At 32.8% G+C, this 72,089-nt stretch overlaps 3 protein-coding genes across 6 annotated transcripts; 1 reads left to right on the forward strand and 2 right to left on the reverse strand.

Moving 5' to 3' along the window:
- Positions 1-839: 839 nt before the first annotated feature.
- LOC127257490 (agamous-like MADS-box protein AGL104) lies at positions 840-4,288 on the forward strand. 2 transcript variants are annotated; one of them, XM_051283942.1, is made up of 10 exons: positions 840-1,185; positions 1,363-1,416; positions 1,568-1,583; positions 1,692-1,756; positions 1,908-1,938; positions 2,032-2,093; positions 2,231-2,330; positions 2,436-2,483; positions 2,660-2,802; positions 3,857-4,288. In XM_051283942.1, the coding sequence occupies exons 1-10, from the start codon at positions 1,001-1,003 to the stop codon at positions 4,095-4,097; spliced, it is 945 nt and encodes a 314-aa protein (XP_051139899.1). In that variant the 5' UTR covers positions 840-1,000; the 3' UTR covers positions 4,098-4,288. The 2 variants fall into 2 exon arrangements, with proteins under 2 accessions (XP_051139899.1, XP_051139898.1); XM_051283941.1 differs by having other exon boundaries at positions 841-1,185; positions 1,905-1,938.
- A 14,535-nt stretch (positions 4,289-18,823) lies between these two features.
- On the reverse strand, positions 18,824-31,068 carry LOC127257150 (WD40 repeat-containing protein HOS15-like). Of its 3 annotated transcripts, XM_051283494.1 has the most exons (16): positions 30,887-31,029; positions 30,603-30,685; positions 30,291-30,369; positions 25,028-25,173; positions 24,541-24,928; positions 24,274-24,368; positions 24,126-24,172; positions 23,209-23,353; positions 22,980-23,043; positions 22,320-22,478; positions 22,070-22,191; positions 21,046-21,120; positions 20,552-20,605; positions 20,394-20,467; positions 19,908-19,982; positions 18,824-19,295 (listed from the first exon to the last, which is right to left on the reverse strand). In XM_051283494.1, exons 5-16 carry the CDS (start codon positions 24,920-24,922, stop codon positions 19,076-19,078), a joined length of 1,512 nt encoding a protein of 503 aa, XP_051139451.1. In that variant the 5' UTR covers positions 24,923-24,928; positions 25,028-25,173; positions 30,291-30,369; positions 30,603-30,685; positions 30,887-31,029; the 3' UTR covers positions 18,824-19,075. The 3 variants fall into 3 exon arrangements, with proteins under 3 accessions (XP_051139451.1, XP_051139450.1, XP_051139449.1); XM_051283493.1 differs by lacking the exon at positions 30,291-30,369; XM_051283492.1 differs by lacking the exons at positions 30,291-30,369; positions 30,603-30,685 and having other exon boundaries at positions 30,887-31,068.
- A 10,023-nt stretch (positions 31,069-41,091) lies between these two features.
- On the reverse strand, positions 41,092-47,165 carry LOC127257016 (uncharacterized). Its single transcript, XM_051283275.1, has 15 exons — positions 46,477-47,165; positions 45,664-45,719; positions 45,193-45,251; positions 45,026-45,103; positions 44,731-44,814; positions 43,610-43,717; positions 43,312-43,374; positions 43,147-43,227; positions 42,918-42,983; positions 42,592-42,747; positions 42,359-42,436; positions 42,168-42,206; positions 42,006-42,088; positions 41,742-41,814; positions 41,092-41,628 (listed from the first exon to the last, which is right to left on the reverse strand). Exons 1-15 carry the CDS (start codon positions 47,097-47,099, stop codon positions 41,461-41,463), a joined length of 1,815 nt encoding a protein of 604 aa, XP_051139232.1. The 5' UTR covers positions 47,100-47,165; the 3' UTR covers positions 41,092-41,460.
- Between the last annotated feature and the right edge of the window lie 24,924 nt (positions 47,166-72,089).

Below are 72,089 nucleotides of genomic sequence, written 5' to 3' on the forward strand. Positions count from 1 at the left end.
TGTATATGGGTCAACAAGAGTCAACCCGAACCCGACACAATAATAAACGGGTCAACACGAACCCGACACGATAATAAAATACGGATCGGGTTAAGGTTGAGTAATTTAAACCGTTTAAAGTATTCAACCCGACACGAATCGACCAATTATCGGTTCTACTAATACTATATATATATATTGCTTATTTTAGTTTTATTTGTTTTATAATTTTTATGTGCTATTAGCACGAAAGAAGCTATATTTGTTTCAAAAAAACACAAAAAATTAAGATGACAATTTGACCTATATATAAATAAGTAAATAAGCAAAAGGTCATTCATGTCCAGAATTCGACGACAAAACAAGCAGCAGCTGGTACACATGCAGCCCTTATTAATTAACTAGTTCCCAATAAGAGTCCTGCACCGATTACCACAAGCCTAGGTTTCCCAAAACTCTTTTATTTTATTTTTTTAATTATTATTATTATTATTATTATTATTATTATTATTATTATTATTATTATTATCATTTGGTGATGATGATGATAAATTAATTAAATTAGAGGGAATGAATGGAATTAAAGAGGGAGGAGCCACAGCAAGCAGGAGAGCATTAAGAATGGCTGTGCTACGTGTCGGAAATCTGGTTATCGTCTCTCCTCCGATCCATATCGGCTACCTTTCTTGTAACCAACTGCTATCAAAATTCTTGTTTTGCACATCACCGCCATTACTTTCTTTTTTCTCTTTCTCTCTCTCTCGTCACTCAGCCTGACACTGCCAAAACAAAACCCCCCATTTTTCTCTTCAATTCCTCCCCCCTTATCCCCAACCTACTTTTCTACTTACTTCCTCTATTAAAGCCTGTAACTCCTCGTCTCCACAATCCCTCTCCCCTCTCCTTCTCCACATACATATACAATTAATTATTATATATGTATATGTATGTATATGTAAGTCTTGATTCATAAGATTTTGTATATCTGCTAGGGTTTTCTCAAATTTGGCTGCGATCGATCATGGGGAGGGTGAAGCTGCAGATCAAGAAGATTGAGAACACAACGAACAGGCAGGTGACATTCTCGAAGAGGAGAAATGGTCTGATCAAGAAAGCTTATGAGCTTTCTGTGCTCTGCGATGTTGATGTTGCACTCATCATGTTTTCCCCTTCTGGACGAGTCAGTATTTTCTCTGGAAATCGAAGGTCTGAATTTTACTTATTTATTTATTCTTGTTTTTGTATATACATCCATCACACTGTTTGTTTGTGTGTATGTATGTATGTATTCTCTTACAACTGTGGCTGTTTTCCATGGATTCTTTCTTTTTGTTTGTTTTTTTGCTTAATCTGTCTGTTTGTTTGCTGTTGATTCTTTTCAAGCATCGAAGACATCATGGTGAGATTCGTGAATCTTCCCGAGCACGAAAGAGGGAGGTAATCTAATGAATTTTTTCTTTTTCCTTTTTTTTTTCTAATAAATCATGTAATTAATTTTTAGGGTATTATTTGGCATTGATTAGACTATGCTTATATGGATCATTTTATGTTTGTTTTTTTCAACCATCTGCTGCTGCTGCTACAAAAGGTTACAGAATCAAGAGGTAACATTTTCTCCAAAATATATATATATATATATATATTTAACTAAAAGAATAATATATCTTTCACATAGGGCTACACAAGAAATTTTAATTACTTATTATTTGCAGCATTTACAAAGGGCCCTTGGAAAGTTGAAATCTGATGCTGACAGAAGTTATCCAGTACCCAACAGGTATATATATATATATAATTATATATATGTGTGTAAAACTTCAACAATTTTTTTTTTTTTTTTTTTTTAATCTTTTGGGAAGATCAAAATTGTCTAATATCCTTTTCTTGTTAACTTGATATATATATATATATATATATATATGCAGCAGCCCAGCTAATATGAATGATTCTCAACTGGAGGTTTGGCTCTGCAAGTCTATCTTTGTCACAATTATTGGTAGTATAATTAATTTAATTTAAGATTTGGGATGAACCAAGTTTATGAACTCGCAGGAAATTCAGAAACAATTGATGAAATGCAAGTGCCAACTCGAAGACATGGAGAAAAAACTGAGGTGTGTAATTTAGGATTGGAAATTTTATTCTGAAGAAATATATATATAAATGTTAATCATTGGAAATTATTCATTGATTATGTTGTCTAAATAAAAAGATGTATATACACATATATATGTGTGTGTATTTCGTGTAGGATATATGAAGGCGATCCTTCGGAAGTCAACGTGTTGTGTGAGGCCGAGTATAGAGAACAAGTTCTCGAAGAGAACTTGCGACAAATTAGAATGCGCAAGGCAAGTTTTCTAGAATCGAAGTGTCTTTATTTGTGTGCGCCATATTTGTTTCGAGTAATATACTAATAGAGACTTTTTTTTTTTTCTTGCATTTTTAATCGACAGCATATTCTACAAGATCAGTATAACAATCCCTGCCCACAAACCTCACAGGTTCTTTAGATTCAAACAAAGAACTATTTATTTTTAAATTGGTTATACTTTGGTATCGATGAGTTCAATAACTTACTTTCAAGATTCGCGATCACAAATGATCAACTTTTTTTTTTTAAAACATGATTGCAAGTTTTCCATTCACAAACTTTTTCTTTTTTTGGTATACATTTTAGATGATGAACTTGCCTATAGAGACCGGCGACATAAATGTTATGGGCGTGAGAAATCAAGATAATGTGTTAGATTGGCTTCCGCCGAGGGATCCACAAGTTCAAATCCTCAACTTCTTGGATTCGAACGGGCTTCTTCCGCCGAGGTACGATTTAATTTTTTTTACTATTGCAAATAGAATTTGCATCAAGCCATACTACAAGGAAACATGACTATATCAACATAAAAACAAATAATGCTATCATAAATTAAATAGATTAAGATAATCATGTCTATGTTAGAATAATTCATAAAATAACTTAGGTAAATTTTGTCTCATAATTCACCTTATATTAGCCAAAACTATTCATAAAATCTCTACATTTGTGCACATAATAGAGCTTTTATACATATTTTTCACACGAAGATGACTTATGTAACCAAATTTATTTTGTATACATTACACATTTACATTAAATATATATATACATACATATATGAGATTTACGCTACGGTTTTGTTCACTCAATTTTTTTTAGGTAACACCATTTTTTATAAATATTATAAAAAATGCAATATATATATATATTAATATAATATATACTTCTTCCGTCATTTAAATTCATTTTTATTTTTATTTTTTAGTTATCTAAATTTATTCTTTGTTTCTCTTCTTAGTAAAAGAAATATTCCCTCCGTCATGCAAATGTGTGTTCATTTAACCGGACATGAGTTTTAATAGAAGTGAGTAATAATTGTTAATTTTTCCTTTTATAGTAAAAAATAGTACAAAAGTGGAATGATTTTTTACTTAAAAAGGAAATGAGAATATTTTTCGATGATAACCCAAAAAGGAAAGTAAGCATAGATTTGAATGACGGAGAGAGTATCATTTTTTCTATTTTTTCTTTATCATAATTTTTTTTTCCTATTTTTACCTATTTATTTAAATTTCCGTCACCAGTCAAATGAGTAAATTTTTTATGACAAAGGGAGTAATACAGATGTATATATATATACTATTAAGAGTGTTTGGTTAGTCGTTTGGATTTTGAATAGTAAAAAAATTAAATTTGAAGTATAATGTAATATAAATAGGTGTTATGAAATTTTGAATGTAAATTGATTTTTATTATAATAATAAATAGGTGTTTAATTTGATGCTTTCAAAAAAAATAATAATAAATAGTAAAATCCGAGCAAAATTTTGTTTGTTGTAGGGATCAATCTCAGCACATGGATGAAGTGATGCGACCGTCATCCCTAACGCTCGTGCATGCCCCGAGCTTGCACATTCAAAGTCACTTGAGCCGGAGCGCATGCGACAATAATGCAGGAGAGGATGCGCGAAGGCACGATCAATTCGGACAAGCAATCGATGTCAATCTTTCTCCATGGACTGATCTCTACCCAACCGGTTTGGCGACGAGCTCGACTCACTTTTGTTCTCTCATGAAATGAAATGAGAGATATTTTCAAGAACTCTAGCTAGTTTTACTTGGGAGAATTGGTTTAATCTCCCAATATAAACATCAGAACAAATTATATACATTTTTGAATTTGTGTAAGTTTGCTTATAGATGTCAGAAAAATAAATGTTTATTATTAGTACACCATCGAAGCTTATTATATTTGAAACATTGTTGTTTGTTTGTTTGGAGGATAGGTAAAGATTTTAACTATTCATCTAATTTTTTTCGCTAAAAATATCAAATTAAATACTTATTTTTTATTTTTATATTATACTTAAAAAAAAATCAATTTTACATTCAAAAGATCATATCAATATCTATTCATATTACATCGTACAACTATTTTAATTCAAATTTTTTACTATTCAAATTCCAAATCAAAATCCAAACACCTAAACAAATCCAAATTATTGCAAACACCATAGGTAAAATTGTACGTTCATTATCTATTAAGATATTTCAAACCTTCGTACCAAAACAATAATAATAAATAATAAATAATAATAATAAAATAAATTAATACATTCGTAAGTGTTCTATTAAGAAATGATTGCATAGTTAACAAGAAAATTAAATTAAATTTCAAAAATTCTATTTATTAAATTAAAATCAATAATTGATTAATTTAATTAATATTTCATAAGTATACAACCATATTATATATATTTATCCCTCTATCGGGGCTAATTATATCATTGTTTGAAAAACTTATTAAATAATTAATAAATAAATAAATAAATAAATAATGTGATAAATAGAAGAATAAGTGGCAAATTGATTATTATGTAATGTACTCAAATAATATTGAACATTATTTGTATAAAATATAGATATATATATATAGATACACGTACAAAAAATATTCCGTGAGCAGTATAAAGATTTGTTTTATTGTACTTTAAAATCGATTTAAAATAAAATATTAAATATTTATTATAAACAGATGTCATATTTTGTAAGAAATTTAAAGAGTATTTTTATTAAAAGTTGTATGAAAAAAATTATAAAAAGCAGCAAAAACACAAAAAACAAAACTAAAATTTAGTTGCATGCATAGAATAGTGACAATATCACTGTATCTTTCTTTTGATAAGTTGGGTAAAATTTTGCTTTGAGTTTGGTATTAAAATAATGTTTGATATGATGTTTTGTGAGAGAAAAAAATGTATTTTTTTCGAAAAATGCAGAATTCAAATAGTAAAATTTGATAAATTTGGGGTAAAGAAACATACCCGTGCAATGATTTGAATTGTTTCTTGACCGAGAATTGTGAATGTAATTTAGGATTTGTTTGATTTATGTTTGAAATTGAATTTTTTATTTGAATTTGAATTTACATATGTTGTTTTGTGAGATTATTTAATTTATTCATTCAATAGTATTTTTTATTAAATGAAAAAAAAATAAAGAATAATATATTATATGGATATATTTTAACAAATTAGGATGTGTTTATTTGGATGATTAAAGTGAATGGCATTATCTAATTAATTTAATAATATATTTACTATGTATTAGTATTATAATCGAAGATAAAGTAAGATAAAGCCTGTATGGCTGTATAATATATACTGTATATTATAATAAAGAACTATTAAAATTTTTTCTTATAAATAGTACATTCGTCCACCTTTAATAAAAATTCCATTTATTTTTTACGTCATTATAGTTAACATTAAAAATATTTTTTACGTCGTTATAGTTAACATTAAAAATATTTTTATAATTGTATAATTTGTTTTTTCGTATAAATTTCACTATATTAGTATTATAATTTTTTGCTATTTTCTTTTAATTTGTACTATATTTTTATATAATAATTAATATTTAAAAATCAACACGACCACAAAGAAAATATATGATCTTTAGATGCGGAAGGAAGTAGTGTTGAATAATACTACTACTAAAATATTATTAATATTTGTTGGAGACTCTCGTTTGCGGATATATAAATTAATGATTGTATTTCTCTAACAGTTCGAACTTTTATTTGAGACAGTTATTTTGAATCCGACACCGACAATGTTAAAAAAATAATTTATATTTTATTAATTTAATTTACTGTTAATTTTATCGAACATTTTAAACAAAAACTAATATAATAAATTAAAATAAATATTAATTTATTATATAATTACATAATCTATTAAAATAATATATCATTCAATTCCAATCTTATCCGCACCCACAGTGTATTGAAAAAAGAAAACCATTGCATAAAATCATGATGAATCAAAGCAAAATATCAGGAGTATAAATAATACTAATAATAACAAATACTGCCTCTTTCGACATTCAAGACCACCGTTATATTGTCTTAGTTGGTTAATACTTTTGTGGGATCTTAATTAGCACACCCAACTCGTTAAGGCCGATGTATTGTGAAGTTTAAATTTCACGTTCAGCCTATTATGGATCGGGTGCTAAAGTTTGGTCTATATTTTTATGTCGACATGATTCATTCTCTTTGTAGTTTGTATTTTGTAGTTAGTATTTTCAAATGAACAGTGCAAATACCTTATTTGGCCACCCAAAATGTAGATTATCTGTTTAACCGGGTAATCAAATTCTTGTACTCTTGTGTTTATTTTTTTGATTTCCTAATTTTCGCAACAATTGGTATCAAAGTTCTAGGTTTTATTTGAATGAGAATCAAGATGAGCGATCGTCCTACTGTCAAGGTATTTCAATGGAATGAACTTTGATTTCTAGACATATGCAGATGAAAGATTATCTGTATTGTAAGATCTGGAGGTAGTGCTGCAGGAGAAACTTGAAAATATGGATGAAAATCAATAGGAAGACGATGAGTGTGATTCGACTAACCTTTTCAAAGAACGTCTCGTTTCACACAGTTCAAGCGGAATCAAACTGGAGATTTTGATAATCATGTCGGATGTGTACGAACAATTTTGTGTTGCAAACAAGATCTACCTTATGAGAAAATTGTTTAACTTGAGGGTGGTTGAAGGGACTCATATTGTTATGCATCTACGAATTCAAATTGATCATTATGCAATTGTGGTCGTTGAATCTTGAATTTTTCAGAGATCAAATTTGTAATCCTGCTATCGTTTATGTCGGATAGTTGGTATTCGAAAGTACAGTCTTGAATATTGCTTCTTTCAGGAAGAAAAAGGTGAAGTTTGATATAGTTAGGAATCTAATCTCGAGTGAGGAGATTCAGAGAAATTCGAGTAAGAATACTGAATCTAAATCTGCCTTCAATGCTGAAAATAAGGGTGGATCCGAGGTGAAGAGAAATGGACAAGATCAAGAATTGTCAAAATTAAAGCGGAAAATAAAGAGCAAGAAAAATGCAACATGGGTGGTATGTTAAAACTGCAAGAGAAAATGGGGTGCCAAAAAATGATTAGGGTTCCTCAAATATATTGGAAGAGATATCCGATGTGTTGATTCTGAGCATCAGAAATCTAATGGAGTCATAAATCTTGGACTCAGGAGCTTCGTTCCACTCATGGAGTAATTCGTGAACCATGAAGTCCTATATTGCGGGGAACTTTGGTGTCATCTATCTTGCAAATGACGAGTTACTGAAAATTGTAAAAAAGAGAATTGTCCAAATCAAAAAACCAACTAGAGACAAGTGGACACTTAATGATGTAAGGTATGTCCCAAGTCTGAAATAGAATTTGATTTTCACGGGATAATTGGATGAGACATATTACTCAACATTCTTTCAAACTAGGATGTGAAAGGTAACCAAATGATCCATTGTAGTGGCTCAATGGATGAAAGATGGCACTTTCTACATGACAAACAATATGTAAGACAAAATCGGTTCCTTGTTTGTGAATAATAACATGAATTTATAGCATTCTCGTCTTGGAAACATGAGCGAGAATGGGATGAAGGAGGTTGTTTCAAAGGGGAGATTTTCAAGTATCAAGTCCTTCGATATTGGAGTATGCGATGATTGTATCTTCAAAAAGTAGAAAAATACATCATTCTCAAATAGTGGGAGAGACCTAAAAAAAAGTCGGAGTTAGTCCATACGGACTTGTGAAGACCAAATCTTGTATCATCTCACATCATGTTCATTGACAACCCTACAAGGAAGGTATTGGTATATTTTTTTTAAGCGTAAATCTGATACTTTTGATATTTTAAGAAAGTGAAAAAAAATTGTGGAGAAAAAAATAGAGCTACAAGTTAAGTGTCTGAGGTCGGATAATGGTGGCGAGTAAAAGTTGAACGAGTTCAATAAGTACTGTACAGAGAATGGCATGTGAATGAAAAAGACACTACCTGGAACACCACAGCAGACTGGTGTAGGTAAAAGGATGAATCAGACGTTGAATGAGAGGGCTAGATGCATGCATCTAAAGTGTGATTTTTCAAAGAAATCTTTGAGATTCCAAAAAATAAATCGACGTCGTTGAATAATGAGATTCCAAAGAAAGCGTCAAGTAAACCAGTAAACCTTTTTTTCTTGTTTTTGGTTGCACTGCATATATCAAGGTTGACGATGAGACAAAACTAGATGTGAAATATGTGACAGGCACATTTATTAGTTGTGATGGTGATGAGTTTGGATATCGACTTTGGGACGAAACTAATCACAAGATCATTTGTGCTTGAAATGTCATCTTTGATGAGAAAATCTTGTATAAGAACAAGTCTAGTGACGAGGACAGAAAGAATCCGAAGATGATTGAGTTGGATACTTCCAACACGAGCCTAAACAGCCAAAGTCAAGATGATTGGAGTGTGGTTGATGTTAAGGTCGAGCCGCGTACCCTCGTTACCGAGAATGTTCAAATCCCAACAGAAGTTGATCTGAACACACTGATAGCACTGAGGAGATCCGTGAGACAGCATCGTGCGTCAGAGATGTACTCCTCTACCCTTTAATATTTATTTTTGACTGACAGTGGAAAACCAAAATGTTATATAGTTGTCAAGGCTAGTAAGGAAGTTGAGAAATGAAAACTTACTATGAATAATGAGATGGATTCTCTAATGATCAACCTGACATAGGAGTTGAGTGAACTTCCAAAAGGCACGAAAGCATTGCATAATAAGTAGGTCTATAAGATTAAAGAAGAATTAGATGAGAGTAAGTGAGACAAGGCCAAATTTGTAGTAAAGATATGGCATTGACTACATTTATGTATTCACTTCTGTTGTGAAGCTGGCAACAATCCGATTGGTCTTGGGCATGGTAGCATTCGAGAACTTGGTGCTGGAACAGTTAGATGTCAAGACATTTTTTCTTAAGGAGACCTAGATAAGGAGATCTACATGATGCAACCAGAATGATATGCAATTGAGGGACAAGGGAGGCTGGTATGCAGGTTAAGAAAGAGCTTATATGGCCTTAAGCAAGCACCGAGACAATGATCTCAAAAGTTTGACGGATTCATGCATGAGATCGGCTTAAAAAAGGCAATGTTGATCACTGCTACTTTAAGAGGACCTTGTGTTTAAGAGATTGCAAAGTTGAATAGCAATTGGCGGAAAGATTCTCGATAAAGGATCTTGGATATGCGAAATAGATTTTGGACATATGAATAACTCGAGATTGAGATAGTAGGAGGTTGAGTCTCTCGTAGGAAAAATATGTGAAAAAGTCTTGAGAAGGTTCAATATGCAGGATGCAAAGCTCATTAACACACCTTTGGGGAGTCACCTCAGTCTAACAAGGCTCACCAAAGAATAAGTCGGAACGTGTTGAGATGAAAATGTTAAGTATGCATCTGCCATAGAAAGCTTGATGTACATAATGATTGGTACGGGACCTGATATAACACATGTAGTGGAAGTAGTAAGCTTTTATGAGCAATCATGGAAGATAACATTGGGAATAAGTTAAGTGGATACTGAGGTGTTTACAAAGAATTGCATATAAGGCAATGATCTTGGAGAGAATGGAGTCTTGCTTGAATGGATTAGTGGATCCCGACTTGGCAAGAAATGACTACGATAAGATGAAGAGCACATCTCAATATGTGTTCACTTATGGTGAAACAACAACATCATGGACTCCGAAGCTGCAAATTATGGTTGCTTTGTCGATGACAAAAGTTGAGTACATTGTAGTAACAAAGACTGGCAAAGAGATGGTTTGGTTGTAAAGTTTCATGCTTGAGTTGGGAAAACAAAATTGAAAAGTAGTAGCTTTTATAGCGACTGTCGGAGCGCAATCCAGTTGACAAAGAATCATGAATTCCATGCAAGAACGAAACAAATAGAGTTGAAGTCTCACTACATTCGTGGGCTATTGAAGAGGGATATTCTAAAATTGAAAAAAAAAATTAAGAATACAAAATCTAGCATATATGTTGACCTCGATGAGTGAAAAAATGAGGTTTGGCGGCCTTGCAGTGACTAGTTGAAGTTGAAATGCAAAACATATCATACTTGGACTTTAAGTGGGAGATTGATATATTGTGACCAGATACTAGGATTTGGTTTGCACTTCTATATATACTTGATTTATTCTCTTTGTAACTTGTACCATATAATTACTAGTGCAAATATTTGACTTGGCCTTCCCTATATGTAGATCATTATGAACTAATTGAGTAACCAAATTTTTGTTCTCCCGTGTACTTTTCTTGATTTTATAATTTCCGCAATAGAGGCTAGAGTCCAAACGATGGCCAACATGCCAAGGTAGCTACAAAGGGTATGAACACAAACACAATCGAAAGCATAAACCGAATAGAGAATATGGCTCTTCCACCTAGATGCATGCTCTCGCATGCCCCCAGACATTCTCCCGCAGCAAGGGCAGCGCAATAAAAAATTTTGGTAACGGATTACAATAAAGGGTTTAGGTGACGGCATCATGACGGGTTACATGGATAGCACCCGAGCCTGAAGACAACACACATCATCAAGCTTGTTGGATGTCTGTCAGAGCTTAAAGATTAAAAAATAGTACTTCATCCGTCCACAAAAACTATATTTATTTGATTGAGCACGATGATTAAAAAAGTTAATAATATTTAAATATAAAAATAAAATAATTAAAAATAAAGTGAGGATATTATATCATTCAAAATATAGAAACCTAATGTTAAATATCACTGCTACTTTTTTTCTTTTAGATCACTTTCATTTATCACATTAGTTGAAATATTCTTCTCTATTTTATACTCAATAAAATAAAATAAAATACTTATTTTAATTTTTTACTAATTTTTATTTCCACATTTATATATATACATATTTGAAAAGATTTTATTTTTTATGTTGTAATTAAATAATAAATTATTATTATTTGTCAATATTCATATTTATTGATAATTAATGATGTATCAAAATTAACTACTGTATTTTATATATAATTTTATATTATTTATATTGTATTAAAATTTATAATGATAATTCAATAAATTAAATTATTTTTAAATGTAGATTTGATTAATAATATTTGTATTTATATTTTAAATTTTAAAGTAATAAAATATAATTAATATTAGTATAATTTTGTAAAATGTAAAATTGTATACATTATAAAAATACTATAGAATTAAGATATAACAAATTTAATATGAATTGCAAATAATTTATATACATATATCACATGTGACAATATGTCCTATTTAGACACGTTGCAAAAGCAAAATATCTCATCAATGAATTTTGCAGAGCTGCTGAATAAATTGTTTAAACATAAAATTTAGTCTACAGCCAAAATAGTTACACAAGTTTTGGTGGACAAAGTGAGTAATATTTAATATATATAAATAATTAATTTAAATAAAAACACAAAAATATCTTTTACTTATTATATATATATTTTTAAGAAATTTATTGAATAATATTATTATAAATATATTATTAATGGAATATTATTTATTAAAAAAATAATAAAAATAATCAAGTATATTTATAATGGACCATCAAATACAGTAAAATAAATAGTACTACGTACGGCTCTAAGGGTCATATTTATCTTTTGCGTCATTTTATTTAACATTAAAAATATTTTTATATTTGTATAAAATTTTTTGTACAAATGACCTTCTATTAATATTATAAGACACTGATTGTATTATAAGACACTAACTGAAGTATTTTTGTAATTTTTTCTTAATTTGTACTATGTTTTTTATATAATAATTAATATTCAAATATCAACAACACGCAAAAAGTAAATGCACTACAAGAAAAAATCATTTTTGTAATAGAATATTTTTGTCTCTAAATCTACTTTTTCCGTTACTAATGATATTAGAGACAGAATTAGAAATTGAATTACATTAGCTACGTGAACTTTAGGGACGGAATTGCGTTACAACTATATTATTTTTTTTGTAGTGATGGGCCCTTAGAGTCAGACGGAGGTAGTCTTTCTCTTGGATTATTCTCGATTTATTTTCTATTTTGTTGTGGTTTGAAATTGATTTAAAATTAAATGTTATTTTCAAATTTTTAGTTGATTTAAATGAGATATATATTTGACTTGTTTTTATTTTTATTAAAAATTATATAGCGTGAATAAATAAATAATACTTCATTTATTAATAAACTTTTCATTTTACTATTTTAGTTTATACCAATCAAAATTTCTCATTTATTTTTTTTTAAAAATAAAAGTACTAAATACTAAAATTTGTTAGAAATTTTAGGGGAAAATAACGAGATTATATTATTGATCATCAAAATAAAGAGTCTATATATAGGCAATACAAAACAGATTCGATAAACTCAAATATAAGTAATCTAATCTATAGATAATATCAAATTTAAATATAAATCTACTACATCTAAAACTGAATATTTAAAATATCTCAACATCCCCCCTCAAACTCAAGATAGGGCAATAGAGACCAACTTGAGTTTGTCCAAGAGTAATCGGAAGCAGCCTGGAAGAAGAGATTTTGTAAAGATATCTGTTGTTTGATCTTCAGAGGATACTGGAACGAGATGAACTACTTCATTGACAACATGTTGTCGAATGAAGTGATAGTCAAACTCAATATGCTTGGTGCGCTTGTGGAAGGTATCATTATGGGTCATCTTCATAGCACTCTGACTATCACAGTGAAGAACCGTAGAAGATAGCTGAGGGGCACCAAGATCAGTGAGTAGCTGTCGAAGCCATAAAAGTTCTGAAGTAGAGTCAACAATTGCACGATACTCTGACTCGGCACTCGAGCGAGAAACTAAAGTTTGCTTCTTGCTGCGCCAAGAAATGAGAGAATCACCCAGGAAGAAACAGAAACCAATGGTCGAGCGACGATCGGTGGGATCACCAGCCCAATCAAGATCAGAGTAACCACTGAGAGTCAAGGACGAGTTAGAGGAGAAGTGTAAGCCATGCAGAAGAGTACCTTTCACATAAAAAAAAATATGTAAGACAGCAGAGTGGTGAGAGGTCCTTGGAGCTGTCATGAACTGACTCACAATATGGACTTCATGAGCGATATCTGGTCGAGTGATAGTCAAATAGATCAAGCTCTCAACAAGCTGAAGGTAAAGGGTAGGATCATCAAGAAGAGAGTCATCATGAGGAGTAAGTCGAACGTCGTAGGCAAGTGGTGTAGATGCTACCTGACAGTCTGTGAGACCAGCTCGAGCAAGAAGATCGGAGGCATACTTAGCCTGGGACAGAAAGAAACCATCGAGAGAATCATAGACTTCAAGCCCCAAAAAGTAACGAATGGGACCCAAGCTCTTCATCTCAAACTGCTGGCTAAGATATGTCTGTAGATCAGAAATACCAAATGCATCATCTCCCGTGATGATCATATCATCAACATAAAGCAAGAGTATAACTATCCCAAATGAAGAACGACGAAGAAATAAACCAGAGTCGTAAGCACATGTGGTAAAACTAAACTCCAATAGTGCAGTGCTTAATGTGGCATACCAAGCCCAAGGGGCTGCTTCAACCCATATAAAGCATGACGTAAGCGACAAACTTTTCCAAAAGACGAGAAACCTGGATGAGGAGTCATATAAACTTCTTCAGAAAATGTGTCATGTAGGAATGCATTCTTGACATCTAACTGAAGAAGGGACCATTGATGAACAGCCGCAATGGCAAGAAGACAACGAACAGTAGTGAGACGAGCAACGGGAGCAAAGGTCTCCTTATAGTCAATTCCATACTATTAGGAATAACCTTTGGCCACCAGACGAGCCTTGTAGCGCTCAATGGAACCATCAGAGTGTGTCTTAATTTTAAAAATCCACTTGCACCCAATAGGGGTTTTTCCTGAGGGCAAATCCACTAAATCCCAACTGTGAGTCTTTTCCATAGTCTGCAATTCCTCAGTCATAGCTTGCTGCCATAACGGATCAGCATTCGCCTCACGAAAGGACCTAGGTTCATGTTGAGATAAAATGGCAGAGTAACAATGGTAATCATTAAGGTGAGAAGAAGGTTTACTTACACGAGTGGAGCGACGACAAGTAGGGAGAGGCGTAGGAGTAGATGTCGGCTTAGGAGGCGTCGGCTGAGGAGGCGCAGGCGGATCAACTCTAGGAGATGGCGACAAGACAGATTGATCAATAAACTGTGGTGAAGAAGAGGAAGAGGTGTCTGGGAAGAGATCGGAGAGAGAAGATGAAAAGAAGGGAGAAGATGAGTGAAACGGTGTGCTAAACTTGGATAAGGTGGAGAAATAGGTGCGGTCCCAAAATTTGACATTATGAGATATGCGCGACCGATTAGAAATAGGATCCCAACATCTATAACTCTTGTGTTCATCGCCATAACCCAAGAAACAACATAAACGAGTTCGAGGTTGAAGCTTTGTCCGCTCACGGGGAGGGAGGAGGACAAAGCACACTTATAGATGGAACAAACTATAATCAGGGGACTGACCAAATAGATGCTCGAAAGGACTGACATCATGGAGGACTGACGAGGGTAATCGACTAATGTTGTAAACAACAATTAAGGCTGCTTCCCCCCAAAAATGATCAGGACACTTAGTAGAAAGAAAGAGGGCACAAACAGTATCGAAAATGTGACGATGTTTGTGTTCTGCCCACTCATTCTGTTGGGATGTATAAGGACAGGAACGTTGTACCAAGGTACCCTGACTAGATAAAAACTGGAAAAATGATGACGTATTGAACTCACAAGCATTATCAGTACGAAGGACTTTAATAGGACGTGAGAATTGAGTGTGAATCATCTGAGCAAACTGAGCATATGTAGAAGGTAATTCAGAACGATTTTTCAAAAAATAAATCCAAAAGTAAATTGTGAAAAATTATCAATAAATATAACATAATACTGAAAACCATTGACGGATGCAACATGAGAAGGAACCCAAATGTCAAAAATGGACTAAAGAAAAAGTTCAGTAGCAATAAATGAACTTTCTGAAAAACTAAGAGTAGGTTATTTGCCAAGTTTACAATCTACATAATTAAAAGACTCCAAACGACCTGGACTTAAAAGACCTTTAGTATGAAGTGACTGGACCTTACTGGAAGATGCATGACCTAGGGGAAGATGCCAATGAAGACTAAAGGAATCAGAGGTAAGAGTTGTAAAGTGGGGATATGTGCATGAGGTATAGAGAGACTCAAGCTCAAATAACATACCCATTTTGCATCCCTTCCCGAGAAGCTGACCCGTCTGAGAATCCTGAACCAGCACGCCACCAGAAGAGAATGTAATAGTAAGACCTTGTTTAACTAATTGACCAACAAAGATAAGATTTAAGGCTAAGTCAGGGATGCAATATGTATCAGGAAGATATAGGGAAGAGGAGGACACAAGACCGGTGTGGATAATATTCATAGTAGTACTGTAACACCCCCAGTTGGCTCAGACTGGAAATGTTACCGCCACACTGCATCATGAGGTCGTCACCTCCTACTTCGGGCCCCACAATACAGTGTTAAGGCTAAAATTACCATAAAAGCGCATTATTATATAACATAATCTAATTTATAAATATTTACAAAACACACCCCTTAACAAGAGGTTTTTCCGGTTAAAAATTTACATATAATACAATAGACGTAAGTTCACTCACTTAGCGCATCTTTCTATATCTCGAGACGTCCCCTGTCTCGGATGTGCCATGCATACCTGAAACAAATATTTTCTTAAAAGCAGTCTAGAATTAAATCTATTTTAAGAACTAACGTGAAATATGTCATGTCATACCTTTTAAAATAAATTTTAATTCCCGTCAATCATAAAATATGCGTCATGTCATGCCAATAGTGAAATGATGCAATACAGATATCAAACTCGACAACAATGCACATCCACATATATATATCCGCCAAAGTGAGCAGCCGGAATAACCTCGGCTCCATAATCATAGGCTCACTACATCTGTCTAAGTGAGCAGCCGGAATACCTTCGGCCCCGTAATAACAAGCTCACTAGACCATCATCAATAAATAGCCGGAAAATCCTCGACTCAATGAAGGACCTGATAAACTCATAATAATATAACGGTCATCCGGTCACTTCCATATACCCATCATACGACTCCCACAATCAATACATAGATAACCGAACGTTATCGCCATTAACCACAAGACGCCCCATAGTCTGTGATAGCGAATATAGGACCCCCGCTGACTAGCCCTATCCCGTGTAATGTAGTAGAATCCGTGCAACCTGAAATCACCCAAGGGAAACTCGGAAACTCTACTCCTCCTCGCGCGTCCTAACGGGATCACATTTGGAGTTTGGCATATGATCCTAAACTACCGGTAAACCTCACTAGTAGCTACTCCAATGAGTGGAACAACACCAAACACGAATGATTAGACCAAATACATCTCAACTACAATGGGTCTAATCCTTGAATGACCGTGCGACTAAGTCACCCAGTTGTCCGACTACTATCGTCCACTGTCGCCAAAGTGTTACGGTACATCGGGGTCGAATATCCTAACCCCAGATGATGCCCTCGCCTAGCACTACCGCACACGGCGACTAGACGATAGATCCATAAATCATATCCGATAAACCGTGCAATATGTGTGCAATATGCCAAATAAGTGAATTTACCAAAAAGGGCTGGTGAGACAGCTCACCTATCCTCCTTTTCATAAATTCACCAACGCGATCAAATACGTATATCAAATATCAAAAACCGTGAAGTCTCCCACATGCATACGCACACATATATATAAATATATACATGCACTGACAAAATGATTCACATAATATCACGTTAACATATTAATCAGAATCGCATGCAACATGCATACCTAATTTCTTAAAATTAGATTTAATTCCCTACTGCTTACCTCTTGTCGACACTCCCTAGCTTTCGCAATTTCACCCAAATCTCTTCCAACGTACACCTGCTCCATTATTTACTCAATTCAGCTGAGCTATATGCTTATTCATAGGAGCTACTTAGCATTCAAAAGCTAATTTTCTATAGTTAGCTCGTTAGGTTTCTAACTTTTATATTTAGTAGGCTACGATATTCTAGCTATAAAACTCTTATACCTCATAATATTTATATCGCCTAATTATTAAATAAAAATACTTAAAGATATGAATAAACAGGCAGGTGCAATACACTACCGTTTTTCATTCGGCTCAGATCAATACGAAATTCTTAGAATATAATACTAGGACTACGAATAGGCTATTAGCTAAAGAAATTCATCGATTAAATAGCCAAATAGCCAGTTATGAATTTTTAAAGAATTTCTAATTTAATATCTTCAATATGAGATGGAGAGACAGTTGGTCGGATATCGTCAGTGACAATTCGCCATAACTTCATATCACTTAAGAAACTTTTCATAGACTGCATTCAAAGATCATAATTATCGTCGGACAAGATAGTAGTAATAGGTAATGAACATCCATACGCTCCATAACAAAAAAAAAAACGTATAAAAATATGTGAATCACAAAATCAAAGCCCAAATCAAGAAAGTAGATCAAACAATCCAATCGGTAACAGTCGCAAAACGAAATCAACTCCGATGACAAAGCCAACCACACCATGACATAGGGAACCAAAGCAGAAGACGGCGACCGAAAAAACGACGGTCGGAGAAGGACGGACGATGGACGGCGAACAGCGGCAGCAGCGACTAGGGTTTTGGTTTTGGAAAACCGTGTTCTGATACCATGTTAGAAATTTTGGAGTAAAATAATAAAATTGTATTATTGATCATCAAAATAAAAAGTCTATATATATAGGCAATACAAAACAAATACGATAGACTCAAATCTAAGTAATTTAATTTATAGATAATATCAAATCAAAATATAAAATCTACTAAATCTGAAACTGAAAATATTTAAAATATTTCAACAACCTCTACTTTTTTTACTTCAGGTTACTTCTACTTTAACATCAAAGGTAAATAAACATTACATTATTATATTATATTATATATCTATAAAATAACGAGAGTATTAATTTAATTTGAAATTTTTATTTTTTTTAAAGAAAAAAAAAAAGAAAAAAAGAAAAAACCTCAATGAGTAAGAAAACAAACGTAAATAGTTCAATGTTATTAATCATCACTAGAAACTGAATATCAAATATAAATATGTTGGAAGGGATAAAATTATTAGTGGCCCTAATCAAAATAAGATAAATAAATCTTGATTAATAGATTTACAAATAACGGAATTCTGACCAACAATGGCCAGAACTTAATCAACACTTACCAAGAACACGTCTGTAACCTAACAAAATGTCAATAAGAATACAACAATCACAGCCCAAAATAATTTACATAAATACTAGTAGAGATTTTGACACATTCACTAAAAATAACTTTTTCATCATACTAGCTAAATATCATATCAAATATTCATTTCATTCCTCTCAAATTAATGAAACCATGTCCCGCTATATTCAATGCATACATATATAGAACTTTTCGAAGCCCCTAATATTCTTACACGGTTGGTTCTAATTGTAATTAATAGTGACAAGGGGAATTGAAGCCTCCGGAACGACCTATTGCTACAACACCATTGACGAATTAAATGCACACAACAATCTCCCTCTCATCAAACTCTTTCTTCTACTTTCGAAAATCCACAACACACACCACATTGTCTGCAAAACAAGCGGCGAGCTTATCCCCTTCCTTGTTCCAACAAACTTCAAAGATCCCACCATTTCCAGTGAAAGTTCTGATAATCCGAGCTTCCTTCACTGACCAAATATGCAAGCATCGATCTAGTGATCCGCTCGCCAAGAACTCACCGTTTGGGCTAAATGCCACAGAATATACTGGCTCCCTGGATTTTGAAAATTTTTGTACAAAAACAAATATACATAAATGAACCAATGAGAAAGCAGATTCAACAAGTTTATATAAATGAAAACTAATGTGTAGGTAGGCATGTAAATTGTGAACATTGCAAAATACAGTCAGAATTTCAATATGTACATTCTTTCTTTCTTTCTTGTCCCTCTTTATAAAGGAATGACTAGTCTGGTATACATTTTTTTAAAATGTTTTATAAATAAATTTTAAAAAAAAAATACTGGGGAAAAAATTTAATAAAATCACCAAATAACACCCTTAATGCTATAGAAGAAGCTCCAAAGAAACACTTCAAAAAACACCCTAAAAGTTTTTTTTTTTTTTTTTTGAATCTTTTCTTTTTGCAGGAATTTTTCAAATGCATGTACCACAATGGGCTAAATTTGTAATTCATCCTTTAGAAATCATTATGAACCATTGTCGTGTGTAATAGGATGGGTTCAAATAAATCAGTACACATTGACATAGAATTTTCCATTTATATCAGTAAATATCAAGCCCAATGTTGAGGATATGATTTACGGATTGTTGGAGGGAAATGCATTTAGAATGGACCGAGAAATAAGAAAATTATATAGCACACCTGTGGCCATCCAAGCTATGCAGAAGTCGCCCATGTTCCGATTCCCAAAGCTTTATGGTTGAATCAAATGAGGCACTGTAGAGGATAGTAAGGCAACAAGCAAACAAGGGAATCATAAATGTAATTGTTTCCTGACAAAGTAGTCAGCAAAAGTTCATATAATATTTCAATATATCATACATATATAGCTGTGCTGCTCTCAAGTTCCCGTGGTTTCGAAAACTATTACGTATCATTTAAAATATGATACAAGACCTATCTTCCAATTAAAAAACTCTCTTCAAATAGAAATCACACAACAGCCTTGACCCTACAAAGCAGGTTTTGTGATACATAGTTCTTGAGCATCAGGATTATCATTTCATTTATTTCAATGAGCTTAGAATTTGCTCCTGATTTGATATCCTCACAGCAATTTTGCATAAATGAAACTATGAAATAACATCACCAATATATCACACGATAATAATGGTGAAGAAAAATCACCTTGCTAGTACCAGCTGCTGATTGGGGTTACTGGTGCCAGGCCCTGTTGGACTCCATCTCACAGTATATATCTCCTGAAAACAATGCAAAAGACATGTCAACTTGAAGTGTGGCAGACCCTGACACAAAAGATACAAAAATGAAACCTGATTCCGTACTTTGGTGTGTTCCCTCAAATCAAGCAGACAGGTGTCATGTTTCATACTCCAGATCTGCACCAGTGTAATCCAAATCATAATAAAATTAAACAAATAAAGAAACGAAACAAGCGGTATGGACATTTTATTATATATATTCATATAAATAGAAAAATCCATACATGCATAAAAGACATACATATAAATAAATTCTACATTTTATCTTCCTAAAAAGCAAAATGTTTATAAAAGGTAAAAACTACTAATCTTTTTCAAATAATGCAATTAGAGTCTGGACTATTGTGGGTTTCATATGGGTGTTCTTTCAGAAGGATGTTGTATTCACTTTGCACTTTAAAAGAAGAATATAAATTAACCCAAAAAATTGTTTCCATGCCATCTTCTGATAGGGACAAATCTATACTCGTGTAAATAGGCTACACTCATGTCAATAACAGAACAGGATATTAATGCCCATTACCAGAAAATGATCCATGAACATTACTGCCACTAACCTTTGCCGTAGAATCATCTGAGCATGATGCCAGGAGGTTACCAATGGGATCCCACTTTATAGCATTAACTTCACCCTAAAGAAGCACATTCAAATCTTAATGAATAGAAAAGTAGTACAGCAGGAAAATGGATTTAGTACGTGGAACTTTATTTAGTGATTACTTTTCTCAAACAGTAACTTGATACTGCAAAACACAGAAATACTGCAAAACCCAGAATAACGATAACTAACACGATAGCATGCATGCATACACGTGTCCACGCAATATAAATTATTTTTAGCACATGAAACTAGATCCATTGTGTATAAACGGATTATTCAACACCATAAATTGATCCAGACAACACAGTTATAATTGAGTCAAAAATGCATAGATAACTGCCTGTTAACCAGTTGCCACTCAGTTGAGTTGCAAAGAAGAGACAGTTCATCCACAACAAAACTAACTCACGATGTGAGTGTATTCTCGAATGCTAAATAAGGGCAGACAATAAGATAGGAATCTTTATTTAAAAAAAAAAAACAAGAGTTGTAGAAGTTAATAAGCTGCAGGGGTACAAATTACTACAAAGTATAGTAGAAGACTTTTAAATTGGTGAAAAATGGCAAGACTGGACAATACAGCCTAGACAACATAATGATGGTTTTATTATTTTTAGTTAGTTTCTTCAAGTATGCTCCACTTTTTTGTTCTTTCTTCAAAGTTTTCTACCCCGCAGGCTTTTGTTTGGGCACAGAAACAATAACACTTCTTAGTATAACGAACCATTCCGCCCAATCTAACAAATGTGCAGATTATGGGTGGGTGATGATTTAAAATTGCACCATGTATCCAACAGAAGAATAACTCAACCAAGTTGCCAATTTAATTGTAACAGAGAAAATGGTAATTCAACCAAGTTGCCAATTTAATTGTAACAGAGAGAATGGTTCATAAATATCCGATATTACTGTTTGAAAGATACCACAGCTCAATCAAGCAAACAGTTTGTTGGTTGTCAAATAGTAACCCAAAGACAAACCTGATGGCCTGCAAAAGTTTTGATTGGTCGAGTCTCTCCAATTTTACAAACATAAATCATGCTATCGGTAGAGCATGTAGCAAATGTATTATTGTTTCGCCAATCCACATCAAGGGCAGGAGCTGCAATTAATCAACAAAAGAATGACAGGAAGTTTAAAAGCCATAAATGTTTCTCAGATTTTTGCTCCTATCAGAAAGGACATGGATTCAACAGGCTTGCATATGGAGAAGAAAGGATCAAAAAGAACCTGAGTGAAATTCAAATTGCTGTTTCCAGTCCCCTGACTTGGCATCCCATATAATTGCAGTCCTATCAACACTTCCACTAAGAAGCAAATCACCTTTCTTGTTCCACTTCAAAGAGAAAATTGGCCCTTTGTGTTTATTTAATGTATTTATCAGCTCCCCTGGATAATAGTAGTAATAATATGCATAAGCATGTCATGCACACAATCAATGAGTAAATTGCTATTACGTATTCTCAAATGAATTTCTCAGGTCACGTAACTACATAAACCTCACCAGTACCAACCAAAATAGCCTATATAAGATACATAAACCAAATGATTTGACCAAGAGTAAGGTGAGTTTAATAAACTCCTTTTATTTCCAATCCATATATAGCGTGAATTTCTAACATAAAACATAAAGTTAAGCCTCCCTACTAATGAAGCAAAATACACAGCAATAAAGCAGAGTACAAATAGTATGAAGTATGTAATATGTGCAGAAACTACCAAGTCCACAATATCAACTCAAAAGAGTAAGCAATAGATCCATGCAGTCTTTGCTTCGCTAAGTGTCTTTAACAGAGGTAACAGAGTTTTGTTCATCAGGTGTAAGACCACAGCAATAACAAGATTTAAATTGCAAAAGTATAATTGGCCCACATTAATAACAGCGCATACCATCTTTAGTCCATATCCTCGCTTGTCCATCATAACAACCTGTAGCAAGTAGCGTTCCATCACCCTATGTAAATCAGGAAAACAACCAATTTATTCATATTGTTTTAGAATACACATAACAAATTTGACACAACATAGGACACTAAAGACCAAGTAGATCATTAGACAGTCACATAGTTCTAAAGATAAAAACTGATATGGTTTAATACATAAAATAGACAAGACCTACATTCCAATCAAGGGTGGTTACATCTTTGCTTTTCTCAGTTGTCCTACCCTTGAAATGCTTCAGTACAACATTGGGATTCCCATTTTCCAAATTGGAGCTAGCTGGCCCATCAATGGTCCAAATTCTGGCAGTTGAATCTCCTGACCTACAAAACAATAGGTTGAATGTCTAGGGTACTTCACCTATAGGAAGAATCAATGTGGAAAATGCATAAGCCAAATACATAAAACGAAAGAAAATTGCTACGCTCAAAAGTGTGGACTAAAATCATCCATGGGCTTGTGTGAAATTAGCTATAGAGAGTAAATAATATATGTCTATCAAGTCCAATAGCATCACACCGTGCATGCTTAAAGTGTTCAGAAGATTCGCGACACTAAGACTCCGATTTAAATAAAAGGAAAAGATAAAGCACATCGAGCACTACATATTCCTTTTATCCCAAGTTTAGCAGCAAGATTTTTTTCAAAGCTTCTTATTTTTAATTACATTTTCCATTTCAGGCAAAAAAAAAAGGTTTGGATTTTCTAGGAAGATGGGGAATTATTCCAGCCCCAGGTGCAAAAGAAAGTACAGAGTTTTGCTTCAGTTGCAAGTAAGATTAGGCTTGATAGTTTTACATCAATCGTCCAATGAGAGTTAAGCCTAGATTGTTATATAAATGTGCATACCTTCATTGTAACACCACTCCAATGAGCAGATATCAATAGTTAGAAAGCCTAGGATAGTATGGCCCAAAAATAGAGCTGATGTCTTAACATGCTCACATACTGAATAGATTCAAAACTACGCAGAATTCCAATTTCCAAGCACAAAATATAGACAAGGAGATTGAATAATAGTTTTCCCCAAGACAATTAAAAAGCAGATATTCACTCTTGAAAATCAAATCGATAATTTTAAGCTGTTATTCTAACCCAGAAGCAAGAAGTGACCCGGAGGGGTTCCAAGCACATGCAAAAACCTGTGAAAAGTAAGAACATAGACAAGTTGTCAATATACACTCAACAGAATTGCTCTTGACCTCATACTAAAATAGATTAAGAAACCAAATGGCGATTGAACCTCAGAAGTGTGGCCTTGAAAAACAGTTACATCACTAGTTGGGATTTCGCACGGCAAGGTCGGTAAACTCTGGCAAACATCCATTGGCTCTGATCCTACCATCGCGCCCATTACCATATATACCAAGTTAAATATCATAAAAGATCACGAATAATAAATGCACTTTAACAAGAATACATATTGAAGATCCTGATGTTTCTGGCAAGATTTAATTACATTTAATCATGTGCAGCTGAGATATGCTAAATTAGCTGAACCAAAATTTACCTCCATCAGTTCCATTCGCCTCGGGTCTGCTATTATTCTTATCTCCACCATGATTTACGTCAGTGACATCCTCAACTGGTTTTTCCTTGTCTTTTCCTTTTGTCTTTTCCTTTTCTTTCTCTACTTTGTCTCTATCCCGCTCTTTTTCTTTCTCTCGCAGTTGCTTTTCATTATCCTTATCTTTTGCAACTTCTTTATCTTTTTCCAGTACAGGTCCACGATCTTGTGACCGGCCATTTTCCATTGTTTCTTTCTCCTTTCCCTTGGATTTATCCTTCTGAATGCTTTCTTTCTTCTGTTTTACAATCTTTTGAAGTTCATCCACGCTCTTTGTTATAAGATCCAGAGGATGAAGGAACTGGAAATCTTCATCAACGTCCATATCATCCTGGAGCCTCGAAAATTATGAATCCTAAGACATTCTCAACTATACAAAACAAAGAACTCAAAAGGAAAAAGTAAAAGGTTTGAATGATGTCAATCTAACATTACTCAAATTTGCTTCTAGTTCAAGATATAGAATCCCTTTCTGAATAAATGTAACAAGGGCGCCGGGAGGAACAGCATTTGGATCAATGCTACTTTTAGTGAGGCCTGCCTCATATCCCAAAGAAAATGCAGAATGTGTAAGTCCTGAAAAACCATTTATCACAATAACATCTTAGCAATTTAACATCCAAGTAAGTTTAAGTTATAAAAAGCTAGATCCTCTGAGGACCTTTTCAATGAGAATATTCAAGCACATGACCTCTAATTGCATCACCTAAGGATGTTATAAATGATTCTCGGATTGCATGAATAATTTGAAAATTCTTTTTTTGCATGTAATAAGTTTTCTGCAAATATTTCATGGCTTAAGGTTATTAAAGGTTTGGAAACCACATCAGATCCCATCTTCATTCACCATGAGATAGATTGTTTAATGAATGATTAGTCAATTGTAGATAATAACATTTGCCAACATGACAAGAAAAGTAGAACACAATGTTGAACATCTTAAAAATGAGTTAATAATGCAAACTGCAAACAACTAGCAAAAATATCAAAGAAAACTTTAATGAGATAGTGCTTATCAGATCCTTGTCACTACAAGACGCTGCCAACAGGCACAGAACTATGTGGGGGCAACCCCTCTCCCCCTCCCCCACCTTTCCCATGAGCCCCATTCATTTATAGAGTATCTATACATATAGTATAGAATATGCATGGTGTGGTTCAGGTGTGTTTGTTTTGAATTTAATATTGAATTTTGATTTAAATTTTTATTTGAATAGTAATTTGTTGTAACATTTTGTGAAAAAAGATAATATATTTTTATTATGAAGATTGTAGCATAGTAAAAAAAATAGAAATCAAACATCAGAAGAATAGAGCCACAATTGGAATGAACAAAAAGAGATAATATTTGATAACTTTCTTAATAGTCAAATTTTTTGCAAAAAAAAATTGTAGCATTTGTCAATTTCAAACGATACTTACTTAGTGACTCTTACAAAATTAAGATTTGCAATATGTAGTTGTTACTGTTGATGTAGTTTGTTATTTTGCAATCCTTTTTAAATATGATAGCTCGAAAAATACAGTTTCTGTCAAATAATAGCTGAGTTATAATATAAATATGTTAGGAGAATCAATTTGTAATTCAAATATGTTAAGAGAATTCAGTCCCTTAATTGAGGGGATTAGTTAGTTTGTTTCCTTTTTCCTCTTTGCAATCTCCTTTTTAACTCTGTGTATTATCAATTCAAATCATAGTGAAAATACATAATCTTTCTTTCCTCTCATCTCTGATTTCCCACATGGTATCAGAGCTCTAGGAATTTTTCTAGGGTTTTGTAGTCTTCTTCAAGCAGCCTTCATCACTGTGTTTTGTTCCCGCCTTAATTGTTGTGAATTTTTCTTCTTTCACTAAGTCATGTCTGAAACCACCATCTCCAACAATTCCAACCCTTCCGAAGAATCTAACTCTATTCAGAAAATTGGAGAACTGCAGAATATCCCGGCATCCAATAGGTTCAATGGGAAGAACTATCTCAAATGGTCCTAAATTGTCCGCACATACCTCAAGGGCAAAGGGAGGCTTAATCACCTCCTTGAAACCGGACCAAAAAAAAGGAATCCAACATTTGAAGCATAGGATGAGGGAGATACCATGATTATGTCCTGGTTATGGGATTCCATGACACTTGTATGTTCTTAAATACTGCAAAGGAAATCTGGGACTATATCAACCGCACATACTCGAAGCCCGTGATGCTGCCCTTGTGTATGAAATCAAAGAAAAAACCGGAGCCACCAAGCAAGGAGACAAATTTGTCACAGAGTATGCAACGATGTTGCAAAATCTTTGGCAGGAATTGGATCACTACCGGGTCATTGAGATGAAATGCCCTGATGATGTTGCCACTTTGAAGAAGTTCATTGAGAAGGATCGGATATATGATTTTTTGGCATGATTGAATTTTGAATATGATCCAGTTAGGATCCAAATCCTCGGCAAGAAGGATACGCCATCTCTAGAAGAGACAATCTCATTAATCCAAGCAAAAGAAAATCGGAGGAGTGTAATGCTAGAACCACATACTATGGATGGGTCAACCTTAGCAGCAAAAACAAATCAAGAGAAGTCGAAGAATGATATGCCCAAACACTTTGGTAGAGATAACCAAGGGAAAGAAAATAAAGATAATCCTTGGTGTACTTATTGCTAGAAACCCAGACATACAAGGGAGAAGTGTTGGAAGCTGAATGGTAAACCTTCAAGCCGAGAGTAGGGCTACCGTGGGGGGCAGCAACAAAGGCTTCAAGCGCATATGGCAGAACAGCCCAATGTTGAGAAAAATCCAACCATAGAGGGGTTCAGCAGTGAAGAAATTGAGAGATTGAGAAGTTTGTTGGGGTCTCTTGAGAAGCCTTCTGGAACATGTTCAATGGCTCTTTCAGGTAAACCTGTGTGCATGAATGTCTTGGACAAATTCAATACCAACTCTTGGATTATAGACTCCGGTGCTATAGACCATATGACCCCCACATCTCAACTCTTCCACATCTATATCCCATGTCCAAGTAACCCACATCTCAACTCTTCCACATCTATACCCCATGTCCAAGTAATAGAAAAACTGTTGTGGCCAATGGCTCCTTAGCCACTGTTGCAGAGATTGGAGATATACCTATCAGACCTAGCCTTATCCTTAAAAATGTTCTCCATGTGCCCAAACTGTCAACAAGCCTTGTTTCCATTCAAAAGTTGACTCATGATCTTAAATGCTATGCTCTTTTTTGCTCTTCTTATCGTGTTTTTCAGGACCAGGACTTGGGGGGAGGATTGGACTTGCTAAGGAAAGGAACGGTCTTTTACCACCTTGAACCATTCAAAAAACTTACAAGTAACTTGCCTTCTTCTTTCCTTAGTTCCTCGAATAAAGATGTCATTTGGCTATATCACCTACGTCTGGGTCATCCCTCTTTTAGGATTTTAAAAATTATATTTCCTCATTTGTTCCAAGGTTCAGATATTTCTGAGTTTCATTGTGACATCAGTGAATTGGCAAAAATATATCCGTGCATCTTTTCCTATTAGCAATAAAACAGGTTCTCATCCTTTTCATTTGATTCATAGTGACATATGGGTCCTTCCACTATACCTAATGTTTCTGGGGCTCGTTAGTTTGTGTCCTTAATTGATGATTGCACTCGGATCACATGGTTCTTTCTTCTTAAACAAAAATATGATGTTAGCACTGTTATACCTAATATTCATTCAATGGTTCAAAATCAATTTGGGGTCAAAATAAAGAGCTTTAGTTTAGACAATGCTAGAGATTATTTCAATCAGATTCTGTCACCTTATTTTCAATCACAGGTGATTATCCATGATTCATCATGTGTTGACACACCCCAACAAAATAGAGTAGCTGACAGAAAGAATAGGTATTTACTCAACACCACCCGAGCCTTACTGTTTCAAGAGAATGTTCCTAAGTTCTATTGGGGAGAAGCCGTCCTTACTGCCACATATATGATAAATAGGCTTCCCTTCATTGTGTTAGAAAACAAAAGCCCCGTAGAGGCCCTTCATAGCTTTTACCCTCACTTCAGAACTTCAAATGGCCTCACTTCTAGGGTATTTGGGTGTACCGCCTTTGTTCATGTCCGCAAACAACATAGAGGGAAGCTAGACCCTAGAGCCATCAAATGTGTTTTTCTCAGTTACTCATCCACTCAAAAGGGATACAAATGTTACAACCCCTTTATCAAAAATTTTTACATCTCTGCAGATATCACTTTCACAGAAAATAGACCTTTTTTCAAGTCCTCTCTTCAAGGATGGAAGATAGTACTTGTGAGTCCTTCGAACCACTTAAAACCCTTGACCTTCCGCATGTGCCACCCCGTAGTCACTCAAAACCAAACTCTCCTCATGTTCCGGTTGAACCCGAGTCCTCTGAACCAATCACATCTGAGTCACCCGATCCTATCACTGAACCCATATCATCTCCTTCTCCAACCAGCGTCACTCACAATTTTCCAAAGTTTCCTCAGGTGTATTCAAGGAGAAAGACCGTTCCTGAACTGACACAAGTCCAAGAATCCAATCCAAATTCTGAGAATGAAATCACGGTAAGATCAGATCTACCCTTACACAAAATCTGTTGAACAGTCCATTGATTCAACTACTATTTTGGATCTTCCCATTGTTGTTAGAAAAGGAACCAGAGAATGCACAAAACGACCACTCTATCCTCTATCTCACTATGTCTCTTTTAAGCGCCTATCGCCAGCCCAAAAGGGATTCATTGTGAGTTTGAACACAATTGTCATCCCTCACAATGTGTCTGAGGCATTGTCAAAAAGGGAATTGAGGGATGCTATAAGAGAAGAGATTAATGCATTTTAAATGATTTGAGAGTCAAATGGGAGGGTCCTATGAAGCTTTACTGTGACAATAAGTTAGCTATTAATATAGCTCATAATCCTATACAACATGATAGGACAAAGCATATTGAAATTGATAGACATTTCATCAAAGAAAAATTGGAGGAAGGGTTAGTATGTATGTCCTATGTTCCATCAGAGAGACAATTAGCCGATGTTCTAACAAAGGGGCTCAACAGTTCGAGTTTCCATGATCTTGTATCCAAGCTGGGAATGGAAGACATCTATTCCTCAGCTTGAAGGGAGTGTCAAAGAATAGCTGAGTTATAATGTAAATATGTTAGGAGAATCAAGTTGTAATTCAAATATGTTAGAAAATTAATTTGTAATCCCTTAAATTGAGGGATCTAGTCGGTCCCTTAATTGAGGGAATCAGTTAGTTTGTTTATTTATCCTCCTTGTAATCTCCTTTTTAACTCTGTGTATTATCAATTCAAATCACAGTGGAGATACAGAATCTTCTTTCCTCTCATCTCTGATTTCCCAGAGTATCCGACAACAAATAGCACACGTCCTTATATATATAGATATATAAATTGCATTATTTTGGAAGTTCAAAAAATTAGCACCCCCCTTATTAAATTCTAGAAACAAGGTTTTGAGCTTTGATCACATTAGGAATGAACCCCCTGTACTCTTTAATTCAAATCTACTATGGAATAAATTGAGTATATCAACAAACATAGGCAAACTCAATCAATCTACCATCTTAAATAGTATTAAAATATTTCAATTTACTTTATAGGCAGAAGCACCCTCATAAACCATTATCAAAGCACCCTCATAAACCATTATCAAAGCACCATACCTACTTTGGCTAATAAAAACTTGTCTTCATTAGCACGTCAATGCAGATTTTCGGGAGTCTGGACAAATTTCAATTCACTAATTCTGGGAATTGAGAACACATTAGCAAAACATTATAATTCTATTAAATATCATTTACAGCAAAAGTTATTACTTTTGACTGATTACAACTTATCTGTTTCTTAAAAACCTATTCTGCGTTGTTAAGTAACTTAGTCTGATAAAAAAAAATTGAAAATCTCTTGGTCCATTTTAAGACCATTCAGCTTATGCTCTGTATATTCATTTAAATGTATTTTCTTGCAATCCATACATACATTTGACTTGGGGAACAGTAATCTGAGATTCACCGAGGTAAAACACCAACAAATTCCACTTTCCAACCAGTATCGAAACCCGCCTGCCGAATAACAGACATATTATATGTATGTACATATACCTCTAAAACTAATATTCATCCCATCACAATTGAAGCCAAAAAGGATAAGGAAAAGCCCATCCGCCAACGCGAAGATGCCATAAGCACACAGGCTTAAGAAACAAAGGCGGACGCACACCTAAACACGCACATGCCCAATTTTTTGTAAAAAAAGGTGTGTACCTGATTCATTAAGATATCGGAAGATAAGGTAGTTCAACTCCTCGGAGGTTATCGAGATCATTTTCAGAAACCCCTCTCCAGCTTTGCAGAATTCCTCTCCCGCCCGCCCGCTCGCGCTGAAATTGGGCGAGTGAAGAAACGAGAGTGACAGAGACAGCAGGCAAGGAAAAGCGGAAGAAGAATGGCGTGAGACTGGATGGGATGGGAGGGTTTAAATCTATTTACCAAGTGACGTGCAAAAAGACCGAAATACCCTCCCTTGAGGGGCGCTTTGTTTTTTTTTTTCTTTTTTCTATTTTAATTTTTTTTAATACTATAGTATTATATTTATTTTATAAAGAATATTCTTTTAGTTGGAAATTTTAGCTCTATTTTTTGTATTTTTGTAAAGGGATAGTACTAGATTTTTTGAACCTATTGGAGTATAATATTATATTTACTCATTATTTAATTTTAAAAAAAATATATTAATTTAAAATTATTATATGAACAAATCTATTTTTTATTTAGTGATATTATTAAGTCCCCAAATAATTGTTATTTATGTTTTTTCTCTTTTTACATTTACTATATAAATGATACTAGTTCATAATTATCCAATTATTTGTTCTATGTTGCTGTTGGAAGTAAAATGAAATTTTAATTTAAACAATAATTTTATGTTAATTTTGTACGGAGAAAATAGTATATTTTTTAAATAGAAATCAATTAGTCAAGTTAAATTTGGTTCATTTTGATTTTAATTTGAAATTTTGATTTAACTTTAAATTTGAATTTAAATAATATTATAATAATAAATATTTTGTTAAATGAAATAATATATTAAAAAAATTTACAAATTAAATACTTTGATTTTGATTTTGATTTCAAATAAAAATCAATCAAATTCTTAAGTTTAAATGCTTGGTTGAAAGTTTATATTTTAAATTTGAATTTTGAATAATAAAATATTTACATCTAATAATGGTATGATATAATATTTTAAATATAAATTATTTTTTAGTAATTTTTTTTAAGAAAAAAGAAAAAAAAACATAATACAAAAAGTCAAAGAAGGAAAAATATTTTATTATATGAAAGAGGAGAGTTTACAAAGGTTATAGTATCATGTTGCTCTGTTCCTCGTGTCAGAGGATAAGAGCTTCGTCGGGAGGAAAAGCTCAAACAGTAATGTATCATATTGAGCTAAGGGGTTAGTTTTACCAAGTCGGCCTGTCTAGTGCAATGCTAACGCTTATATAATATAGTGTTAGATTTAGATATATATTTTGTATTATTTATTTTAGTTTAGTCCGAACTCACTAGCATATATATATATATTTGTATACTCTTATTTTCGTAATAATAAAATTTTATAATTTCCTCCCAAATTTTAATATGGTATCAGAGTCCAAATTTTCAAATCGAAAATCCTAGCCGCCGCCGCCGCCGCCGCCGCCGTGCTCCAGTTGACACCGCCACCACCATCGCCTCCACAACGTCGTCGCCGGCTGACCACCCAAACCTCACCACCAACCTCCGCGTGTGCGCCGTCCACGTGCCGCCGATGTAAATTGCGGTGGAAACCATATTTCTTCCACCGTCTTCCAGCCGCGTGTGAGGGCGCATCCCTACACCTCCGACCGCTGTTCTTCATCCGTCGCCTTATGTTTTTTATTCCCTACATTGTAGTGTGGTTGATTTTGTCATCGGAGTTGATTTTACTCTTCCGTCTGTTATTGGCATGGCTTCCTCAGTCCGAAATATCGTGACTCTCTCGCATCGAGTTCTTGCTTCCAATTCTTCTTATGTGATGGACAATTCGTGGTATTTTGATTCCGGTTGCTATCATCATATGACACCTACATTTGGTCTCTAGACCGATGCACATCATGTGTCTTCTTCACTACATATACAGACTGCTAATAAGAGTTGCATGGATATCACTCATTCAGGTTTTGTATCTCTACCATTTATATCCCTTTCCTGACACTTACTGCATTTCTCAATTGACTTTAAATATTGTATCAGTAAGCCAACTACTTGAGTAGAGACTTACTGTTATTTTTTCTTCTTCTGGTGTAAAAGTTCAGAATTCACGTACAGGTCGAATTCTTAGGACAGGTCGAAAAATTGGTCAACTATTTGAGGTACAATCTTTGAAGATTTCTCCCCGTAATTTCTCTTCAGTGGCACCTTCATCTTGGTTATGCATCTTCCTCTAAAATTTATTCTCTTGTTAGTAAGGATCATTTGGGTTTTACTCGTTTTTAGTCATTTGATTGCTTATAATATCATTTAGAAAAACAACCAGTCTTATCTTTTTCAAAACATATGTCGGTCGCAAGTAAACCGTTTTCCTTGGTTCATTATGATATTTGAGGTCCTTCTCATGTTCCCTCTATGAGTGGATGTCGTTATTATGTCATTTTCATAGATAATTACTTCCGTTTTACATTAATATATTTTTTGAAACACCACTCAGAATTACCTCAAATATACATTCAATTTGCTCAAATGATTAGAACTTAATTTTCCTGTTCCATATAAAACTTCCGTATTGATAATGGTCTTGAGTATAGAGATTCTACCTTATTGAATTTTCTCTATGCTTAAGGTACATTGATTCAGCGTTCTTGTCTATACACCGGTCAACAAAATGGTCGTGCTAAGCGCAAACATCGTTATATTCTAGATATTGTCCATGCATCTCTTTTGTCTACCTCTTGTCTTGATAGGTTATGGGGGAAAGCTGCTCTTACTGTTGTCCATACCATAAATCATATTCCATCCTCTATCCTCCATAATAGTACCCTTTTTGAATGTCTATATGTTCAACTACGTGATTATAGTATCCTTCGTCCCTTTCGTGTGTTAGTTTCGTCCTTATCCCTCCGTATGAACGTTCTAAATTGGAAACTCGTGTGCATTTATGTTGTCTTCTTGGTTATAGAGTAGAGTATAAATGTTATAGGCTTCGGGATCCAATTTCTAAACGGTTGCGTATATCTCGTCATATTACCTTTTGGAAGAGTATCATATTTTCCACTCTGTGTAAATTTCATATCTCATCTATTTCTGGTTCACCTTCATTCATGTCGTCATGTCCTCCCTTGTTTCTTGACCCTGATCCTACGACTCCATCTCTGCCTCCGGATCATGTTCCTGTTGAGACCTCTGATCCATTTACGACCTCGTCTTCAAATGTTGATCCGTCTACGGTGCTTGGACCTGTCATACATCGTCGATCACATCAAGTAAGTCATCCACATGCTCATTTGTATGATTATCATTGTTACTCTGTCATATTATCTCATCATGAGTCTATGTCCTTTCGTGAGGCAAGTGTTGATCCATTATGGCAGTAAGCTATGACTGAGGAATTGCAGGCTCTGGAAAAGACTCCCTTGGATTTTAGTGGATTTGTCTTCTGGCAAGAGTGCAAGTGAATTTTCAAAATATAGACTAATTATGATGGTTCTGTTGAGCACTACAAGGCTCGTCTGGTGGCTAAGGGTTATTCTCAGGAATATGGAGTTGACTATGAGAAGAACTTTACCCCTATTGCTCGTCTCACTACTGTTCATTATCTTTTTGTCGTTGATGTTGTTCGTCGCTGGTCCCCTCTTCAATTAGATATCAAGAATACATTCTTATATGGCACTCTTTATAAAGAAGTTTATATGACTCATCATCCGGTTTCTCACCTTCTGGAAAGGTTTGTCGCTTACGTCATGCGTTATATAGATTGAACCAGGTCCCTCGGGCTTGGTATGCCACATTTAGCTCTACACTCTTGGAAATTGGTTTTACTATATTTAGTTATGATTCGGTTTATTTCTTTGTCGTTCTTCCTCAGGGATAGTCATACTCTTACTTGATGTTGATGATATGATCATCACAGGAGATGATGTGTCTGGTATTTCTAATCTACAGACATATCTTAGTCAATAACTTGAGATGAAGAGCTTGGGTACCTTCGTTACTTTTTGGGACTTGAAGTCTCAGATTCTCCTGATGGTTTCATTTTGTCTCAGCCTAAGTATATCTCAGATCTTATTACTCGAGTTGGTCTCATAGACTGTCAGATAGCCTCCACACCTTTTGTCTACAACGTTCGACTTACCCCTCATGATGGTTTTTCTCTTGATGATCCCACCCTATATCGTCAACTTGTTGAGAGTTTGATCTATTTGACTGTTACGCGACCAGATATCGCTCATGCAGTTCATATTGTGAGTCAGTTCATGGCCGCTCCGAGGAACTCTCACCACTCTGTTATCTTACATATTTTTCGTTATGTGAAAGGTACTCTTGCATGGTTTACACTTTTCATATCACTTATCTTTGACTCTCAACAGTTACTATGATGCTAATTAGGATGGAGATCATACCGATCATCATTTGACCACTGGTTTATGCTTCTTCCTGGGTGATTTTCTCATCTCTTGGCGCATCAAAAAGCAGACTTTAGTTTCTCGATCGAGTTCCGAGTCCAAGTATCGTACTCTTGCTGACTCTACGTCAGAACTTTTATGGCTTCATCGATTACTTGCTGACCTTGGTGTTCCTCAGTCATCTTCTATGGCTTTTCACTGCGATAGTCATAGTGCTATAAAAATGGCCCACAATGATACCTTCCACGAGTACAACAAGCATATTAAGTTTGATTGTCACTTCATTCAACAACATATCGTCGGCGGGGTTGTCCATCTCGTTTTGGTCTCCTCCGAAAATTATACAGTAGATATCTTCACCAAGTATTTTCTTCCCAGACGCTTCCGATTGCTCTTGGGAAAACTCAAATTGATCTCTACAACCCCTACTTAAGTTTGAGGAGGGTGTTAGATTTAGATATCTATTTTGTATTGTTTGTTTTAATTTACCCCCAAGCCCACTAGTATATATTTTTTGTACTCTTATTTTCGTAATAATACAATTTTTATAATTTTCTCCCAAATTCTGACAAATATAAATTCAGCATGTTAAATATCTTTTCTTTTTTATAAGTGCATTAAAATAAATATATGTCAGTGTTTTACTTGCAATTAAAATGATTAGATCATTATAAATAAAATATTAATTAATTAGGTGCTCAAAACCCCATATGAATCCCATCATGATGCATAGAGCGAGTCTTTCTCACCCAAATTACCTACAAAATATAGCTTTAACATCCGAAAATTGCCGAGTAAGTAGAATAAAATTACACAAGTAAATACAATTTAAATCATACACATTTATAATTTTGATGTTACATGTGTTATGATTACCTCATTGATTCTCCTTTAAATTTATTCCGTTTAAGGATATGAGAAGCCAAGAAAGAAAAACTTCATTAAGATTTGATTTCATATATGTTTGTAATATTGCGCATTGCATAAAACCTTTTTTATTCTTTCAATATAAATGTTTCATTATATAATATTGGCAACAAGTAAAGCCACCCATTAACAATTGAAAATTATCCAAAATTCCAATGAATATTATCAATAGCACGAGATAAGGCAAAACAATCAGCAAAATGCCTCTCGAGAAATAATATAAAAAGTCTAATACAATCAGACAGACATCCAACCCTTATTAAAGACATAACCAATAAGGTACAAATAATAGAAGTATGTCAATGAATCATATTGATAGCCGTATCGCACAATTGAAAAATAAGTTTTAGTTCCTACATTATATAAATATGCAAAATGCAGTAGTTTTAGTAAGTAGGTTCGTATCCGTAGGGAAGCAGTAGCAAATTCGACTATTTGGTTATTTATAATTACATTATATATATACATAGGGGGATTTGATTTATGACTATAAACTAAAGAAGAATAAAAATTCACTCAATTAAATAAAATAAATAGAAATGCAAATGATCGATTTACCAAATATAATTAAACTCTAGGAAAGGCATGAATTTTCCGCCCGGAATATGAAATTTGCTCATCAACTAAAAATAAAGTTCATTGACTAGTTGGATAAAGTGGTTATAGTTAATCTACACGTGTTCACAACCAACCTTTCTTTACTTTGTCGATAGCTAAGGTACGATCGTTAGCTATTTCCCTAATCGAGTGAGAATCCTAGGTACGACCGTAGTTTTACTAACTCGACAACATCAAGGACTAGAAATGTCTAATTCAATTTAACAAAATTCCTACGTTGATTTGTTCAAAATTGATTTTAATTCTTCCCTAGAGTATTCTTCCCTAGAGTATTCTTCCTCTAAGTTTCTACACCAATTGAAAGATTACATAATTACGGGTGTCAATCTCCAATATAACTATAAAATCTCAAATCAATACGTGCGCAATAATCAATTTAAGATTTCTAAACTCGTAAATTAGAAGAATTAAAAATACTCAACATCGATGAACACCAAATTCAATCAAAACCAAGTCTCACAAATTCAATCTCAAACATCAATTCACACCTACGCTAGAAATAAAATTACTCACAATCCTTAAAAATTGAAAACACAAGATAAATCAAGGAGTTCATCATGCCTTCAATTTTAAGAATCGACAACAAACCAATTCTAAGAATGAAGAAAGAAATGCTTGGAAGTTCTGTCTGTGTTGCTCCTATGAATTCTCTGCGTTGTTCTTCCTTTTTTGTTTTCTTCTTCTCTCTTCAAAGATTGGTATCTTAGATTTTCTATGTGATGATGCGTTTTCTTCTCCTTTTCAATTGCCCCCCACTCTTCTTTAATTCTCTAACCCAAGATCCCTTTTATGATTAAATCTTCATAGTTTTGAAATTTTCAATTTAACCTCGGAGGACTTCTTTGCAATTTTTAATCTTCTCACTTTGTGTTGTACTTAGGCGTGATTACGCCTAAGACCTTGTGGCTTCTGTTTTTTCTCTCAAATATGTCCAAAATTTGTCAACTCTGCAATACCTAGTAAACAACCCAAAAACATATCATTAGGAGTATATATACGAAATTTGCATCCAAAAAATCGTTCAAAATATAACAAAATATTCATCTAATATAACAAATATCAAGGCGATATTAACTACAGAACTATCCAGAGCTCATGGTAGCAAATATAGACCTATCCGGAATATCTATCACGTGTATAGTAGTGAAATTCGTGCCACCCAAGAATTACCCAAAGGGAACCGGAAAACTTTACTCCTCCTCATGCGCCCATTTGGGATCACGTTTGGAGTTGGTCAATAATTCTGAAGTGTCGGTAGACCCCACTAGTGGTCAATCTAATAAGTGAATCAAAACATGCACGATAATTATTAGATAGGGCTATAAATAACCAGATCTAATTCCCGAAAGATCCTGCGACATAGGTCAATCGGTTGTCCGACTAACTATTGTTATTGCATAATATAATGGTACATCAATATACGTACGTAAGATGGTATCATCGCCAATCACTAATTTAGATTGCAAATAATAGTAATATCCAAAAAGTTCACACATAGAAATTATGCTATATGTATAAAATACAAGATCCTCAAAATAACAGCAATGAAGAATCAAGTGGATCACATCACTGTCAAGTTCCTAACAAAGAGGTACAATATGTTTCGTATTTCATATTGAATCACAACGATATAATTATTAAGCTATTGAAATTATATTTTGAACAAAACAATTAAATTGTGATTAAGTGTATATTATTTTCATATAACTACTTATCAATTTCGGTAATCAGATCAAGTTAACGAGCTCGATCAATATGACACTATTAGTACATTATTGTGACTGACAACTAGATACCTGTTGAAACAAAATACAAGTCTTATTATATTTGACATTAAATTAATGATTTGATTATCATGTAATATCAACTATAAATTTCTCAATACATTCACTTTTATGCAATTTAAAAACCAAATAATGTAATAAGTACAAAGATAATTTGCTAACATACGAAATGAGCTACATGGTGATTTAAATGAGCTACTAGTTTGCTAATGATAAATTTTTTAACTCAACCGTTAGCTTCCAAATTTTTTCTTGTAATAGAATACTCTATTTTAATTATAAAAGTCTTATAGCTAATATCATTTTGACTGACATATTTTAAAATAAAAATAATTTTAAATTATAAATAAATAGTCCGGTCTAAGACTGCCGAAATAACTTAGAATTCAGATAAATATAAATTTTTTCAAATATAAACTTGGAGTATATCTAATATAATAACTTAAAAATTGTCGTGATTTGATAGTTACATATTCAGTTATAAATTATTAATTTTTTTTTGTCAAATATCTCATTTATAAAATAAATCATTTAAATAGAATTTAAAACTGTAATTATATTTTACGTACCTTTAACAATAAATTAACAAAATTAGAATCAAAATTCAACAGCTAAATATTCTTTTCTTTTCTTTTTCTTCCTCCATTTCCTGTGTTGCTTCTGATCAAGGTAAAGTGGGTTTGTTTGTCTGTTTACTTGTTCGACTAGGATAGTATGTTGAATTACAATATTCAGTTGTGCTAAATTGAATCTAAACCATCCATTTGCTAAATTAGTTAATTAAATTTAATTATTAGATTCAAACCAAAGGTTGAAATTTATTTAACATATGCTATTTTATTTTATTTTATTTTATTTTTTTGATGACGTGGGAACCCGCAGCCGCTACCCGAATATGCGCACTGGATAAACTCCCGGCCAAACTTAATACCCTGCAAACCAAATCCGATGGGAAAGTCACACTACGCGAACCATGTGTGGCAGGTGACCTGAAGCATCGGAAGTTTGAACCCATGATATTTATTTTATTGTTATTTATTCGTTTAACAAATGATATATAAAATAAGAATAAAATTTATTTTAGAATATTAATTTTTTTATTTTATTAATATTATAAAAATATTTATTTAATATAATAATTTTATTTTACACACTTCAGAATCGAGACAAGGAGGCTCGGATTAGGCAATTTTCCTTTCACTTCTGAGGGACAAAGGTAGTCACAGTGGGAGCGGCCATTATTTTTGGAGGAAACTGAGTACGAACGAAAATTATCTTCGTCACCATAGGACTCCAAAGAGAGCTCTATTATTGGAGGTTGCCCAAACAACCCCAGTTAGGGTGTCGATCAGCCGGAGATTCTGGAATCGTCGATGTCGTAGAGTAGTATCAATTGTTTTGATTTTATTAAATATAAAATTAATTTTTAATATAATATAAATAATAATAAAATTTGTATTTAATTTTATATTTTTTAAAAAATTAATGTATAATAAATTTGACAAAATTCTCGAGCCAAACACATCCAGGTAGTCATTTCAATTTTAAAATAGTATTAAAAAATAGTATAAACAAATTGATTTAAAACTTTTGCTATAAGTTTAATGAAAATATGTTCATATTGCAATTAGAGCTACATAGAAATAGTTTCTTGCAATTAGAGCTTCATTATTTTCGAAATTGATAGTCATTTCTAATCACGTAAAATAAATCAATTATTTCCTTTGTCCCACATTTTTTTTGTCTATTATTTTTATTTTTATCTGGTTGACCTTATTTGTCTTTTTTTTAAAAAAAAAAAAAAATTATACACTTTAATTTTATTTTAAATTTAATATGTTTTAATTTTTTTTAATTTTAATTATACAATTATCTTAATTGTAATTTATAATAATTAATTTTATAATACAATAATTCTTTTTAACACATATTATTATATTAATAATTATTACTTCAAGACAGATGATCCGTCTGTTTTTCTTTTTAGTCTTTCGATTTTTTTTGATAAATTTATTAACTTTAAATTCATTTAACAAATTTATAGATTAATTTTATTAAATTTCTAACGTTCTACAAACCAATTAAAACTCTTTGATTTCTATTATTTTTAATGAACAAATTTTTTTATCTACTTCTAAAGTTTTTATCTTTTACTTCATTCGCCACAGTCTTGTTAACAATAGTTTTATTTCCACAAGTAAAACTACATTATTTTTTCATTTTTATTACACTTACAACTATTTTTTTACACTAAAGACTACTTTTTCTTTTTACCCGCTACTAATATAATATCAATATTATATTTATAATATTAATTTATATTAATTATAAAAAATAAATATATTTTTTATTTATATTATATGAAATACAACTTTAAATAAAACAATATTTATATATTTTATTAAAATATAATGATATAAAATATTTAAAAACTCATATTTTAATTTTTTATTTATTTATATATTAATTCATATTTTAAAAATATTTTCTCCAAAACAAATAGATAATATGTCCCGGGACGACAGGGAATGATAGACTTGCAAGCAAACGTTTTGTCCATGAAAATTGGCGTGACAACGTAATAAATATCAACAAATTCTGTACTCTACGGCTGCAAGCTACAAAATACATTTATACAAATACGTACGTACATACCATATTACACACATAAAACACCTAATAGCTAAAATCCAACTAAGGAAGAAGCAACTCCTAACAGACAAAACCATCCTTCTTCAAGGTCAATTAGAGGAAATTAGTGAAGTGAAGGGCAGTTCAATCAAGCTCTACCTTTACACACACAAGTAGGCATAGAGGGACGCAATATCTATCAATACCTACCTCTTCCACGAGTTGATATTCATCATGATCATGTGTTGAAAACAGCATATATCATCTCTTTCAAGTTCTTGCATCCCAAAATCTCAATGCCCTCAATTTTTAGTTCCAACAAAGCTTTCTGAGCAGACTTGGGAACTATGGCCTTCTTGTACCCCAACTTTGCCAAGGTGTTCACCCTCTTCTCCATTTGAGGTACCTGCGGGTTGATTATTGAGACAACACTTGATCAAGAAGTTTCGATTTTGAAGATAATCACAGATGCAAAGAAGAAATTAGAGAGAAGAGTTAAATCAAGATCAAGGCACATACTCCACGAAGTTCACCAGCAAGACCGACTTCAGCAATAAAAGCTATGCCTTTTGGTATGGGGAATTCCAAGAAGCTGAGCATAATGACAAGCAGAAGTTTCACAGAGCTCATGAGGAATTACTTAAGAAGAAGTAAAAGCCAAAACTGTTAAAAAAAAAAAAAAAAGGAACATGCTTAAGAATAAACAACTACTAATGCATAAATACATGTTTATCAAGCAATATAACAAATGTGTATGTAAATTGAATTATTATCAAGACGTGCCTGCTGCAAATTGCTGCTGCCATTGCTAAATCCCCAGCTGTCTCTGTTAGGGTAACCCCGCTAACAACGTTCAGAAATATAGCCTACCAAATGAAGACAATGGAAGGTAAGAAAAAGAGCCTCCTGTAAGGCTAAACTGAGAAATACGGATGAAGATATTACATTGTCTTGGAGATTAAGTCTGGCCTGCTTTCTAATAACCTGCAAAAGGGACACGTTAGATCATTTAGAGCAATCTAATTGTACTAACTGAAACTAGTGTCCAAATACGTCAAAGGACAAGTACTCACTGAAGAGATGATGCTCAATAGAAAAAGCACCAACAGAAATAAGAACTGAGAATAAGTACTCACTGAAATAAGCATAGCAGCTCTGCTGTTTTGAATGCCATTTGCATGCATGTAGCTAGGCGACCCAGCTATACATAATGCCTGTAGTAAAAAGGATGTTCCAGAACAATGAAAAACTCGACGTCATTTCCAAAAATTAAAGAGAAGAATTGGGTGTACCAGCGGTAATGTCTATGTACCTGTGGCCATTCATTAATTACCTAACTCAAGAAAGACAACAAAATAAGAAACACTACCTGAATTTCAATCAAAAATGCCCGGGATCCATCTATAATAACGGTTACTGCCAGGCCAGCTAGGTAGTCTGAATCGGAGTGCTGCTCACTTAAGAAGATCTCACTGGGATTGGACACTCCCTCCAACCCTGACTGTGTCATCCTGAAAATTCCAAGCTGGCATGAATATAAGATCTTGTCAGACAGTAGTTTCACATGCACTTGATGACTCAAGAAACTGTGGCTAAAACCATGATGGATAATGCCTAATTGACAATTATTTTGTACGGAAGAATAGAAGGCAAAGGTAAAGTAGGTCCATAAAAGTTAATAAGCTCAAGACATACCTCATCTGTAGATCCAAACCGATTCTTCACTGATCGAAGCAATCGATGAGATAAACACTTGTCACCCTGATATCAATATTGAGGCGTGTAATTGGTATTTAAAATCTTATTAAACACTCCTTGCAAATATCCAATTTATTAGACATTAGGAAAGAGTAACCTAATTTAATTAAATCAAAAAGGCAAGATATAAGCATTGACTGCATGAGAGAGGAGGTCAGGTACCAACTTCCATATATAATACAACATCTACAATGTGCTCCAAAACACGAGGTCCAGCTATGTCCCCTGCTTTGGTCACATGCCCAATCTGCATCAAGAAAAAAAAAACATAACAATAAACAGAATTTCCTGACATAACTAATATGAAGAGAATATTTCAAACTTGACCCACCAAAAGTACCGGAATCCCAGTGTTCTTAGCAAACCTTAGTAGGGCTGCAGAGCATTCTTTCACCTGGCAAAAGGTAATGCAGTATCATCAAATAACAATATGTCACTGTACACTAAAACATGAGACATCGACATTTTTACATACAACAACCTGGAGCTAAATTTATTCTGCAATCAACATACTAGGATATTATTTAATGATCATCCAAGGAATCAAATTTTAACACTTCAACCGACAATAAAGCATTCAAGACATACACACTTATGAAACTTTCAGACAAGAGATGGGAATTTCAAACCTGTGGGACTCCTCCAGCGCTTCCGGGCACTCCTTGCAAATACATTGTTTGAATAGAATCAACAATTAAAGCCTTTGCTGAAAGGCGCTTAGTCTGTTCAAGAATATCCTGCAAAGGAAGATGAAAGGATAAAATACATAATGAGACATCCCATTCTCCTTGGCACAAACGCCCACAGACTCCCATAATTTAGTTTAAGTTTTCCTAATTGCAATTATCCCCTTGAAGAAACCCTTAAGCTTCAATGAGGGGAAAGAAGAAACAGCAGCAAGATGTATGAAACTTCAATATCAAATTGTGTGGATGACCCATAAAGAAGTTTCTCTCTGCTTCCACTTATATCGTTTTACGAAATATTCAGGACTGCTTTAGAAAATATATATATATATATATAAATAATAATTTGTAACACTTCACAGATTTCCACTTCCACATAATTGGACTCAAATGGTTATTTCATCCTTTTACTTTACAAGCGGATATATTTTTTGCCAAAACAAACAAGTGAATTTCATTATATTGACATATATTCCAACTCCTCTAAAAGCTCCAAACAACTAGCTGCTAATCTTGGCTTTGTGATCAACAGATTCCTTACTGTCAAAGTCAGATTGAATTGGACAACAAACCTAGGCTCTTAATTCTTAGAAATCAAAAATATTTTCAAAATATTAAAAAGCCTGTCTAAGGTTCGTTTCACTTCATTCGAAAGTCTTCTCATTTCATAGCAAACTAAGGGTGTGTTTGTTTGGGGGATTGGATTAGATTTCCACTATTCATCCTATTTTTTTCCCCCAAAAACATCAAATCAAACACCTCTTTTTCATTTTTTATATTATACTAAAAATCAATTTTACATTAAAAACATCACATCAACACCTATTTATATCACATCATACAACTATTCAAATTCAAAATTTTTACTATTCAAATCCCAACTCAAAATCCAAACCCCCAAACAAACACACCCTAACTCTATCCAACCGCATGTCATGAATGAGTCATGACCAGGAGGAGAAATATATCTTGTAGTACAGCGTACAGGAAACAAAAAAAATAAAATAATAATAGTGATCTTGAAGACTCCCATAAAAGCAGATGGTCATATTTAGCAGATTTACCTCCACATCTGTACTAGCATGAAGAAAAAGTTCATCAGAGTCGAGACCCAGACGGCTAGCTCTATTTCCAATTTGTTCAACACTCTGAAATGAAAACTTAGGAATCAACTGTTGAGCCATAGATATTAATACACCCTAAGCGTTAGTTATAAGAATCAGAATCTAAACTAAGAGCAAAAGAATAAAACCACAGAAATTAATACAGCATGGGTACAACAACTAAAAACAAGAAAAGTCCATCTCCAAAGGTATACCAAACACCAAAGAAGTGTGTAAACTCTGAGAAGAAACACACCTCTTCCCCAGATACATATATAACTCGATTGGGCGGATCACCAGCAATAGCATTTCCTTTTGCTATCAATGCAGCAACCTTACATTTATGATTTGAAAATCAATGTCAGATATGATCTAGAGAGCATTGTTAATCAAAGAAGTGAAAATAACTAGTATTGCGGACACCTGTAACAATAATGTGCTTTTACCAACACCAGGGTCTCCACCCACTAATATTAGGGAACCTGTAAGGTAAACAACCATAAAATGTGCAAAACACACCTTACTATAAAGGGTATAATAATGTACAATGGGCACTAGAGAGTTTGGGTATAAAAATACAAATACATGGTAGAATTCAAAAGATCCCTCTCAATCATTTTAGGAGAATTTGTGTGGCATAGAACTAGTTGAAGAAATTAGGAGGAATGCTTGACAATCAACATATTCAAATTAAAACAGCTTCTGCATGAGCTACTGAGCTGGAAAGCTTTTAGGGGCCAACCTAGGTAATCATGTTCAGAAAGGTAACTTGTGAAAGAATTTATTTACTTTTGTATGACACGGAAAAACAACTATTTAGCTATCTAGAGTTTCCAGATCAATAATGAAAATAGACCATGTAGATCACATAGTGAAGAAAAGAAAATGGAGTACCTGGGACTATACCACCACCAAGAACCCTCTCCATTTCAGCTCCAGATGGTCCTGGCCTTCATAATAATACCAAACCTAGTCAATCCTTTCATAACTAAATCATGCTACAAAGACAATAACAATTACCATTAAGTGAGAAAATTCATGTACCGGAAAGATTTACTTTTTTATTTCTTACCCCACTCATGTGCAAATTAAGCATTCCCTAGAACATGTTGTGAAATGAGGGTAAAGAAACCACATGCCTATTGCCTAGTACAATTAATTAGGGCAAGTATTATATAAAGGCCCGTAGTTAGATAACACTATGATGATTTGGATAGTTATTTAGGGGGGAAATTTAATTGTGATCCTAAAGCACTCCTTATCATTTTGGTCTTTTAAGTGGCCATGTCTAAAAATAGGTTTATGCCTCACTAATTAGTTGTTCCAATGATTCAAAATCTGTGTATAAAAGTGTGCTTATTGGGAATGTGACACATGGAAAATAAAAATGCATGCATAAGTGTCGTGAAATAGGACCATTCGCGCAACAGCCAGAGATCGTGTACCATTTCCGAAACAAGTCGCTTAAAAAACAAAGACTATAAGGAACGTCTGCACCACAATAACATTTTCCCAGTATTATATGTCATAAACTCACATCAAACCACCGTCTTAGAACTAACAACACTAAATTTTCAGTTTTCCCCAATTATATGTCATAAGCACATATCTAACCACTGGCGTAGAAGAACACATCATCCAAAGGCAAATGCAGTGCAATAATATAGAACTACTTAATACTAGCATAAATTCTCGTTATGAACTCACAAAGTTATTCTCCATTTTAACTCATCAATCTGAGAACACACATCGCTCGATTTGACAGGGTTCTGAGTAACCGTCTCTCTAGGAAGCCAAGATGATCTCGTCACATTCTCCCTCAACCTGATCCTGCTCGCTTTCTCCCCAGCAGCACCTTCGAGGGTAAGCCGCTTCATGGATCCCGTTTTCTGACATTGCCTACACATGCCCCACCATTGACCATCCGAATACCCGCAATTCTCGCAAACATAAACACTCCTACTCTTTCCCGGCCTCTTAACGCCAATCCCATTTCCTATTACATCTCCGTACACTCTAGAGCCCACTTGAGTAGTGGAAGTAAAATTATCTTCGTCAACATCGGGCTCAGTGCCTTTCCCGCCCTTAGAATCGTGCTTGGTGACAAGACGGCCGGATACGGGATCAAAAACGGTCTGAACGGCGGGGGTTTGCTGAGCAGAGGACTCTCCCGGCAAACCGGACCAGGCGAACTCGCCGGCCGCAGCGAAGCCAGAGTTATATCTCTTAGGAAATTTCAAGCATGGGTTAGGGTTCTGGGAAGAGAGATGGCGAAGGGTTTTGCAGAGATGGAGGGATCGAAGTAGGCGCATGTTTGGAGCTGCCAGCATAGCATCGGAGGGAAATGTCGGGAGCCAAGTTGGGATTTAGGGTTTGCGCCGAATCGATGGCGGGTTCTCTCTGCTTTCAATTTTATTTTTATTTATCATTTTTTAAAAGAATTTATTTTTATTTATCATTTTAAAAAAAAAAGTATTTTCACTCCTATTTAATTTAAGTACAGTTTGAACTCCAAATATTTATCTGCTACAGTATTTTTATTTAACCTATAATTTATTTTTTACTAAAATAAAATTTTATATATTATTTTAACTAACTTTTTAGATTTATAATTCATATCTAATTTTTATTATTATTTATATAATTACTTGTTTTTACTTTAATATTATTTAAAAAAATAATTTATAATTATAAATATTATTTTTTATAATTAACAATCTAGTTTTAGTATCACATACAAAAAAATCAATTTATCATAAAATAAAAATTAATTTATTTAAGAATATTGAATTAACAGATTGAATATGTTTATAATATAAATAAATAATAATTTATTATTAACAATTTTTTTACAAGTTAAATACAAAAACAAATATTATATTAAATATAAAAAATTACAAAATGATAAATTAAAATAAACATTACATTAAATATAAAAATTATACAATGCTAAATTAAATTTTATGTAATTAAATTTTTACTTTTATGTATATTTACAAGATAACTTTTAAATTTTTATTTATTTAAAAATATAAAATATTATTGCATGACGAATATATAAAAAAAATACATAAATTTTTTGTACAAAAATCATTTTGAGTTTATTATAAATATTCTAATTATTTATTGTAAAATTTAAATACTTAAAAAATATCATTTAAATTATAATAAATTTAAATATTATAAACTTCAATCACCTGCATTTGTATACATAATTACATCAAATTGAAAATAAATATTTATACATTTGTATCATAAGAGATGATCTGGTGGTGTAGGGATTGGACTTGTAATCATGAGGTTATGGGTTCAAACCCCAAACCCCAATGGGACGGAGTACATAAATCCAAAAATAAATATTTTAAGAAGAAATTTTTTTAATAAATATGATAAAATCCTCCAAAACTATACACTCATAATGTTTTTTAACAAGTGTAGTGGTGTGTGAGGGATGAAGTTTTGTGGTCATGAAATTTTTTTGATCTTATTTGACTTTGTTAACAACACATGGTCTTCTAATATAAAATGTTACTCTTTGTTAAATGTAAAAAGTGAAAATTATATATAATAAATTAGAAACTGAATTGAAAGTAATTTATGTAATTATTATTTAATTTAATTTAATAATTATTATTATTTCATAATTGTTTTTATTGTAATCATGTTCAACTATAAAAATATCGAACCATTTGTATCATTTTTAGAAAAATTGCTTCAAGTCATAAAGCGATTTCTTAAGAAGACAAACATGATCTTCTTTTTTCTAAACAACGAATTTTTTTGTTAATGCATATAGTTGTTTTTTTAAAAAAAAAAAAAAAATTTGTCATGCAAAAAAATAATTTTAACATCAAATTGTTTCAAGTTCATGTCAAACAAAATAATTATAGCACGCATAAATAGAGCTATACTTCACAACAAGAGAAAATACTTTATTGAAATCAATGTATCCTCTCTAACGACAACATTTTCCTATCAATCGCGAACTTCGATGCCTCAACTTTTAAAATTACTTGTGTTTTTTTTTTTTTCAACATATCCATTTGGGACAAAAAATCTTTTGAAATATATTCATTTGTAGATTCGATGTCCTCACTCATAGTAGTACTTTATTAGGAGTTCATGATGAAATTAATTGTGATATTAGATAATGACGAGAATTATAACTTTGATTGTGTAGAATTATTGTTATTCATATCCTATTTAAATATACATGTGTAGGCTATCTCTGGGCTGGCCCATGAGAGTGATTGCCTAGGGCCCAATTTAGGAGGGGACCCAAAATTTTTAACTCTTGGCGTGTGTATATATATATATATTATTATATTAAAACAACGTTTATATAGAAAAAAAATTGTTATAGGTAAACATAAAAGTTCCAATCTATTTTAATGTCAAGATAATTTGTCTTTTGATACAATAGCTGCCTCTATATGTCATCTATTTAATTATTCAACTGCGTACCGTTGTAAAATAGTACGATACGATTCTTTGCCTTTCACGTCTACCATTGCTAGATGAGGTATTATATAGTAGTATGCTTATTTGTATATTCATCGCACAATTCTTCTCCTACATCGATCGAATTAATCAATTTCATAATTTCGGTTGTCTCTTCCTTTCTCACAGTTTTCAAAATTCTTCTTTAAGTAGTTTACAAGTTTACAAATTTACTTTTTAGATTTATTTAATACCTCCTATGTCCTAAGCCTAGCAAGTAGCAATATAATCATGAACTTTTTTGTTTTTGTGGTGTAATATTATGATTGAATATTGAGGTAATGTTATATCAATTCGTCTAACTTAATAAAATTATCAATTATAATTTGAAATTTATGGTACCCAAACACCTCTCACTTTCATCTACTTCATGTAGTCTTTTTTTTTTTTTTTTTTTCGTCCATTTATAATTGATTTAAATAAATAATAATGAAATATGTTTGTATTTTGTTTCAATCAGTGGAAAATTTAGTTGATGTAGTTGAAAATGGGGATCAGCAAACTAATATTTTGGTTGGTGTTTTATTACTCCCTCGTCCCTTAACAATCGATCTATTTTTTCATTTTGGTCTGTCTCATGACAAAATATCGATTTTCTTTTTTTAGTAATTGTACTATCTACATAACATTACAAATATCCTTCCAATTTACAATATATTACACAAATATTGTTACATTTATATCATACAATACTAATAGGGTTAATTTGATCTTTTTACCTTTATTTCTACTTTATCCCAATATAATACTAATATTTCTAAAACTTCGTGCAAAAGACGAATGTATATATAAATATGAGATGGAGGGAGTATTATTTTTACCTTTAATTACATCAAATTGGTATAGTTTCGAATTGAAGTCTGCCATAATTAGAAAATTTCAGTACAAACTATGTATAATCATGCTTTTAGTTGTTGCAAAAATATGCATTTTCTGTATGATGGTATAAGGCGAATAGTTGGATTTGTTTTTTATATGATAACACTAGTTTTTGTCTTTTGTTTGCTTATAAATTTATCAAAGTGTTATATATATTTGTACAAGGATAAAACAAAGACTAGAAACAACTATGAATATATTTCGACTCCAAATGTGATACAAACTCAGGTGCTTTGTTTCATTGTGTTAATTATATTTTTTGATTGTTTAATTTATTTTCATATAGAAATGTTGCCAAAAAAAAATATTTTTCTGGTAGTAAAAAATAGAGAGGAAACAAATAGAACTATTAGTAGAAGAATCAATTAATAATTTTTTTAGGGCAATGGCAGAGCATGATGGATTTCCGTTGGAGGACTAAGTTAATTATTTATTTTTAATTATTATATAATAATATAATTCAAATTAAATATAAATATAAATATATAAAAAATTATTGTGAGATTTTAATTTTAAATAATAAAATTTTAAATTAAAATAGTTATTTATAATATAAATATGTATTGATATAATATTCTAAATTTAATTAATATTTTTTATAATATCATATATAAAAAATAAAATATTTTTTAAATTTTTTTAAAGCTCGAAAAACGTCACAGCCAAATGTAAACATAAATATACAAAAATAACTAATTATTATTATTATTATTATTATTATTATAACATAAAATAATTTTAATTATATAAATGCTATTAAATTTTTACCTTACTTTACTTTTTCTCAGTCGCCGCGACCACACTTATTTTTTCTCGACGTATCTTTCTTTTCTTCCCTCTCATCTTCCATAGCATTATTGTTTTATCCTTTTTTTTTTTTTTTTTCCTAGATTCTTCTTCTTCCTCCCCATCTTACATTTTCACCTCTTCCCTCTCTAGCATCGACCCGACCACCTCTTCCCTCTCTAGCATCGACCGTCGGGTTCGGGGGATGGGGATTAGGGGCAATTTTTTTGTTTTCTTCTTCCCTCTTCCATTGACGTAATGAAGATCCACCACCGACCACCGAGTTCGGGGTGCGACGGACCCTTCAGGTCCCCACTTAACTCTGCCCATGTCGGTGAGTGTTTGAATGTAAATGATGTTGATCTATTTGAATCCAATGATGTATTAAATACTGAAAATAATTTTGGTGAATCAAATATTAAAAATTTGAATGAGCATGATAATAATCCAAATTTGTCAAATTTAATAGTTGATGATAATATTCTAAATGACTTTATTGACGTAGGTGTTAGATTAATCTTAATAATAAAAAAAAATGAGACATCTTAATTGAAAGGGATCAATAAGGGAATTAAATATTGCATTTTATTTAGATAGTACTTTCAGATATTTTTCATATATTTATTACTCTAAAATTTTAAAAAATAGTGTAGACCGAAAGTGGCTATTGATTCTAAATATAAAGTTAAATATATATATTTTTGCAAATTATTTAAATCTAATAATAACAAAAATTATTTAGTAGGTGATTTTTTTTTTTCATCTCAGCTTCTTCAACTATTCTTTCTGAAAGTCATAGGTTAATATGATTTTGGTGCTTTTTATGTAACAGACGTTTACGGTTTTGAACTTGGAGATAGATTTAAAACACATGAGAATAGTTTTGAACATATTACTAATATGAACATTTAATAATATAACAAATTATGAAAGGCAGGGGTGAGCATTCGGATTTTCGGTTCGGATTTTGCCAAATCCGAACCGATCCGAAAATCCGAAATTTTAAAAAAACCAATCCAAACCGAATCGAAATAACCGAAATCCGAAATCCAAAAATTCGTAATCTGAACTAAAAAATCCGAACCAAACCGAAAAATCCGAAATTCTAAATATTTTTATTATTATTTTTTAAATTTTTAAATTTCTTTTATATTTATTATTATTTTATAATATTAAATATATATAATATATATAAATTAAATATATTAAAATATAATTAATAAATTTGAGTTTTTTATATTAAAATATAATATTTTCTAATAAAATATTAAATATATATAATAAAAAATATATTAAATATTATATTTCGGATTTCGGATTTGTTCGGATTTTAAGTATACCGATCCGATCCGATTCGAAAATCCAAAATTTGTTAAAAATTCAATCCGATCCAATCCGAAAATCCGAAAAATCCGAACCAAATTTTAAATTTCGATTTGGTTCGGATTATTTTCGGATTTCGGATATTTTGCTTACCCCTAATGAAAGGAAAAACAACTTTGGAGACCAGTTTTAATACAAATTATTTTTCTTGTCAAATGTCTTGCTAAAAATTATTTAACTTCTCGAGGATCAAATGCAAACCTTTATCATAATAGTAATGACAATTTTTTTAGAACTGATTGAAATGATTGTTGAGTTTGATTCAATAATGTAAGATTATGCTAGAAAAATTCAAGATCAAGAAATTCATTACATTATCTCGGTTCTAAAATAAAAAATAAATTAATTCTATTATTAGCTACTAGTATGAAAAATTCAAGCATAAAAATTATTAAAGAATCAAAATAATTTTCAGTTATTCTTAATTGTACATCTGTTGTGAGCCATCAATAGCAAATGATTTTAATTATACGTTGTGTTAATATGTCAAATAACAAAGACAAAAATTGTGTGATTATACATTGTCTTTCATACTAATGTTGAATATAAATTTTTTAAAAAAATATCATATTTAGAAAAAGAAACACTTTGATGAAAGTGAAAATGAAGGTGAAATACAATATGATGAGAAAGAAATTTAAAATTAATATATTCTAGTTATTGTAGATATGGTTATTGTATTCTTAAATTAGTATTTTTGAGTTTTTGTTAATTTTTTTTTTTAAAATTAAATATTTAAATGATAATGAGCTTAGAAAATGTTGTGTTAGTTTTTCAAGTACGTTATTTTATAATGATTTATGTGATGTTGATTTTAAAAGATTTTATTACTTAATTACTTGCCAATAAACTTAAATTCACCAATTGAAATTATTGAGTACGTTAGAGTCATTGATTGTTATCTAAATATTTCAATTGATTATCAAATTATTAATATTTTATGTAACAGTAGAATTTGTGGAATTTTTTTTTCTAAATTTAAATTATTGAAAACTTATTTGAGGCCAATTATATCTCAAGAAAGATTTAATGGTTTAGCTATGCAATCTATTGAAAAGAAATGATAGAAATCATTAGTGTTGATAATATTATTAATAATTTTGCATGTAAAAATGCTAGGATGAATAATTTATGTATTTTTATTTATATTTTCTAGGCATGTAGCGGAAGTAGTTCTCAACGAAGTCCAATAATAAAAGTGACCATCAAACTAAATATGAGAGAATGGTGGTAGAGTATTATTGCTACAAGACATGTACAAGACCAATGAATTTGACAAGATATCTCAAATGTTGAGTCGATGTAAATATTTTTGAATTTTAATTATTATATTATTTATTGTTTAATTTTTTTTTTCAATTAAGTTTGTTCCAAAACTGATATAAGATTATATTTAATTTTTCGATAATAAAATTACATGTACTTTTAAACAAATAAAGATATATTTTTTTATAAGAAAAAAATTCAAAGTCTGCCACGTGGCAGACCAAAATCGTTTATAAATATATATGTATAATAGATATTAGATATATTTCATATAATATTAGTTTTTATTTATTTTAAATGAAATGTATATAAAATATTTGTTGAGTTATTTAATTAACTTTTTATAAAAAGATTACAACATGTCAAAATACTAAAAATAATATCTTTATTGATTCAAATAATTATTAAAATTAAATATAATTAAATCAATTAATATCCTTAAATTAATTTCTAACATATCCCTTTGTAATTTGTGTCGCAACAAACCACAATTCGTTTCCACCTGAAAATTTTTACTTGAGTCAAAGACTACCAAATTTCCATTACATTCAAACTAATTTATGCTTCTAATAAACTATTTGTAGTAGAGATAGTAATTATCAATTCATCAGTTTTTTTGTACTGGCTCGGCTCGATCCAAATTTGAAACACGTAAAGAACAATTGTAATTTATATATTTTATATTGTAACAATATTTGATCAAATTGTGCACCCACATAAAAAATTCTATTGGATCCGCCACTGATTGTATTGTATCGTTCTTCAAACTTGGTTAGAGTTTCGAAGAATCAGTTTTGGTTTAATTCCAACTGTTTATTCGGTAAATTTATCATCTTGCAGTCATGGTTGCAGGTCAGTTTATGAATTTAGGATCAAGATTTTTAAATTAGGGTTCTGGAAGTTTAATATTATATTGCTCTTATCGATATGGTATTGTTTTCCCTCTTTTAGTTTGATCCAGTAAATATGAAATTTTTTTTTTAATTATTATTATTTAGAATTTTCAGTGATTGTCATTTTTTTTATAATTGGATATCTAATCCAGTTCGCTCCCCATCTTTTCGTACCTCTCCTGACGTAAAGACGAAGGTTCTCCGGAAAAGTGTTTTTCCATTTCATTTGGAGCCGCGGCCTTTGCGGGGCTTCGTTACTATAGATGCATCTGATCTTAGCAGAACATGATCCCGATGATTTGCTTACAGCGAAAGAAGTTGGGACTACCTCAAATGTATCATACAACTATGTTCAATACACACTAAATTGATCTTTAATTTTTAGCTGTCATATTCAATTCTTTGTATCTTTTACAGAATTGAAAAAGTTTTCAAAATTATTCAATAAGCTCAAAAAAACTCCATCTTTTTTGGTTCAAAAAGTCAATTTAGATTTAGAGACAGTTAAATATAAAAATAAAAAAAAAAACTGCAATATCATTTTTTCTTTTATTTCTCTAAACATGAGAAAAAAATAATAATAGAGAAATAAAAATAATTTATTTTTCAGATTTTATTTTTCTAACTAAACAAACAAGATAAATGTAAATATTTTAATTTGCCTGGTGTCAATTTCTTATACAAAACACACTCTAATAAGCTATTACCAAGATAATAAGCTAAAAAATTATATCCAAAGATACTAGAAAAAAGAAAGAGAAGAACGGGTTGGAAAAATATTCTTTAATTTGGTAACATTTGTTGTTATTATTATTATTAATTAATTAATTAATTAATTAATTAATATTTTACTCTTATCTATTTTTTTTTATTTTGGTCCGTCTAATAATAAAATATTTATTTCATTTTTTTTAGTAATTGTACTATCTACTTAACATTATAAATATTTTCCAATTTATAATATATTACACAGATGTTATTAACTTTATATTATACAATACTTTATAAAATTCTGTGCAAAAAAGGAACTGATAGATAGATATGAGATGAAAGAAGTACTCCCTCAGTCTTATTACCATTTTCAAATTTAATAACTGTTAAATTTATATTATATTACACAAATACTATTACTTTATACCACACAATAGTGTTTATGTCTTTTTTATTACAAACAATTATAATACTAATATTAAAAAATTTATATGCAAAAATAAAAGGCGGGTCAGTTTCTCGCTTCCCGATACCGATGCGAATGATAGTCTCTACTGATGGAAGACCAGACCAAATTCGATTAAATTAAATTAAATTTAAAAGACCCTTCTTAATTAATTAAATAATTAATTATTATCAATTAGAACAACCCAACCCAACTCTTCTTTCATCCGCGAATCGATTGCGTGCCTCTACAAATCTGCCCCCAATTAAATCCATCCTCTTCCGATTCAGATACTCACTCACAATCAAAATGGCAGAATCAGAGCTGGGCGACAATATGGTGTTCGAGATTCTCCGTCACGTGGACGACGGCCGCACTCTCGCCACGGCGGCGTGCGTCAGCCGCCAGTGGAGGCGCGTGGCGTACGACGAATGCCTCTGGGAGTCCATCTGCGCCAAGCTGTACGGTCGAGGCCCCGAGCACCTCCGCCGCCTCCTTCCGGATACTGGCGGAATATTCCGTCGCCTCTTCTCCTTCACTCACCGGCCAGTTCCGAGGAAGACAGTTATTGTTTCACCTTCAAGGTCCCACACTCGGAGTCGGCCGTTTTACAAGTTTCAATCCATGGCCCTGCGAAAAGCCAACATCTGATCGATTGGCTATGACTAACAAAACCTATTTTTACGATCGATCAGTCAGGAAATTATAAGGGAGCAAAGTATATATATTGTTCGATTTCTTGACAATTAGTGAAGTAGTATTTCCGGCGAGAATTGATTGGTATTTTTCATGTTATTATGCTGGTTTTTGGGTTTGGATTGATTTGGAACACATGTAGATGATCAAAATAAAGATTCTCGATAGAAATTATTAGCGTATTACAAGATTAAAGAAAATTAAGAATCTAACTAAAAATCAAGGAATGAAACATGAATTTGATCGAAACAGTCGGCTCAAATCACAGCCACTCTCATCACCAAACTTCGAGTTTTTCAACGTTGCCGATACCACAAAGTGTTGATCATTGGTACCCAAAGGAACCCAAACCGATGAACAGAAATCAAATGACAGAAGGCTGGGATAAGGTCGAAGAGAACAACTACAAAAGAACACCAAAAACATCAATTTCACTTGATGATGAAGGAATGAATAGAAGCCGATGAGATCGGAACACACGAGATTCAACCCAGCAGAGAAGAGGAAATTCAAACCTAATTTTCTTGTCACTAGAGGAACAGATTTGGAAGAAGAAGAAACCTATCTAAACTAATGGGAGAGAATCAAATTTCAGATTATATTTTATGGATTGGGTTAGTTCATGAATTTGGTCGGGTTTGAGTCTTACAGGTCGGACTAAAAACATACGTACCAACACTTTTTCTTGGTTGAAAAGTTTGTTGATGATTTATATGAAATAAATACTTCTTTAATGTTATGATCCCACGATGATCTTATAAGGGTGTGTTTGGTTCAAATGAGGGGAGGGGAGGGAAGAAGAGAGATTCTAATGGAAGGGAAAAAAGACAATGAAGAGAATACAATATTAAAATTGTAGTAGCGTGTTTGGTTCATATGAAAGGTAAGGAAAGTAAGGAAATATATAATTTTTATGTATGGTTAAGAAAAAAGACAAGAAAATATAATAATTTACTATTTTATTTTTATATTATATAAATAAAAAAATAAAAATATTTAATAAAATCGATTAATCTATGCATAAAATATAATACCAAATTTATTTGTCTAATATAATAAAAATAACAATTACATTATTACGTATTGGAAGAACCAAAACACCGTATACATTACATATTTGTTAAACTTACCAATACAGATAAACAGTAGTTTTATATATAAATAGTAACTATATAATTGTTGGAACCTGAAATTCAGAGGTTCCAAAATAGTTCGTCGGCTCCGTAGGTATGGGTTCTGGAAGTACTCCAAAGAGTCAATCCGTACTGAGATCTTATGCGATTAATCAAACTAAACTAGGATAATCTACGGAAAGCAAATAAAATAAATTGAAAGAAGCATGAAAGCAAGTAACTAGTTAAATTGCATAAAACGAAACTATTACGTACAAAAAATAATAGTAATAATAATAATAATGGTATCAGGATCTTAAAGGAAGTTAGGACACGAAGTCGGGCAGAAAAAAGAAAATATGCACTAAGGTCGGTTGGTCCGCGGTCGGTTGATCCGGTCGGTTGGTCCGCAGTCGGATAAGTAGGTCGGAAGGTCCGCGGTCGGACAGGCAGGTCGAAAGGTCCGCGATCGGATAGGCAGGTCAGATGGTCTGCAGTCGGATCGGATGGTTTGCAGTCGGTTGGTCCGCTATCGGTTGAGTCGGCCAATACGGAGTTTGGACCAAGCGAAGGTCTGTTAATTAGTCGCCTAAGTAAGTGAACAGTAGTTCAGTCGCTTGGTTGGGGAGATCATTGAATCATCTGGAAAGACCAGAGGGTGGTCGCTTGATGGGGCGACCAAAGAGTCGTTTGGTCTAGTGACCAGTTAGTCTCTGGATTGGTCGGTTGAGTAATGCGGTTGGCGAGACGGTTGCCGTAATTGACTATACGACGTTTCAAAACGTTTCGTTGTGGGCGGTTGACGGCGGTTGCTGGCGAAGGTTCCGAAACATCTCTTCTAAAGAATATTTAATGATTGAGGTCAGCAACTGGCAGAGCATCTTCAATCGACATCAAATTCAAGAGAATTGTCTTTGGGGATCACCACTTTATTTTTCAGTCTGTAGTTTTATTTTCCAGTTTATTTATGTATCCTATAGTGTTTAGAGATTTCTAATATAGACATTAATTATATCAAATTCGAAGATAATTTCCTATTTTCGGATTTTACTTTTTATTGTTGAAAAATTGCATCAACAGAAACAAAAAACATGAAAGAAAATAGAGAAATATGCGAGTTGATCTTCTTCTGCCTCCGTATGATGTATTTTTTTTCCTAATTTTAATCATAAAATAGAATAACCGTCTCGTCTACTAAAAATGAATAGTTCCAATTATTCCTCTACCACTCTTAACCGCCTAGTAACCTTCTTCCATTGTTTCCCAACCACTTCCATTGCCTCTGTACCAAGTTCCATCCGGTTTGAACATCTTCCGTTGTTTCTGGACCGGATTCCATTCGCTTTGAACTTCTTCAATTGTTTCTGAATCTGACCTGCAGCTTACTCTGACTTGCTTCCATCAAACTCCTAGCCGGTCTATGGGGATATGTCATCAACAGCCTCGACTTATATGAAATCCTCATTCTTCTTTCTTTTGGCTCGACCCATAGAGCTTTTCACATAGAACATGTAGACGCCGGAGTTTTTCATTGATGTTACGAAGTTATCAACCCAGGGTTGCTGGAGATTGTTGTCGGAAAGTTTGTGGAAGCTATATCTTCGTACTCTGTGGAAGCATCGGAAGTTGTTGCCTTCGACTATCAATTTCTCATAAAAATGGTTTGGATGTAATATAGTTAGAAATGATTTTAAACTGTTAAAATTATTGAAAAGGACATGTTAATATAATTGTATTTTTTTATAAAAATTATATATACTTTTAATTTTTTTTAATTATATTTAAATATTTTAAATAAATAGATAATATATTTATAAAATTTAATTATTTATATTTTAAAATTTTAATTTAAAGAAAATACAGTATAAATTAAAGATAACATTACAATATAATAGGAGTATTAAATTATTGGTATTTTTTCAATTTATTTTAAAATTTTATAACTTATATTTTATAATTTTTTAGTATAATTAGAAAAGTTATATACTTTTTGATATCTCAATTATATTTTTAAATTTTAATTAAAGTATAATATATAAATTAAAATTAAAATATAATTATATTTTTAAAAATTTTAAAATATAATATTTAAATTAATTATTCGTATAATATATATAGTATTGTATTTATTATTATTATTATTATTAAAAATAAAACAATAATTTTATCTAAAAAATACTTATGCTTATTTTAGATAATAGTATTGAAATAATAAATTAATTTTTAATACTACTATAATATACAAAAATAAAAATGTTTGCAAGAATTTTTTTTTTTTTTTTATTTTTTTATTATGAATAATAGAATTTTAGACAAAACATTTAAAATAATATATCTTATAAATTTTTATATTTGAATTAAAGTTGATACTCCCTCCGTCCCAAACAAGGTGCTACATTTAAGTTGGACACGAGATTTTTAGGTGAGAAGTATTAAGTAGGATAATTAAGTAATTAGGTAATGTGATAAAGAGAGAAGTATATATTTTATCTTTTTATTAGAGTGATGTGATGGGATAAAATGTGGGGATATAGATTAAATATAATTAATTATTTCATAATTTAGAAATGTTGTAGGGTGTTTGGAACATACCAAAAAGGAAATGTTGCATCGCGTTTGGGACGGAGGGAGTACATTTTAATTATATTATGATTACTATTTATTTTTTCTATTTTAACTATATCAAATATTCTAAATTTAAAATACTTTCTAAAAAAAATATAACAAAAATAAAAATAAAATTTAAACAAAAACAAAAAGGTACACGACCGTGTAAAATTATATATGCCGTGTAACAACATGGTCATGTATAGTTATTCACTAAAATATACATGGCTATGTGACAATATGGCCGTGCATAATTGTACATGACCGTGTAGTAAAAATTACATGTACAATTTTTGAAAAAAATAAAATTAAAAAGTAAATAAATATAACTAACGGTTTAACGAAGAAAAAATATGTATATCTAGTTTACTTTTACGGACAATATTATATATTCTATAAATGAAAATAAAAAAAAGTCAATAATACATATTATATGATAATAGTTTTTTTTTAAATATTATATTTATAATATAAAATACATATTTTTTTAAAAAAGTTAATAATAATTTTCAAATAAGTATATTTTCGTTTTAAATTATTTTTTATTAAATATTTATAATATTATTAAAAAAATATCATCATATTATTTATATCTTATATATCTTCGCCATCACCACCAACAATAAAAAACAGCAACAACAATAATAATAATTAAGAGTCTATCTATATCTCTGAATCTCATTTGAATCTCATTAGAAATTTTTTATGGTACAATTTTTTTATAATTGTTTATAAAAATTCAATAAAATACATAGACTTGAAAATTTATGAATTTTTGAATATCTTCGAATTTTAAAATTTTTTTAAAAGTCTGAATTGAATACTTCTATATTGTAAAAGACTTTTAAAAGTCTGGAATTAATATACCTAAATTTTAAAATCCTACAGAGTTGTTGTGATTGAATACACCCTGTTAAAGTTTATGGATTCTTGATTACAATAATATTTTAAAAAGCTTTTAAAATTTGAATTGAATACCTTTATATTTTAAAATTTTGAATTAAAATTTAAAAATCCAATAGAATCTTACAAAATCTTAGTTGAATACACCTATATAAAACTACAATTTTTCTTAATTGAAAAAAACAAAAAAATTAAAAATAAACATAAACTAAAAGTCTAATAATGTAACGTCAATGTTTAACAACTATACCATGCCAATTACATTAAAACAAAATATGAAAGATAGACCACCAGCAAACAAATTCTTACTCCCCCCTCCCTCTCTCCCTCTCTCCCTCTCTCTCACACACACACACATATATATATATATATATATATATTAGCCTGTTACAAATTGAAGTAATCTAAATGTAGTTTAATATTGCATGTACCATAAAATTCGAATGACTCTTAACAAAAGTAAAATAAAGGCTGATCCAAAGTTTCTATAGGCCACTTTACAAACAAGACTTTGTTCATCTCTATCGATAACTGATCAGTTTCTTACATTTACTCGACTTATTACTCCACTAAAGTTATAACAATAATGTTAGATATATATATATATCCTACCTGATATATCTCTTCTATAAATATAATATTGTACCATAATTGTGAATCAATGAAAATAGAGTTTATTCCATTAATCGTAACATGGTATCAGAGCCATGCTTTTTCCCGACCAAATCGAAACAACCCACGCATTCCATATAGCATATTTCCGACCACTTCCGACCGTCACCGCCACCGCTATCGTCTTCGCCGCCACGAGATCTGCCGGACTCCGGAACAGATCGGCGAACGGCGGCGCGTGAGCCTCACACGCGCCTGACGAGTTTTCCGGCCGGACGCCTCGCCGGCGCGTGGAGGCGCGTGAGGCGGCCGTTGGTGGCGATCTTTGCACCGTCATGTTCGAAATTTAACTTCCTCCGCGATGGTATCTTCACTTATTCCGTTTGAGCAGTTTTTGTATCCGGTTGACTTTTCGTGTTTCGGGTTTGATTCGGTTTTCTTGTGTTTCTGTCGTTTCAGCTTTCGGGTTGAGGTTTGAGATATTGCCTTCTCTTGAATTTCTATGGAAAAGATGGATGTCCATATTCCGATCAATGTTGTTCTGTCCGGAGATAATTACAATTTGTGGGCACAATCGATGAAAAGTTTTTTGATAGGTCGGAAATTGTGGCGAATTGTTACGTGAGATATAGTTGCTCCCATTGCTCCGGTTTCTATAGGAGAAGTTACACCTACCGCCACAGTTGTTGAATCTTATATTGAAAAATTAGAGGATTGGGATAGTAAGAACCATCAAATTCTCACTTGGTTGCGCAATACTTCCACTCCGGCGATCCATGTTCAGCTTGCTCAATTTGACACTGCCAAGGCAGCGTGGGATTTCTTGGCAGTCCGCTTTCGTGCTACTGGTTTGACACACTATTATCAGTTATGGAGCACCCTCTATGATCTAAAACAGGAACCAGGACAATCTATCAACGACTTCCTTGTCCAAGTGCAACCCTTTTGGCATCGGTTGGATCAAGCAGATATCAGTCCTGATCATCTTCGCCTCATTCAGGTCTTGATGGCTTTACGTCCAGAGTATGAGGCAATTCGTGCCTCTTTGTTACATCGGCATCCACTTCTTACCTTGGATGCAGCTATTCAGGAGATTCTGTTTGAGGAAACTCGTCTCCACCTAGCTAAGGCTCCTCAGCTTGATTCTGCTCTTGCGGTCACCGCCCGAACTCCTACTCAGAGTCGTTCTCATCGCTGCAAAAGATGTCAGTCTTCTGATCATGACTTCGGTCATTGCCCAAAGGTGGAGTGTCACTATTGTCATGTTTTAGGCCATACCATACAATATTGCCCCACTAAGCCGTCTCGCTCTGGCAGTAGTAACTACAGGCCTCGGCATTCTCGTGGACCTCAGTCTGGTACCTCCTTTGTCACAGTCTCTGCCACGCCTGCGCCTGCGCCTCCTACGATTCAGGACCTGGAAGCTCTTCTTAAACATGTTCTATCTTCCAATACTACCATGTCTACCACATCCACCGCACCATCCTTACCTCCTATCCTTACTGCAAATGGTACACATATGCGCATCACCCATACCGGACATATATCCACCTCATTCCTCCCCGATACATACTGTATCCCTCAATTAACCTTAAATCTGATTTTCGTTGGTCAATTAGTTGATCAAGGTCTCACAGTGATTTTTTCTTCTACTGGTGTGCAGGTTCAGGACGCGCAAACTGGGCGGAATCTTGGGAAGGGCCGGAAGACGGACCGCTTATTTGAACTTGCGTCACTCCAGGTCCCTCGTTCCTCTATCTCGGCTGCCACCACCTTTACACCATCCTGCCTTCAGTGGCATCATCGTCTCAGTCATGCGTCCTTCAATAAAGTCAGGTCTTTGATTAGTCATGGTAGTTTGGGTTCTGTCAAGTTTGAGTCTTTTCATTGTGTGGATTGTTCGTTGGGAAAACAACCTGCCTTGTCATTTCCTCATAGTACTTCCATTGCGGATACACCGTTTTCCTTAGTTCACTCGGATATTTGGGGACCTTCGCCCGCTGTGTCTATGAATGGTTCTCGTTATTTTGTGATTTTTATTGATGACTATTCTCGCTTTACATGGATTTACTTTCTACGGCATCGTTCTGAACTTCCATCTATTTATATGACCTTTGCTAAAATGATCCATACCAAATTTTCCTTTACCATAAAAACTCTCCGCACCGATAATGCTCTTGAGTATACTGATTCATCATTTCTTCGTTTCTTATCTGATCAAGGTACTGTTGTCCAACGTTCCTGCCCATACACCTCTCCACAAAATTGTCGCGCCGAACGTAAACACCGACATATCCTCGATACAGTCCGCACCCTTCTCTTATCTGCCTCTTGTCCGGATCGCTTTTGGGGGGAAGCCGCACTCACCGCTGTCCACACTATAAATCGTCTCCCTTCCTTTGTCCTGGGTAATGTCAGTCCTTTTGAAAGACTATTTAATCGTACCCCTGATTATAGTTTTCTCCGCCTTTTCGGTTGTGTCAGTTTTGTCCTCCTCCCTCCTCATGAGCGCACTAAGTTAGAACCTCGCACGCGTCTGTATTGCTTCCTGGGATACGGGTTAGAGCATAAGGGTTATCGTTGTTGGGATCCCATTTCCAATAGACTACGTATTTCTCGTCATGTCACATTTTGGGAGGATACCAAATTCTCTTCCTTGTCCCACTTTCGAGTCCCCTTTGATCGTTCGTCTCCGTTCTTTGCCTTGTTCTCACCATCTCTATTCCCCTCCGGTGACACGGCTCCATCTCCCGCTCCTGACGCTGTCCCGGTTGCGCCTCCTGAACCGACGCTGATCCCCGAGCTTACTCCTACTCTCGACTCCGATACATCACCATCACCAGAGCCCGACACGACTTCGATCTCAGCCCCTGATCCTGGCCCTCGTCGTTCCACTCGGGTTAGTCACCTTCCTACTCACTTACTTGATTATCACTGCTTCTCTGCCACATTGTCCCACCATGAGCCCAGGTCTTTTCGTGAGGCGTATGCGGATCCGTTGTGGCGGCAGGCTATGTCTGAGAAGTTGCAGGCTTTGGAGAAAACCCATACATGGGATATGGTTGATCTTCCCTTTAACAAGAAACCTATTGCCTGCAAGTGGGTATTCAGAATCAAAACTCACTCTGATGGATCCATCGACCGCTACAAGGCGCGTTTGGTAGCCAAAGGCTACACCCAGCAGTATGGTATCGACTATGAGGAGACATTTGCCCCGGTTGCTCGTCTCACCTCTGTCCGCTGTCTTATCGCCATCGCCGCCGCTTGTCGGTGGCCCCTGCACCAGCTTGATGTCAAGAATGCGTTCTTGCATGATGATTTATCCGAGGACATCTACATGTCTCCTCCTTCTAGTTTTCCTACCTCTTCCAAGGTATGCAAACTTCGCCGTGCCCTATATGGTTTGAAACAGGCACCTCGAGCTTGGTTTTCGAAATTTAGCTCTGCTCTACTCCAGCTTGGCTTTACTTCTAGCGATCATGATTCAACTCTCTTCCTTCGACGTGGGTCAGCTGGAATTACTGTTTTATTGCTTTATGTGGATGACATGATCATTACGGCAGATGATGCATCAGGTATCTCTGAGTTGCAGGCTCATCTACACCGCCACTTTGAGATGAAGAGTTTAGGGCCTCTTCGGTACTTCCTAGGACATGAGATCTCCGACACCTCCGACGGATATTATCTCTCTCAAGCCAAGTATGCCTCCGACCTCCTATCTAGTGCCGGTCTCACTGACTCCAAGACTGCTCCTACACCCCTTGATTCTGATTGTTGTCTTACTCCGATGGACGGCATTCCCCTTGATGATCCTACTTTGTATCGTCAGCTGGTGGGAAGTCTGATCTACCTGATTGTCACTCGACCGGATATTGCTTATGCCGTCTATATCGTCAGTCAGTTTATGTCTACTCCTCGGACGACTCATCATTCTGTTGTCCTACGGATTCTCCGGTACGTCAAAGGTACTCTTCTTCATGGGCTTCATTATTCCGCTCGTTCTACCTTAGTTTTGACCGGGTATTCTGACGTTGATTTGGCGGGAGATCCCTCTGATCGCCGCTCGACCACGGGGTTTTGCTTCTTCCTTGGCGACTCGCTTATTTCGTGGCGCAGCAAAAAACAGACGGTTGTCTCCCGGTCCATTGTAGAGTCTGAATATAGAGCCCTTGCCGATACCGCTGCCGAGCTTCTATGGCTTCGCTGGCTGCTGGCTTATCTCGGAGTGCCTTAGCCCTCTGCCACTATTATCCATTCCGACAGTCAGAGCGCCATGAAGATTTCGACGAATGATGTCTTCCACGAGCGTACGAAGCACATTGAGATCGACTGTCACCTTGTACGTCATCACGTTGCTCATGGAGGCATCTCCTTGTCTCCCATTTCCTCTGCTGATCAGACGGCCGACGGATTCACCAAACCTCACATTCCCGGCCGTTTTCAGCCATTTTTGCGCAAACTCAAGTTGGGTTCCATCGTTCCACCTTGAGTTTGAGGGGAGATGTTGATATATATATTGTATATATTTAGATATATATATCCTACCTTATATATCTCTTGTATAAATATAATATTGTACCATAATTGTGAATCAATGAAAATAGAGTTTATTCCATTAATCGTAACAAATAACAAACGAAGCATCCCAACTATTGCCAAAAGAAGACAAGTAATTAAGATAAAATATTTAGGATCTAATGCCCAGCCCCGGGGCTCGGCCCGGATTTCTTGATTCCTCCAAGAGTTAAGGGATCAATGAGAGCAAGCCTGTCTTTCCCTGCTGCTTCAGTGTCGAGATCATTTAGAACTTTCATGATATTGAGTTCGATGGAGTTGTGATCCTCGGCCTCATGTTTCAGCAGACGAGCTTCACCGGAAAAAACCGTAAAACAAAAACAACCCAAAAGCAGCAGCACCACAGTGTAAAACCATACTGAGGGTTTTACAACTTTGGCCATTGCTGCTGCAACTTGGTTCTTGAATTTATTACAATGTGTTTGTTGATTATTATTATATTGTGTGGCATTTTTCAAGTTAGAGTTTGATGGTAACTTATAGGATCAGTGCATTGAAATCTTGACTGTGTTATTTCCAATTCAGAAAAGGGGTGCTGTGGAAATTACGAGTAATATTATCTTCAGTGTACAGTGTTCAAACTAGTGTAAGTAGGCAGTGTAATGTTTCAATGGTTTTATTGCAGAATTAATATCAATATGAATTAATATTAGGGTCAAAATTCTAACATCTCTAATTTTCCAAACACTACATTGACTCCTTTTCGTTCCGCTTATTTGTTCAGACTTGCTGAATTAATTACATCATTGAATTACTTGTAGTAGTCCCGCAGTGCCCGCTATATTATTCATATTCCTGCATATATGCTAAAATTTAGACAAATATAATTAGTAAATAATTAATAAGTATATATTAATAAAAATAATTATCTATTAAGATAGTTAAATAATTTAATTAAGATTAAGAAATTTATAAATTATGAAATTTAACAAAAAATAAGAAAGTATGTAAAAGTGACCGAAATAGAAAAAATAGACATTTTTATGTAAAATAGAATGAGTATTTAAATATATATATATATATATAAGAACTCATTTTTTAATCTGGTAACTGATCTCTTATTATCTTAATCTTGTAACAGAGCACGTTGCAAACTAGTCCGGTAAGTGAAAATTTTTCGTACTCTTTAACCTCTGGCCCCGGAGATGCCTACGCAGCACCTACGTGGCTCGCTGGAGGACAAGTGTTCGCTAGGTCAACAACACTTGGCTGATACGTAGATTTTTTATTAAAAAAAATTAATTTATTTATCGTCTTTTTTAAAAAAAATAAATAATTTTCAAAACAAGATTCAAAATTTAAAATTAAAGAAAAAAATCCACGAGTCCGCCGGGTAAGCGACACCTAGGCACATGGGTGTCACATAGGTATCTTCGGCGCCGGAGAACTAACTTTAGAAAAAAAAAAAAAAATTACGAGACTAGTTTGCGCAGACTCCACTTAAAGGAGTACAAATAATAAAAGAGTAAGTTAGGAGACTAAAAAAATCAAATTGCCATATATATATATATCAAGAAACACATATATATGAGAAGTCGTACGGATGGCTACCTGTTTTTACTAAATTACCCTTAATATTGAAACAATGTATCTTTACATCAGTAGTACATACGAGTAATATTGTGGGCAACTATGACTAAATTTGTCAATAAACCTCACGTTGTTAGTTATAGTGAAAATATTGGATGTTCTTGAGCGTTGTGTATTTCCAATTCCATTTGCTATTTTCTCATTTTCTCTCATTCTCTTCATCTTTCGTAAAACTAAATCGGTAATTTTTTTTCTTTTTTTTTTCTAAAAAATATAAAATATGCACCGCTAATGAACTCAGACAACATATTTATATAAAAACAAATTTTAAAAATATTCTACCATAACAAAAACTTGCGCGGCTTAGCCGCGCTCACACGAGTACTAGTGTATATATATATATATAAGAGGATACTTTTGGGAAATGACACCTAATATATAAATTAAAGTTATGACACCTAATATATAAATTAAAGTTTTGGGAACAACTCTTTTCGTTGCAAAATGAAATTCAACTTTGAGAATGAAGCTTGATTGCGCACATGGAAAGAAATAGAAAACTATACAAAGGTAAAATACATAGTACTCATTTGTTTTGCTAGGTCAGCTTCTTCTTGTTCAAAAATAAATAAATAAATATTAAAATTTGTGAATGTATAAAAACCCCATTTAGGGCTATTACAAGTCTAACTAATCTTTATACACAGCAGAAATTTCCAATTTAATTTATTGATAAACCAATATTCATTTTCACTGAAACCCCCATTTAGGGCTTCTAGTACTATGTTCAAAGAATAACAAATGATACTACTGTTATAAAAAAAGAACGACAAATGATACTTGTAAAGAAAAAATGAAATGTTAGGAAGGCAGAAGAATGTCTAGAAATAGTAGAGATCTAATGTCCGGCGCCGGGGCTCGGGCCGGACTTCTTGATTCCTTCGAGAGTTAAAACATCGATCGGTGAATGCGCGTCTTCGCCTCCAGTACTTTTCACAGCTCCAAGGTACAAATTGTTCAAGACTTTGACGATACTATTTTCGATGGAGTCGAGGTTCTTGGCGGCTGGTTTAAGCACACGCGACTCGCCGCATAAGAATGCGAAAGAAGCAAGCAGCATCAATAGAAAAAGAGTCGAAAACCCTGTGGAGATTTTTAGAGCTTTGGCCATTGCTGCAAATAATTGATCGAGCTTAGCTTGTCCTGAAAATATATATATATATTCTCTATGTAATTGTGTGGAAGTCCAGTTGGGGTTTAATTTTGCAGCATAATTATATATTTATAGAATGAATGAATTAGAATTATATTCTGAAAAGGGGCTTTGATCAATTCTATGTTGTGGAAATAATCAATCAACACGTACGTACGGACTCCATTCAATGTAAAATGTATTATTATTATTATTATCATTATCATTCAAACATACACAAGTCAACACATTAATGCGTGTTACGGTCAAATTCTAAGCTCTAACATCTCGTCAATTCCAAAATTCTTGTGTCTCGTCTCGGCTTTGAATTTTAGATAGTAATAATTTTAATTTTTAATAATTATTTAATATAATATAAATATAAAATTATAAAATATTTTCATGCCACTAATATTTTAACATATATAAAAATAGACATGTGAAAAATAAAATGTGCATATTATGAAATTATGAATAAAAAATACTAGTCAGTAAATAGAAAAATTATTTACTACGAAGAAATTATGCATAAATTAACATAATTATTTAGCACGTAGGGAGTATGTAATCAATTTGATTTTTCAAGAACAAAGAAATTTTAAACGAACAATTATAATTAAAAAAAAAAAAAATCTCTAAAAATCCCTAAGCAAACACTCATTTAACCCATATTGATTTGCTCTTTCTTTTACAATTATTTAACACAAGCATAAAATAAATAAATAAAAAATTACAAACCAAATAAAAATTCTAACTTGCATCAGAGGACGTAATCTTTAATATTATGCTCCTCTCTCTCTCTTGTAATTTTATCCTATTTAGGACCGGCACAGAATTTAACAAAATAATTATTTTATTGAATAATAATAATAATAATAATAATAATAATAATGATAAATTGTTTTTTTAGTCCCGTAAGTGGAGTATGTCGCAAACTAGTCCCATAAGTAAAAAATTTTCATTGTTTTAGTCCTCCAGCGCTGGATACTCCCGCGTAGCTCACCGGAAGCCAGGTGTCCTGCCAGGTCAGCAACATTTGGAGGACACATGGATTTTATTATTTTTTTATTTATTTTTTCATGGGACCAAATAAAAAATAATTAAAAAAGGCAAATAAAATTAAAAAAATTAAAAAAATAAAATTCACGTGTCTGCCAAATGTCGTTGACCTGGCTGACACGTAGCCTCCGCGGGCGCTGGAGGACTAAAACAACAAAAAATTTTCACTTATGAAATTAATTTGCGACGACTTTCACTTATGGGACTAAAATGATGAGGAGTCCAGCAGAGGACTAAACAGTTTATCTTAATAATAATAATAATAATAATAATAATAATAATAATAATATAAAAATTGTTGTATGAAAATTTTAAAATAAATAAATGAAGAGAGAAAACAATATTGTTTATAATAATGAGAATAATAATTTTATAATAAATAAATATGGAATAACAAAATGATTTGTTCACTCACTATGTTTTTTCAATAGGAGCCCTAAGATATATTTTGTCCACTAACAAAAAAATAGAATCAATATAAAATATTTTTTTATATTACCGATATGATTTTTATACCTCAAAATAAAAAATAAAAAATATCAAATCAAAACACTAAACATACAAATCCGGAAATTTGTTAAATGTTGCATTTTTTGTCTTTTCAAATATAAGTAATTGGTTAAATTGGGACGGAGGGGAAAAATAGGAATAAACTTGAAATTTAGGTTTATATAGGGTTTGTTCACTTATTTTTTTTTAGATAGTACAAATTTTCATAAGTATTATTTAAAAATATAAAATACATACCGTTGAAAATATCAAGAGAAAAAAACCAAGATATGACAAACTCCGAAGCTACTAATCGAGTTTGAGCCTTGCTTACTATGTGATCTCTTTGAAGCCAATTTGGTCCATCACCGAGCCTCCTAGAATAGAACGAATTGAAATAATTGATTCCGTAAACTGAATTGCGGAATTAGGAGAACAGAACATTTTTTCCGAGGATAATTGTTTACAACAGAGAAAGCTCTTTTTGGTTTTTGGAAAGAAATTGCGGAGAAAATAAACAATTGTCTTGATTTTTTTTGAAAAATCCCCCTTTAATATAAATTTAATGTGAAATTTTATAGGTAGTGTTGTTTTTCAATTGAGAAGAAAAAGAATTTATTCTATAAATTCGAAATATATAAACCTCACTAATGCAAATCAATACACAATAAACTTCATCCAATAACATGAATTAGTCGAATACTATTTAAATTCAAAATTAAATTTCAAAATCTAAAGTAAATTTAATTTATTGGACTTGCCAAGACTATATCTCAAGCTCAAGTACAAGCATCAGCCCAAGCACTCAAGCTCAAATTCAATCTAATTTATTATTTATCATTTAATTGAGTCAAGAAGGGGAGGTCATCTGCAATATATGATGTTCACCCAAAGTATCTCCCCATTTTTAATTTACACTCTTTTTTTTTACATCATACCATCTTTCCTTCGACTCAACCAATATATATATATATATATATATTTATATCAAAATTTTTTATTTAAAATTAAATTTTTTAAGTATATCAATATATATATTTTATGGACAGAAAAAAATATTATATAATATACAAATATAAAAATAATAAAAAATATAAATATAATTATAATAAAATTATAAAAATAAAAAAAGGACTCATTTTTCTTTTTGTTTTTTATATTGAGGAGCGAGAGATTGTTTGAATACAAAAGTCTTCATTAACTTTTGTCACCATTTTCACACAAACAACACATACATTAACATAATATATAATATATAATATATATATAAAACAAAAAAAATAAAATAAATAAATAATATCAAATAATTATTTTAATGTATGTATTTTTTATATTAAATATGAAAAATTGTGTTGATAAAATAAAAAAAAAAAAATTGTATTGAATTGAATTTTTTAAATATATAAAATATATTATGTTAATGTATGTGTTTTGTGTAAAAAACGAAAAAAACGATAATGAAAACTTTTGTTTCCTATATGGGGTACACAAACAATCTCTACGTGCGTACTAGCGCACCTGTGCTCACTTCTCTCTCCCCACATCAGTGCCAGGTAAGTAAAAAATAAAATAAAAAATAAAAAAAAGATCATATATAAATTTGTTATTGCTGTGAATTTATTCCCGAATCTTTGGATTTATCGAACAAACCTTGTATACAAAAATGCGAATCAATTAGTAGT

Source organism: Andrographis paniculata, unplaced genomic scaffold (genome assembly GCF_009805555.1).
Source record: "Andrographis paniculata isolate CXL003 unplaced genomic scaffold, ASM980555v1 Contig57END, whole genome shotgun sequence".
In the NCBI taxonomy this organism is placed as follows: domain Eukaryota; kingdom Viridiplantae; phylum Streptophyta; class Magnoliopsida; order Lamiales; family Acanthaceae; genus Andrographis; species Andrographis paniculata.

Bases quoted from the DNA above. Each gene is read 5' to 3' on its own strand.
- LOC127257490 (XM_051283941.1), top strand. From the start codon at position 1,001: ATGGGGAGGGTGAAGCTGCAGATCAAGAAGATTGAGAACACAACGAAC. The intron at 1,939-2,031 runs GTTTGGCTCTGC...ATGAACTCGCAG, and splicing joins TGAATGATTCTCAACTGGAG to GAAATTCAGAAACAATTGAT. The intron at 2,331-2,435 runs GCAAGTTTTCTA...TTTAATCGACAG, and splicing joins GACAAATTAGAATGCGCAAG to CATATTCTACAAGATCAGTA.
- LOC127257150 (XM_051283492.1), bottom strand. From the start codon at position 30,947: ATGATCTCGATAACCTCCGAGGAGTTGAACTACCTTATCTTCCGATAT. The intron at 20,468-20,551 runs GTACGGAATCAG...CATTGTTTTCAG, and splicing joins ATTTGAGGGAACACACCAAA to GAGATATATACTGTGAGATG. The intron at 19,983-20,393 runs GTGATTTTTCTT...TATCCTCTACAG, and splicing joins CAGCAGCTGGTACTAGCAAG to TGCCTCATTTGATTCAACCA.
- LOC127257016 (XM_051283275.1), bottom strand. From the start codon at position 47,099: ATGCTGGCAGCTCCAAACATGCGCCTACTTCGATCCCTCCATCTCTGC. The intron at 44,815-45,025 runs GTGTGTTTCTTC...TTTTCATTTCAG, and splicing joins TATATGTATCTGGGGAAGAG to AGTGTTGAACAAATTGGAAA. The intron at 41,815-42,005 runs GCACGTCTTGAT...CATTATGCTCAG, and splicing joins GCAGCAGCAATTTGCAGCAG to CTTCTTGGAATTCCCCATAC.